This window comes from Amblyraja radiata, chromosome 12 (assembly GCF_010909765.2).
Source record: "Amblyraja radiata isolate CabotCenter1 chromosome 12, sAmbRad1.1.pri, whole genome shotgun sequence".
In the NCBI taxonomy this organism is placed as follows: Eukaryota; Metazoa; Chordata; class Chondrichthyes; order Rajiformes; family Rajidae; genus Amblyraja; species Amblyraja radiata.
This window is the reverse complement of record NC_045967.1, coordinates 52549220-52621308: the sequence shown is the minus strand read 5'-3', so window position 1 is coordinate 52621308 and position 72089 is coordinate 52549220. Positions and strand designations below refer to the sequence as shown.

The 72089-nt window shown below is 43.8% G+C and overlaps 3 protein-coding genes across 5 annotated transcripts in view; 1 reads left to right on the top strand and 2 right to left on the bottom strand.

Moving 5' to 3' along the window:
• LOC116979207 (gap junction beta-1 protein-like) overlaps positions 1 to 14729 on the bottom strand; it is an 18690-nt gene extending 3961 nt beyond the window's left edge. The window contains exon 1 of one of the 2 annotated variants that reach the window (XM_033030777.1): positions 13980 to 14729. In XM_033030777.1, coding sequence (XP_032886668.1) covers positions 13980 to 14679 — 700 coding nt within the window. In that variant the 5' untranslated portion in view covers positions 14680 to 14729. The remainder of the gene's footprint in view (positions 1 to 13979) is intronic. The other variant, XM_033030778.1, reaches the window with a different exon arrangement.
• A 17427-nt stretch (positions 14730 to 32156) lies between these two features.
• LOC116979205 lies at positions 32157 to 54082 on the bottom strand. Its single transcript, XM_033030774.1, has 10 exons — positions 53592 to 54082; positions 51064 to 51195; positions 49717 to 49852; positions 46270 to 47188; positions 44620 to 44762; positions 43076 to 43215; positions 39227 to 39381; positions 35740 to 35807; positions 35276 to 35371; positions 32157 to 33767 (listed from the first exon to the last, which is right to left on the bottom strand). The coding sequence occupies exons 2-9, from the start codon at positions 51181 to 51183 to the stop codon at positions 35280 to 35282; spliced, it is 1773 nt and encodes a 590-aa protein (XP_032886665.1). The 5' UTR covers positions 51184 to 51195; positions 53592 to 54082; the 3' UTR covers positions 32157 to 33767; positions 35276 to 35279.
• On the top strand, positions 53324 to 69804 carry LOC116979206 (serpin H1-like). Of its 2 annotated transcripts, none has more exons than XM_033030776.1 (6): positions 53324 to 53367; positions 58896 to 58958; positions 64387 to 65001; positions 65641 to 65739; positions 66939 to 67171; positions 69282 to 69804. In XM_033030776.1, exons 3-6 carry the CDS (start codon positions 64419 to 64421, stop codon positions 69579 to 69581), a joined length of 1215 nt encoding a protein of 404 aa, XP_032886667.1. In that variant the 5' UTR covers positions 53324 to 53367; positions 58896 to 58958; positions 64387 to 64418; the 3' UTR covers positions 69582 to 69804. The 2 variants fall into 2 exon arrangements, with proteins under 2 accessions (XP_032886667.1, XP_032886666.1); XM_033030775.1 differs by lacking the exon at positions 53324 to 53367 and adding an exon at positions 62281 to 62317 and having other exon boundaries at positions 58897 to 58958; positions 69282 to 69592.
• Positions 69805 to 72089: the final 2285 nt, after the last annotated feature.

Genomic DNA, 72089 nt, shown 5'->3' with positions numbered 1-72089 from the left:
AAACACAAATTGGAGGAACATCACCTCATATTTTGCTTGGGCAGCTTACAACCCAGCGGACTTCTCTAACTTCAAGCAACCATTGCTTTCCCTCTCTCTCCATCGCTCCCCCACCCTAGTTCGCAAACTAGTTTCACTGTCCTCCTGATTAATTTTACTGTTTGTACGCCTCGTTGTCACCTTCCCCTCAGCCATCAATTAATCATTGTACATTTCCTTGATCATCGTCTGCTTTGATCTGTCCTTTTCACACCTTACACGCTCTGTGTACACTTCTATACCTCCAGTTTCCCTCTCCCCTAATGCCCCTGTCCCACTTAGGAAACCTGAACGGAAACCTCTGGACACTTTGCGCCCCACCCAAGGTTTCCGTGCGGTTCCCGGAGGTTGCAGGTGGTTGCCGGAGGTTGCAGGTAGTGGAAGCAGGTAGGGAGACTGACAAAAACCTCCGGGAACCGCACGGAAACCTTGGGTGGGGCGCAAAGTCTCCAGAGGTTTCCGTTCAGGTTTCCTAAGTGGGACAGGGGCATCTGAAGAAGGGTCTCGACCCGAAATATCACCCATTCCTTTTCTCCAGAGATGCTCAGATAACACTGAGTTACTCCAGCATTTTGGGTCTATCTTCAGTGTAAGCCACGTTTGCAGTTCCATCCCACTCCTAAAAACCTGCATGTGTTAGGGAGTGTGGGAGAAAACCGGAGCACCCGGAGAAAACCCACGCGGTCACAGGGAGAGCGTACAAACTCGGTACAGACAGCACCCGTAGACAAGATTGAATCTGGGCCTCTGGTGCTGTAAGGCAGCAACTCTACTGCTGTGCCACCCCAATGTGACATGTGTGTAGGTTTGCTCTATAGGTTTTCAATTAGCATTTATCATCTGAAAGGCAACTGTAATTTTCTTATCATGAGGCAGTCTAGTTGCCAACAGCTAAGTCCATGCACATACTAGGACTGTCCAGTGTTAGGTTTGTGTAATATTCTGGCATTTCAATAAACCAATGTTTTTTTGGTACAAAGGTAGACACAAAATGCTGGAGTAACTCAGCGGGTGAGGCAGCATCTCTGGAGAGAAGGAATGGGCAAAGATTTGGATCGAGACCCTGCTTCAGACAGTTTTGGTACAGTTGAGTGTGCAGTGGGATTAAAGGAGATATGGGTGGGAAGGAACTGCAGATGTTGGTTCATACCAAATATAGACACAAAATGCTGAAGTGACTCAGCAGGTCAGGCAGCATCTCTGAAGAAAAGGAATAGGTGACATTTTGGGACGAGACCCTTCTTCAGAATGAGAGCCAGGTGATAAGGAAATGAGATAAAGAAGGTACAAAGAACAAACGAACGAAAGACATGCAAGACCATGATCAAGGGAATGTGGAGCCCACAATGGTCCATTGTTGGCTTGTAGGCTGTGGGGTAGGTGATAATGAATTATACAGACAATGAAACTCAACAGGACGACAGTGAAACTAGTACGAAGACTAGGGTGGGGGAGGGACGGAGAAAGAGGGGATGCAGGGTTACTTGAAGTTAGAGAAATCAATATTCATACCGCTGGGTTGTGCTATTTTGTAGATTCCTTAATGAGACCTTCCTTACTCAGGAATTTCTAGCTATTTTGTAATTGTTGCTGCTTCCATATCTAGCAATTTCTTCCAAGACAGCACCAGGGGAGTATGTTCACCAGGAAGTGTCATATGCTGATAGAATGGAGTGGCTGGGCTTGTACACTCTAGAATTTAGAAGGATGAGCGGACAGCATATTGAAACATATAAGATTATTAAGGGATTGGACACGCTAGAGGCAGGAAACATGTTCCCGATGTTGGGGGAGTCCAGAACCAAGGGCCACAGTTTAAGAATAAGGGGTAGACCATTTAGAACGGAGATTAGGAAAAACGTTTTCACCCAGAGAGTTGTGAATCTGTGGAATTCTCTGCCTCAAGTGGAGGCCAATTCTTCATGCTTTCAAGAGAGAGTTAGATAGGGCTCTTAAAGATAGCGGAGTCAGGGGATATGGTGAGAAGGCAGGAACGGGGTACTGAATGCGGATGATCAGCCATGATCACAGTGAATGGCGGTGCTGGCACGAAGGGCCGAATGGCCTACTCCTGCACCTATTGTCTATTGTCTAAAAGACGTTGGTCAAGAAGATGACACAAAGTTGATAGATTCTGACTGTCAACCCTCTCCATGTGTCTCGGAAATTTATAAACCTTGTTCAGGTCACCCCTCAGCCTCCCTGGCATAAGAAAAATGAACCCAGCCTATCCAATATTATAATGTGGCAATGTTAAGCAGATATTTTATGAAGTTTTTTTGCCATTAAATACAAGCCATAATCCAATGATCTAATTGCTATTTATAATACACATTGTCGGCAAAATTGGTTTCTGCACTTCCTACAGTAAAACAGTGACTATCTTAGTTTAGTTTAGAGATACACCGTGGAAACAGGCCCTTCACCCATATAACATATAACCATATAACAATTACAGCACGGAAACAGGCCCTTCAGCCAACCGTGTCCACACCGACCAGTGATTACCCCAACAATTAACACTATCCTACACACACCAGGGTTAAGTTACAATTTTACCCAAGACTCTTAACCTACAAACCTGTACGTCTTTACAATGTGGGAGGAAACCGGAGCACCCGGAGGAAACCCACGTGGTCACAGGGAGAACGTACAAACTCCGTACAGACAGCACCCGTCGTCAGGATCGAACCCGAGTCTCTGGCGCTGTGAGACAGCAACTCTACCATGCATCTCCATATAATTATAGGATTTAACATTCAGACGTGTCTCCACTAAGTTGCATCAAGGAGCTGAAGATATGATGGGTTAAGGTCCTGTCCTGTCCCACTTTCACGACCTAATTCACGACTTTATTTACTCGTGGACATTTTTCATCATGTTGAAAAAACGCCCAGACCTACTTGATGTCACGAGTACCTACGACTAGCATCACGACCTACCTACGACCTCCTGATGACCATGCTGCGAGTATGAGTCAAGGGCAAACTCGGCAGAGGTCGTGAATTAGGTCGTAAAAGTGGGACCAGCCCTTTACAGGGCCTCCTGTACCATAGCAATTCAATGATTCTACCTAACGATAAAGGCATGCTGTACTTTGGGGGAAAGCATTGGGGGCATGAGAATAGAAATTTTGGTGCAAGGTTTTTTATTTTGATTATTTTTATCGGTTTGACTGATTGCGTGCGATGAGGTTTGTAGTTCAACCCAAACTACCCCAAGCATATGACATAAGACTGACAAATGATGAAAGAACGGATCGACTGGGCTTGTATTCACTGGAATTTAGAAGGATGAGAGAGGTTCTTATAGAAACATATAAAATTCTTAAGGGATTGGAAAGGCTAGATGCAAGAAAATGTTCCCGATGTTGGGGGAGTCCAGAACCAGGGGTCACAGTTTAAGAATAAAGGATAGGCCGTTTAGGACGGAGATGAGGAAAAACATTTTCACCCAGAGAGGTGTGAATCTGTGGAATTCTCTGCCACAGAAGGCAGTGGAGGCCAATTCATTGGATGTTTTCAAGAGAGAGTTAACTCAGCGGGTCAGGCTTCATCTCTGGTGAAAAGGAATAGGTGACGTTTTGGGTCGAGACCCTTCTTCAGATCTATAGTCAGGGAGGGGGACACACTGGACGTGAAAATAATTAGTGTCTAATGTCTTCTGATGGATACTGTAACATTGCCTCGTCTTATCGATCTCTCATCTCCCCGGGAACCTTACCCTTGTTGAGATTGCCCACCCTATCTCCCTCCATCTAGAATCTTAACAATGTTCCTGTCTCCCTCTCCCGGATTGCATATCTATCTTTAAAGATTCGAGTCCGTCGATGCTTGGATATGGAAGACAGACACAAAAAGCTGGAGTATCTCAGCGGGTCAGACATCATCCCTGGAGAAAAGGAAAAGATGACCACCTCTGTCCGTGCACAAGGGAGAATATTCTCTCTTCATCCACAGATGTCAAGTCGCCACGGGACCTTATATGTTTCAATCAAGGTCCCTTACACTTTTACAAACTTCAGAAGATACAAACTATCCCATCCTCATTAGACCATCTCCCACTCCAGGTATTAGTGAAGTGAACTTGCAGGAATTAGTGCAGGAAACATGTTCCCGATGTTGGGGGAGTCCAGAACCAGGGGCCACAGTGTAAGAATAAGGAGTAAGCCATTTAGAACAGAGATGAGGAAACACTTTTTCTCACAGAGAGTGGTGGGTCTGTGGAATTCTCTGCCTCAGAGGGCGGTGGAGGCCGGTTCCCTGGATACTTTCAAGAGAGAGCTAGATATGGCTCTTAAAGTTAGCGGAGTCATGGGATATGGGGAGAAGGCAGGAACGGGGTACTGATTGGGGATGATCAGCCATGATCACATTGAATGGCGGTGCTGGCTCAAAGAGCCAAATGTCTATTGAACTTCTCTGAACCGCTTCCAATATACCCAGTATCCACCCCCCTCCCCCCCCCTCCCCCCACCCACCCACCCACAGCTCTATCTGCCCCCATTGTGTTTTTGCTCTATATTTGTATCTATCCATACAGTGAATAAAAATAATGAAGGAATAATGGAAGAATGAAATAATGGGTCGACTGGGTTTGTATTCACTGGAATTTAGAAGGATGAGAGGGTATCTTATAGAAACATATAAAACCCTTAAAGGATTGGCCAGGCTAGATGCAGGAAAAATTTTCCCGGTGAAGGGGGAGTCTAGAACCAGGGGGTCACAATTGAAGAATAAGGGGTAGGCCATGTAGTAGTGAGATGAGGAGAGTTGTGAATCTGTGGAATTCTTTGCCACAGAAGGCAGTGGAGGCCAATTCACTGGATGTTTTCAAGAGAGAGTTAGATACAGCTCTTGGGGCTAACGGAATCAAGGGATATGGGGAGAAAGCAGGAACGGAGTACTGATTTTGGATGATCAGTCATGATCATATGGAATGGCGGTGCAGGCTCGAAGGGCCGAATGGCTTACTCCTGCACCTATTTCCTATGTTTCTATGTTTCGATGTTTGTCCATGCCAAACTCAATGTCCCACCTGGCCCGTATTTCTCTTAATCTTTCCTATCCAGGTCTCTGCCCATATGTCTTTTAAATGCTGTTATAGTTCCTGCCTCAATGACCTCCTCCAGCAGCTTGTTCCTTATGCCCACCACCCTCAGTGTGAAAATGTTGCCCCTCAGGTTCCAGTTAAATCTTTCCCCTCTGGCCTGATACCCATGTCGCCTGGTTCTTAATTCCCCTGATGCTGCCTGTCCCGCTGAGTTACTCCAGCATTTTGTGTCTATCTCCGGTGTAAACCAGCACTTGCAGTTCATTCCTGCACAGAGCAATGCTGTACACTGTACTCTAGATATGATCCCATTAATTCCCAAAATACTAAAGCATAAACCTCATAATGTTACAACCCTTAGATGAACTAAATTGCTTTAAAGCCAAACAAATACCTTAAAAGAAATAAAGGAACAAAGTGCCGGAGTAACTCAGCAGGTCAGGCAGTATCTCTGGATGATGTGGGCATACAACATCTTGGGTCAGTCTTGGTGGTCAATTTAGTGGCCATGGTTTAAAAGTACGGAATTGCCCATTTAATATTTTTTTAAATCGGCAAAAAGTGTGTAAAAGTGCATGGAACTGTGTTTCTCAAAGGGTAGTGGAAGCAGAGGCTGGGATTTGTTGTTTAGCAGAGACAGGTAGATGTGTAATCAGCAAGTGAATGAAATGTTATTGGAGGTTAGAGGGGATGCAGGTTTAGTTTGGAGATATAACGTGGAAGCAGGCCCTTCAGCCCACCAAGTCCATGTCGACCAACAATTCACACTAATTCTATCCTACCCACCAGGGACAAACTTTACAGAAGCCAATTAACCTACAAACCTGCACGTCTCTGGAATGTGGAAGGAAACCAGAGCACCTGGAGAAAACCCACGTGGTCACAAGGAGAAGGAGCAAACTCCATACAGACAGCACCCGAGTTCAGGATTGAAGCCGGATCTCTGGCAATGTGAGGCAGCAACTCTACCGCTGTGCCACTGTGCAGAACTGAAGATACATTGATTTAACTGAATGAGGGGAGCAAACACGAGGGGCTTTGTGACCGACTCCTGCTATAAACTCGTGTTGATAAGTTCTTGTGAAATATATTACTGGATGTACAAAACTAACTGGTCATTTCTATTTGGCACCAAAGTGCTGGAGGAACTCGACGGGTCAGGCAGTGTCTCTGGAGGACATGGACAGGTGACGTTTTCGGTCGGGACCCTTCTTCAGACTGATTGTAGGGGGGGGGGGGGGTGTAAGAGGAGAGGGAGGCCAAAGCCTGGCATGTAATCACAGAGGGGGAGCGGTGGTACTCGAATATGAGCCATTTATGTTTATCGTTGGCATATCATATTATTTTGCTTAGATTAATCTTGCAGTATTATTTTGGATACTAGGAGGCGGTCAGTAGGTGCACAGGGTGGTGTTATATAAGGGCATGGGGGACAGGAAGGGGCAGACATGGGGAGGGAGCGCATACAGTTCTCATCTGGGGCAGAGCAACCAGTTACAACTTGGATGCAGAATTAGGAAAACTTGGTACGTTCATCTCTTTATTTGTACAACTACTTCAATAAACAACAGACTAAACTGGAGATAACAACTGGAAGATATGTTGTATTGGGTCTGCATAAGATCACTCCTACTGTAACTGTGTATTAATGGCAACTGGAAAAGAGGGCACTGGAAAAGCTGAAAATTTGCCATTACAATTAGTAATCGCTAGAATTTAGAAGATTGAGGGGGGATCTTATAGAAACTTACAAAATTCTTAAGGGGTTGGACAGGCTGGATGCAGGAAGATTGTTCCCGATGTTGGGGAAGTCCAGAACAAGGGGTCACAGTTTAAGGATAAGGGGGAAATCTTTTAAGACCGAGATGAGAAAACCATTTTTCACACAGAGAGTGGTGAATCTCTGGAATTCTCTGCTATATTTAAGAGGGAGTTAGATGTGGCCCTTGTGGCTAAGGAGATCAGGGGGTATGGAGAGAAGGCAGGTACAGGATACTGAGTTGGATGATCAGCCATGATCATATTGAATGGCGGTGCAGGCTCGAAGGGCCGAATGGCCTACTCCTGCACCTATTTTTTATGTTTCTATTTAATACTTGATAAGTGATGGAACCTCATTGCAGTGGGGGACCTGATTGAAACCGACCGATTAGTGAAAGGCCTGGATGGAGTGGATGTGGAGAGGATGTTTCCACTAGTGGGAGAGCCTAGGATCAGAGGGCACAGCCTCAGAATAAAAGGATGTTCCTTTAGAAAGGAGACGAGGAGCAATTTTTCTATTCAGAGGGGGGTGAATCTGTGGAATTCATTGCCACAGACGGCTGCGGAGGCCAAGTCATTTAGTATTTTTAAAGTGGAGATTGACTGAGTCTTGATTAGTACGGGTGTCAGGGGTTATGGGAAGAAGGCAGGAGAATGGGGTTGAGCGGGAAACATAGATCAGCCATGATTGAATGGCGGAGTAGACTTGATGGGTCAAATGGCCTAATTCTGCTCGTATGACTTTAACTGTGTGACTTTGGGATATCACAAATAATCTGCGCTTATCCTCGGTGTAGCTGAAAAGTGACTATTCCTTCTGCAAACCAGTAGCAGCAAACATTAGCAACATCGATAACATCCGAGATCAGTTGGCTCAGCACAAAATGCACCATCAAACCTGGGATTCTCCTCATCTTTACTGAACACAAGTGGCATGGTGACCTCTTAATGACCAGAATACTTTTCGGAAAACATTTCCAGCAGGATGTACAAAAAGAGCGGCTTTATGTGCAGGCAAGAAATTCAGGTCGACACGTTCAGTAAAATTAATTTGAACATAGGATTCTTAAAAAAAAACAACTGTTTCTGAGCTAATGGAGAAATCCAAACCCCGACACAAGATTAAACATCCATTGCATTATTCATTGGGCCAATCAAATAAAAAAAAATTGCCATTAATTTACAACATGAAGAAAGACTGGATAGACTCGGCTTGTACTCACTAGAATTTAGAAGATTGAGGGGGGATGTTATAGAAACTTGCAAAATTCTTAAGGGGTTGGACAGGCTACATGCAGGAAGATTGTTCCCGATGTTGGGGAAGTCCAGAACAAGGGGTCACAGTTTAAGGATAAGGGGGAAACCTTTTAGGACCGAGATGAGAAAAACATTTTTCACACAGAGAGTGGTGAATCTCTGGAATTCTCTGCCACAGAAGGTAGTTGAGGCCAGTTCATTGGCTATATTTAAGAGGGAGTTAGATGTGGCCCTTGTGGCTAAAGGGATCAGGGGGTATGGAGAGAAGGCAGGTACAGGATACTGAGTTGGATGATCAGCCATGATCATATTGAATGGCGGTGCAGGCTCAAAGGGCCGAATGGCCTACTCCTGCACCTAATTTCTATGTTTCCTTGATTCCATTTCCCTTCCACTGAGAATAAATATTCCAATTAGATAATGGACAGGGGACAAATAAAATCATGTTTATGAATTATGAGTTATTTAATCTTTAATTGCACAGGTGAAGATTTCAGTGAATTTGATCTGTTTACGATTTCTCCTCTTTTCTAGCGCTTATAGTTCAGCGGTGAAACAGGCCCCTCATGCCCCATCTAAACTAGGCACACCTGCCTGCTTTTGGCCCATATCCCTCTAAACCTGTCATATCCATGTACCAGTCTTAATATTTCTCAAACATTGCGATAGTACCTGCATCAACTAGCCAACTCCGGCAGCTCGTTCCATACACCCACCACCCTGAGTGAAAAAATGTTACCCCTCAGGTTCCTATTAAATCTTTCCCCCTTTACTTTAGTTTAGTTTATTGTAGTTAAGAGATACAGGATGGAAACAGTCCACACCGACAAGCGATCCCCGCACATTAACATTATCCTACACACTCTAGGGACAATTTACATTTATGCCAAGCCAATTAACCTACAAACCTGTACGTCTTTGGAGTGTGGGAGGAAATTGAAGATCTCAAACCAACGCTGTCATGGGGAGATGGTACAAACTCTGTACAGACACCACACGTAGTCTGGCGCTGTAAGCGCTGTAAGACAGCAACTCTACTGCTGCGCCACCGTGCCACCCAAATGTCCTCTGGTTCTTAGTTCCCCAAAAACCGAATTGACAATTGAACCGAATTACAAGTGAGAAAGAAAGCTCCAGGCTTCTACTGAGATAGTCGAGATACTTTTTCCAACCATATGCCAGGAGAGAGAGAGGGAATCAAGGGATACGGGAACAGCGCAAGAAAGTGGCTCTGAGAAAGATGAGCCATGAACTTACTGAATGGTGCCGTAGGCATGAGCAGGCCAGAAGGTCTATTCCTGCTTTGATTTCATACCTTCTTATGGCGTTAAAGGAATAATTAAGATGTCTCCAACAATTAAATCTCTCTCACCATAGGACGGTAGGAACTAGCGGGGGCGTTAGATGTGACATTTGATCCCTGCAATGATTCTGGCAACTTAATCAAATTGCAAGGCAGACAAAAATGCTGGAGAAACTCAGCGGGTGAGGCAGCATCTATGGAGAGAAGGAATAGGCGACGTTTCGGGTCGAGACCTTTCTTCCCGCCTCACCCGCTGAGTTTCTCCAGCATTTTTGTCTACCTTCGATTTTTCCCAGCATCTCCAATTCTTTCTTAATCAAATTGCAAAGTCCTTGGACAGGAATTTATTGACGGCATTTAGGACCTCACCCTCTCCAATGGTCAATATCTTAGGTTTATTTTAGTCTAGTTTAGAGATACAGTGTGGAAACAGGCTTAGGCGCACCGAGCCCACGTCAACCAAACATCGCCCGTACACACGTTCTCTCCCACACACTAGGGACAATCTACAGAAGTCAATTGACCCAGAAACCTTTATGTCTTTGGGATGTGGGAGGAAACTTGGAGAAATCTCACGCAATCACAGGGAGAATGTGCAGACTCCGTACAGACAGCACCCGTAGTCAGGATTGAACCCGGGTCTCTGGTGCTGTGAGGCAGCAACACTGCCACTGCTCCACTGTGCCACTCATTAAATGAGCAACAATGGTGTCCAATTTGACCTTGAGGTGAGCCTACGACCACATTACCAACTTCCATTGCCACAGCAACTCCAGCCCTGCCGCTGTCTCAGCTTGAACGCTTTTTTAACTCTGATTCTCATTTTTATAATCCCTGGTTTCGACATTTTATTTCTGCTGTCTTGGACTCGCCATTCTCCATAATCCCAAACTCACCAAAAATGTATTCAAGGAAAACACACCCACACCGTAACGGAGTAACTCAACGGGCCAGGCAGCATCTCTGGAGGACATGGAGAGGCAATGTTTCAGACCCAAAATATCACCTATCCATGTCCTCCGGGGATGCTACCTGACCTGCTGAGTTACTCCAGTATATTGTGGAGGTTTTTTGTAAACTAGCATCTGCAGTTCCTTGTTTCACTAAATCCTATCCAAACTCTTTATTTCTGAAGAAACGTTGCCTATCTCCTTCGCTCCATGGATGCTGCTGCAACCGCTGAGTTTCTCCAGCAATTTTGTCTACCTCCTATCCAAACTCTGTTCGTATTAAGGGTTTCGGCCCGACACATCGCCTATTTCCTTCGCTCCATAGATGCTGCTGCACCCGCTGAGTTTCTCCAGCATTTTTGTGTACCTTCTGTTCGTATTAATATTCTTTTGTTCAACGATGCCTCAATAATCTTTATCCTACTTTATAAATCCCTCAGTGGCGAAAGCCCTTTCATGACACGACCAGCACTCCAGGCCTCCCAACATATCTATGCTCCTCTAATTCTCACCTATGCTGCATCCTCGATGTTGGACCCTGCACATTTTGCTGATGAGGCTTGAAGCACCAGAATGGCCTCTCTAAGCTGCCTACCTCTCTGCTTATCTCACCTCGTTTAGGGACATTCCATAACACACTGAAAATAATCATGTTAACTTGGTGTGTCTCTCCACAGATGCTGTCTGATCTGCTGAGCACTAACTCATTTCAGGTATGCTAGTTATTGGCTTCAGGAAACGAGGTGCTGTACATACCCATTTCAGCTTAACTTTTAGAGATACAGCGTGGAAACAGGCCCTTTGGCCCATCGAGTCCGCACCGACCAGCGATCCTGCTGTTCGCTAACACTATCCGACACATTAGAAGACAATTTTACAGAAGCCAATTAACCTACAAACCTGTAGTGTCTTTGCAGTGCGAGAGGAAACCGGAGCACCCGGAGAAAACCCACGCAGGTCACAGGGGTAACGTTCAAACTTCATACTGACAGCACCCATTGTCAGGATGGAACCCGGGTCTCTGGCGCGGTGAGGCAGCAACTCTACCGCTGCGCCACTTTGCTGTCAGTGTTGCCAAAGCAGAGATGATGGAGAGCTTTAAATATTGTCGTCAATCGGTCATGGACCAACCAAAATAAAGCCACAACCAAAATAAAAGCACCAACACCAACTCTATTTCAGACAGAGCAATGAGATGTCACAGCCAGTAGCATTGAACACATTAAAGATCAACTTATGCAAGACTTGCATAGGAAGGAACTACAGATGCTGGTTAATACTGAAGATAGGCACAAAGTGCTGGAGTAACAGTGGGTCAGGCGGCATTTCTGGAGAAAAAGAAGAGGTGATGTTTCGGTCGGAACCCTTCTTCAGACTGAAAGTAGAGTTAGGGTGGGGAGGGGGGAAATAAATTGGAGGTGAGACAAGGCTAGAACAAATCAGGGCCGACAACAGATGACGTCAGGAAGAGTGGAGCCCATAAGGGCCCATTGTTGGCTGGGGAAGGTGTGATAACAAGAGGGATACAAGGAGCGTAGTCTAGTGATGCTGTCTAGAGTCACTCTAATGAGTACTTCAAGACTCATTCACAGGATAAGCCCATATCCAAGGTTTGACCAGATGCCAGTGTAAGAATGCCGCAGGAGCTAACAATGGTCCTAAACCAAGTAACAGTTCACTGCAGTTAAACCGCAGGATCCTTCCCTCTCCAGGTATCTCCAACCTCGCCCCACAGGTAGACAATGTTTCACACTGGTCCCCAGACCTATCCCCATTTAAAGGCAAACCGTGGTCTTTGACGGAAGACTGGTGGACGGGCAGTGTGGCTCCTTGTTCGATGGCTCCAGGGTTTAATGGCCATCTTCTCAACATGTCGACCAAGGAAGAAACTAGTGGCGCTAACAGTCGACCATTAAGGGAGGTGCCCTACGCACTCAGGCACGGCACCCACTCTGTGCTGCCAAATAGTATCCGCCACTGAATGGTATTTCATTCCCTTCCCTTATTTTGGAGGCACCTTCCAAGACGGCCCAAACCCAGGCAACTATTTGCGTGCCAGCCACAGAAGCAGATCTACCTCACATATTACAATCGTTCCACACTCTTACATCTCTATGCCTCCAGCAACATTTCTCAAGGGCCTGTCCCACTGTACGAGGTAATTCAAGAGTTCTCCCGAGTTCTCCCCTGATTCGAGCTCGTGTAATGTACGTAGCGGGTACGTAGGGGCTCGTACGAGTAAAAAGTAACCATTTTTTTCATCGCAAGTTTTTTTTTTCCTCGTGGACATTTTTCACAGTGTTGAAAAAACGTCGGAAGTTTACCGGATTTCCCGTGTACCTACCGTTACTCGTACGAGCCGCTACGAGACATCCACAAGCTCCTACGGACCCGCTACTTACGTTACACAAGCTCGAATCAGGGGAGTACTCGGGAGAACTCTTGAATTACCTCGTACAGTGGGACAGGCCCTTTACTTAATTGAAAAAAAAAAATTCTATAGATATACGGAAACTTAATTATTTATTTTATGTAAAACACGTTGGTTTCAATGCGAGTTGATTTAAACGTGTTATATAAATAACATTTACTTACTTTCACTATGATCTTTTTTTCTCTCTCGTTCAGTTTACAGTGTACTATGTTTACATATTCTGCTGTGCTGCTGCAAGTAAGAATGTAATTGTTCTATCTGGGACACATGACAATAAAACACTCTTGATATTAATCTCTGATCGGCCTTGACTGACTTTACTTTGCACTAAACGTTATTCCCTTTATCGCATATCCGTACACTGCGAATGGCTCGATTGTAACCATGTATTGTCTTTCTGCTGGCTGGTTAGCACGCAACACAAGCTTTTCACTATGCCTCTCGGTACAATAAACCAAAGCTGAACTGAACTGAACAGGTGAGATAGCAAGCCAACATGTGAAACCAGAATGCTCACCTGTGTTCATTATCACCCCCCCCCCCTTTTTCTTACATGATAAAGAATAACAGTTCAAGGCAATAAATATCCTCATGAACTCAAAGCTAAACAGCCAGTGAAACATTTGATCAGGAAGGGCCATTAAAAGATTGCTTCAAAACATAAGGGACATTATGGAACTCAAGAACATAGCTAAGGTAGGCACCAAAGACCAGGTATCTTCAAGTGGATGTAGACAATGGTACAAGCCACACAGGTAGCCTTGGGAAACCATGGTCCAATTTGCTCTCTGGCTGGAATGAGTGGAGTAAAAATAGCGGAGTCAGGGGATATGGGGAGAGGCAGGAGCAGGGGTACCGATTGGGGATGATCAGCCATTGAATGGAGGTGCAAATGGCTTACTCCTGCACCTGTTGTCTATTGTCTATTGAGTTCAATGCAGATGCATTCAAACATATTAGAGAGAGGGATTAATAAGCGACCATGGACGGGGGGGGGGGGTTACATTGGAATAAGAATGTTTCCTTCAACAAGGTGGTCACGCGGTTCTACAGGAGTTTTTGTTGGATGTTTTCCGCACGGCGTTGCGCTTATTGTTTTTCAGGAAGCCGGAGTCATGGTTTGACAGTAACCCGTGAATCTCATGCGGTCTAGACAGCGGGAAATTACGGCCGTAGAACGCACCCTTACTCGATCTCCTGTCTTTGTCCTGACACTGCCTGACACAAGCCTTGGTGACCAAGTAGCCCACCTCGGCAATGTTCAGCAGCACGCACACGCCCGACACCGCCAGCATGAAGGCGGTGAAGATGGTCTTCTCGGTGGGTCTCGACACGAAGCAGTCCACCGTGTTGGGGCAGGGGAAGGCGTCGCACTTGACCAGGCGGATCATCCTGAAACCCGGGTAGATCAGGTAGAAGATGTACAAGAAGGCGACTTCCAAGATCACCCTGAAGACGATGCTGATGACATACGTCCACCAGAGAGAGCCGGTTATGTGCATCCTCCTCTTGGTCACCTTCTCCACGTCCATCTCGTTCACCTCCCCGGCCAGTTGCTTGATGCGGAAGAGCTTCTTCTCCACGTGGTGCTTGTGGGCGACGTGCATGGCCACCAGCAGGGCCGGGGTGGACACCAGGATCAGCTGGAGTGCCCACAGCCTGATGTGGGAGATTGGGAAGAACTGGTCGTAGCAAACGCTGTTGCAGCCGGGCTGTTGGGTGTTGCAGGTGAAGCCCGTCTTCTCGTCCCCCCACACGCTCTCGGCCGCCACCACCAACACCATGATCCTGAAAATGAACAGGACAGACAGCCAGATCCGCCCGATCCCAGTCGAGTGCTTGTTCACCCCTACAAGGACCGTGTAGAATACTGGCCAGTTCATCTCCCCTCAGTCCGGGAAAGGGAAAACAATTAATTAAGCTGCCAATTCCTTCGGTGTCAGCACCAAAACCCAACGCTTTTTGTAATTGGTAATCATATGGTCTGGGCGTTCCACAAAGACCATTTGCATACAACAACGGCTCCCTTTATTGTACTAACAAAACAGTATTCAACAGCGACTCCTTCAACCCCACCTACACCAAATAAAGGAATCTGTGTAGTCACAAAGGCACCATGTGTCTATTATCCATTGTACTAGTCAATCCATGCCATCCCCTTCCGCCCATACATGGATATACTTTGAGTGAGACTGAGAACAATTTTGCCCTGTTGTTTTATTTCATCGTTTACTATTTTAATTTATGGAAATGTCGACCAGGGCCCAGCAGAGATGACCATGACGTAAAGGAGCTCTGGTAAATGAATGAAAGAGTGCGGGGGGAAAAGTTTAAAAAAGATGTTGACTGTTTTTGTAACTTTCGTTCGGTCCAAAATGCCTCAGACAGTGCAAGTTTGGCATTTGCGGATTCAAGTGAAAAGCTCCTTCTTTGGACCTGAACTGTGAAAACCAAGAAGGTTTTAAGGTGTTGGAAGGTCATGGAACTATTGCAGCCGGGCTGTTGGGTGTTGCACCTCATATTCCGCCTGGGTTGCTTGCGTCCGGGTGGCATGAACATTGAATTCTCCCAATTTTGCTAGCCCTTGCAGTCTCCTCCCCTTCCTTAACCCTCGAGCTGTCTCCTCCCCCCTCCCCCCTCCCCCCCCCCCCCGCCCGCCCTCGGGCTCCTCTTCCTCCCTTTTTCCTTCCTTCTCCCCCCCACCCCCCATCAGTCTGAAGAAGGGTTTCGTCCCGAAACGTCACCTATTTCCTTCGCTCCATAGATGCTGCTGCACCCGCTGAGTTTCTCCAGTATTTTTGTGTACCTTGGAACTATTCAGTTTGGTTCAGTTTAGTTTATTGTCACGTCTACTGAGGTACAATGAAAAGCTTTTATTGCGTGCTAACCAGTCAGCAGAAAGACAATCGAGCCATGCACAGTGTATGGCTGTGGGAGTAGAGATTTAAGAGTGTCGAGTGAGTGTAATATGTGTCTGCAGATGCTGGTTTACACCGAAGATAGACACAACATGCTGGAGTAACTCAGTGGGACGGGCAACATCTCTGGAGAGAAGGAATGGGTGACGTTTCAGGTCGAGAACCTTCTTCAGAATGACAGTCAGGGGAGATGGAAACTGGAGATACGGACGGGTACACAGAGCATGTAAGGTGTGAAAAGGACAGATCAAAGAGGACGATGATCAATGGTTCATTGTTCGCTGAGGGTTTTTTTTTAATTTATGCAGAACCTGCGGGTAATAATGTAAATCATGGAATTTACATTGATGTAAAGAGAGATCTTGGGGTCCATAACTCCCTGAAAGTGGCAACACAAGTGTGTAGAGTAGGTAAAGAAGGTGTATGACCTGGGCACTCAGGTTCGGCAACTTGAGCGCCCAGGAGCGGAAAAGACTTCAAAAAGTAGTAAACACTGCCCAGTTCATCATCGGCTCTGACCTCCCTACCATCGAGGGGATCTATCGCAGTCGCTGCCTCAAAAAGGCTGGCAGTATCATCAAGGACCCACACCATCCTGGTCACACACTCATCTCCCCGCTACCTTCAGGTGGAAGGTAGAGGAGCCTGAAGACTGCAACAACCAGGTTCAGGAATAGCTCCTGTGCTGTACTGTTCTATAAGTACATAAGATCTCGGAGCAGAATTAGGCCATTTAGCCCATCACGTCTACTCCGCCATGCAATCATGGTCGATCTATTTTTTTCTCTCTCAGCCCCATTCTCCTGCTTTCTCCCCATAACCCCTGGCACCTGTACTAATCAAGAATCTGGCAATCTCTGCCTTAAAAATATCCATTGACTTGGCCCCCACAGCCATCCGTGGCAATGAATTCCACAGATTCACCACCCTCTGCCTAAATAATTTCCTCATCTCCTTTCTGAAGGTAAGTCCTTTTATTCTGAAGCTAGAGCTTCTGGTCCTAAAGGAATGGGTGAGGTTTCGGGTTGAGACCCTTCTTCAGACTGAGAGTCAGGGGAAAGGGAGACGAGAGATATAGAAGGTTATTTACCATGAACGATGTGCGAAAAAGCAACGATGATCAAGCAAAGGTGGAGCCCACGAGGGCCCATTGTTGGCTGTGGGGAAGGTGATAGTGAGTTATACAGACGGTGAAACTCAATAGGATGACAGTGAAACTAGTACGATGACTAGGGGGGTGTTAGTTTCACCTTTAGCACAGAACACTGATGTACATGGGAGGGAACGGGTGATATTGAGACTTGGAGATGTAAGGAATCGCAGATGCTGGAATCTTGAGCAAAACACAAAAGTGCTGGAAGAACTCAATGGTGGGGGGGGGGGGGGGGGTCAGACAAAATCTGTGGAGGGAAATGGACAAGGGAGGAGGGGGGAGGGCGAGGTTTTGCTCTTTTATTTGATGTGTTCCATTGGGTGGTACATTAATCTGAAGATGCAACATGCCATTGGGGTGATGAATCTGTTGGAGCTGACTGGCTGCACTGGGAAGTGAAGCAGAGGCAGCATGTGTCAGTAATGATGCTTGTTCAGTACACAGCCAACACATTGATGTCGTAAACGTTCTTTGCGATGTGAGGCACTCTCTGATCCACCGTTCCCTGCTGACAATGGCAGCATCATAAGACGCAGTCTCAGTCAATATGACAGTGTCTTTTTGTTCAATTTGTTGTAAAACAAACCTACACATAATTCTCTTTCTCTTGTTTGAGGCACTGTAAAGTTCAAGGCATTTCCCAGTTTGACGTTCGTGTGACATGCAATAAAGGGCACCACATCAACTTATACCCCATCTCAAGAGAGGCTGGAATTATTCATTCTGTGATTGCCTCTTGCAGATTTAACTCAATGCAAAGATAAAAAAGATCAGTGAAGAAAGCGAATGGCATGTTGGCCTTTATAACAAGAGGAATCGAATATAGGAGCAAAGAGGTCCTTCTGCAGTTGTACAGAGCCCTAGTGAGACCACACCTGGAGTATTGTGTGCAGTTTTGGTCCCCTAATTTGAGGATGGACATTCTTGCTATTGAGGGAGTGCAGCGTAGGTTTACAAGGTTAATTCCCAGGATGGCGGGACTGTCATATGCTGGGAGAATGGAGCAGCTGGGCTTGTACACTCTGGAGTTTAGAAGGATGAGAGGGCTTCTCATTGAAACATATAAGATTGTTAAGGGTTTGGACACGCTAGAGGCAGGAAGCATGTTCCCGATGTTGGGGGAGTCCAGAACCCGGGGCCACAGTTTAAGAATAAGGAGTATGCCATTTAGAATGGAGACAAGGAAACACTTTTTCTCACAGAGAGTGGTGAGTCTGTGGAATTCTCTGGCTCAGAGGGCAGTGGAGGCGGGTTCTCTGGATGGTTTCAAGAGAGAGCTAGATAGGGCTCTTAAAGATAGCAGTCAGGGGATATGGGGAGAAGGCAGGAATGGGGTACTGATTATGGATGATCAGCCATGATCGCATTGAATGGCGGTACTGGCTCGAAGGGCCGAATGGCCTACTGTACCTATTGTCTATTGTCTCGTTTCATGCTGTTCCTTCACGCCACTGTCTTGTTCGACGCCACTAGGCTTGTATTCACTGGAGTTTAGAAGGATTAGGGGGCATCTTATAGAAACATATACTCCTGCACCTATTGTCTATTGTCTATTGTCTATTTCAAAATTTACTTCGCACTGCGGTATGATAAGCTTTTTTTTAAATAAAAACAAATGTGTCAAATTTGGAGAAAATTATGTGCTCAATTTGTCAGAGATTAATTCTTGCTGTGAATCAACAAACAGCGACATTCTTTAATGGTGGATAGACACAAAATGCTGGAGTAACTCAGCGGGTCAGGCAGCATCTCTGGAGAAAAGTAATAGGTGATGTTTTGGGTCGAGACCCTTCTTCAGAGCCACTGCTGCCTGACCCGCTGAGTTACTCCAGGATTATGTGTCTATCTTCGGTCGAGACCAGCACCTGCACTAAATGGTGGATTGTCCTGAGATGTGAAATGGAAAGGAGCAGCACGGTGGCGCAGCGGTAGAGTTGCTGCCTTACAGCGCCAGAGACCCAGGTTCGATCCTGACTACGGGTGCTGTCTGTACGGAGTTTGTACGTTCTCCCTGTGACCGCTTGGGTTTTCCCCTGGTGCTCCGGTTTCCTCCCACACTCCAAAGAGGAGGTTTGTAAGTTATGCCCCTGTCCCACTTAGGAAACCTGAACGGAAACCTCTGGAGACCTTGCGCCCCACCCAAGGTTTCCGTGCGGTTCCCGGAGGTTGCAGGTGGTTGCCGGAGGTTGCAGGTAGTGGAAGGTACACAAAATTGCTGGAGGAACTCAGCGGGTGCAGCAGCATCTATGGAGCGAAGGAAATAGGCGACGTTTCGGGCCGAAACCCTTCTTCAGACCCTTTGCAGGTAGGTAGTGGAAGCAGGTAGGGAGACTGACAAAAACCTCCGGGAACCTCCGGGAACCGCACGGAAACCTTGGGTGGGGCGCAAAGTCACCAGAAGTTTCCGTTCAGGTTTCCTAAGTGGGACAGGGGCATAAAATGGCTTCAGGGAAACATTGTAAGTTGTCCCCAGTATGTCTGATAGTGCTATTGTACGGAGATTGCTGGTCGGCGTGGACTCGGTCGACTGAGGGGCCTGTTTATGTGCTAAACTAAAACTAAAATATACAGCAGATTGGCCTGCAGATGAAATAACATTTAAAGTGAATGTTAAAGGATCGATTAAAAAAAATAATTTCCTCACATTTGTTATATTTTTCACACTATTGATGCAGATGTGCTTGACTCTAGTCTGATCCAAAGAGGCATTTTTTTTCAACAAAAGATCCCAATGCATGTACAAATTAAGGAACAGATGCATTTGCAAAGAAGTACCACATGGTGGCACTGAATTGCGGTGCAGATTACAAGATGAATAAAGGACTACGACTACTTTACTGAAGTAAGGATTCCTACTTCACTCCATTATTACATGTTGGTCTGGCAGCCTGTAAATCTCTCTTGTCCCTAGTGTGTAGGATTGAAACAAGTATATGGACCGAGAACACTGATGCAATTATAAAAAAAAGCACATCAACGCCTCTACTTCCTGAGGAGATTACGGAGAGTCTGTATGTCAAGGAGGACTCTCTCTAATTTCTACAGGTGCACAGTAGAGACCGGTTGCATCGTGGCTTGGTTCGGCAACTTGAGCGCCCAGGAGCGGAAAAGACTTCAAAAAGTAGTAAACACTGCCCAGTCAATCATCGGCTCTGACCTCTCTACCATCGAGGGGATCTATCGCAGTCGCTGCCTCAAAAAGGCTGGCAACATCATCAAGGACCCACACCATCCTGGCCACACACTCATCTCCCCGCTACCTTCAGGTAGAAGGTACAGGAGCCGAAGACTGCAACGTCCAGGTTCAGGAATAGCTACTTCCCCTCAGCCATCAAACTCAACTGAAACAAATATCTGAACATTAATAGACCATTATCTGTTTATTTATTCATGTGTGTATATATTTATATAATGGTATATGGACACACTGATCTGTTCTGTATTTATGCCTACTGTATTCTGTTGTGCTGAAGCAAAGCAAGAATTTCATTGTCCTATCTGGGATACATGACAATAAACTCTCTTGAATCTTGAATCTTGGATGATCGCTGGTTGATGTGGACTCAGTGGACCTGTTTCGATGCTTAATTTCGGAATGAAACAAAGGTCCAAAGTTGTGTAATTTCCTTGGTGCACCTCCACCTCTTCCCTCCTTAAAGTGCATATTTTGCATTAACTGTTCCAATATACCTTAATGTGAGTTTGTTAACATGCCAGTGAAGTGTCATTACTGCAATATATAAATATAAGACTTTGTTACTTGGTTTGGAGGCAAGAGGGATAGCTCTTCCATTACTGGTAACGCAAGGGTGAAAAGGAGCATTCAGTCAGTCAACAGGTTTCAAGGCAGAGGTAGGTCCAATAAGGTTGTCAGAGAAGGGGATTTTAACTTTCCCAATATTATCAGTTAATGTCACAGTGCAAAAGGTTTAGACGAGGTGGAATTTGTTAAATGTGTTCAGGAGAGTTTCCTCTGGCAATATGTAGAAGGCCCCACAAGGGAGAGGGCAACGCTGGATCTTGGTATATGGAACGAGCTGCCAGAGGAGGTAGTTGAGGCAGGAACAATAGAAACATTTAAAAAACATTTGGACGTCTTCTTCTTGCGTATGGCGTGCACAGCCTAAAGTTGTAGATCAAGGGCAGACGTCCAGGCCAGGACAGCATCAGTTAAGGGGTGGATGGGATTTGATGCCCCCAGGGAAAAGCCTCAGTGGGCAGTCATTCACCATGTGTGGGATGGTCTGGTCTTGATGTCCGCATTTGCCAGCAGGGCTGTCTGTCATCTCCCACTTATGCATGGGGTGTTCTTGCCTGGAGGATGCAGATTCTGTTCAGGGTTCAAAACCAGGTGGTTTCACTGTGGGGTCTCTGATGACCTCTCCATTGTTGGTGTTGGCATCTTTCAATAGACAATAGACAATAGGTGCAGGAGTAGGCCATTCGGCCCTTCGAGCCAGCTTCGCCATTCAATGTGATCATGGCTGATCATCCCCAATCTGTACCCCGTTCCTGCCTTCTTCCTATATCCCCTGACTCCGCTATTTTTAAGAGCCCTATCTAGCTCTCTCTTGAAAGCATCCAGAGAACCTGCCTGCACCGCCTCTGGGGCAGAGAATTCCACAGACTCTGCACCACTCAGTCTTGGAGTCAAAGTCTTCCAAGGATTTAACGGAAGACCAGAAGGGTTTGCGGGACTGCATGTTGGGCAGATTGTTCAAGTCAGCATGGATGGGAAGGTCAGGGTTAGCCTCGATGGTGCACCAATCTTTCAACATCCTCTCCCTTCCGCGTATGCTGGGAGGGGCGATATGAGAGAGGACAAGTACAAGGATAGACGCAAACTAGACGCTTGTACTTAGAGACGCTTGTACTTGGGCAAGTACAAGGATAGACGCAAAATGCTAAAGTAACTCAGTGGGACAGGCAGCATCTCTGGAGAGAAGGAATGGGTGGCTTTATGGGTCGAGACCCTTCTTCAGAGGAGAGGGAGTCTAGAGATATGAAACGGTAATTCTCGTCAGAGAGAGAACATCTTCAAAGTAGGCATAGCTTGAGGAGGGTTTACAGTGGAGCAGACAAAATGTGCAGGAAGGAACTGCAGATGCTGGTTTACGTTGGATAGGTTTAGAGAGATATGGGCCAAATGCAGGCAGGTGGGACTAGTGTTGATGGGACATGATGGTCTGTGTGGGAAAATTGGGCCATAGGGCCTGTTTCCATGCTGTATGACTCTGTGACTGCGATTCTGAACTTAATCTGAGGGATGCCAGCCTGCTCTTGTAGTTGGAAGATTGAAAGTTAATTTTTGCAGTAAAACCCATCCAAAAGCATGCTCAAAACAAAGAAAATAACAATGTCAATTATTCAAGTCAAGTAACTAATAGTTACAACTTTTATTCAAATACATATAAAGGCGGCACGGTGGCGCAGCGGTAGAGTTGCTGCCTTGGAGACCCGGGTTCGATCCCAGCTACGGATGCTGCCTGTACGGAGTTTGTGTGTTCGCCTGGGTTTTCTCTGAGGTCTTCGGTTTCCTCCCACACTCCAAAGGTGTACATGTTTGTAGGTTTATTGGCTTGGTAAATGTAAAAATTGTCCCCAGTGTGTGTAGGATAGTGTTAGTGTGCGGGTATCGCTGGTCGGCGCAGACCCGGTGGGCCGAAGGGCCTGTTTGCGCACTGTATCGCTAAACTAAAATACTAAACATGGAAAATAAAGTGTCATTGAATGGTGCATTGGACCTTTGATGCGCATGGGAGCTGCGAGCATTTTGTGTTTGGCAAAGATATACTATCCTGCACAATTATCACAGTATTATTGACAATTGAAAGATCTAACACGCATTAAGGTGCAATAAGACTGTTATTTTTTTACCTGAAGAGCGTGAAGAAGGGACCCGATCTGAAATGTCACTTGCCCATTCCCTCTTCAGTTGCTGTCTCGCCTGCTGAGTTCCTCCAGCACTTTATGTTTTGCTCAAGATTCTAGCACCTGCAGTCTCTTATGTTTCTGTTTCTTTAGCTCTGGTGGGTCATGAGGTTGGAGATGTTGGATGCGGGGGACAGGACATCAAGGGTTAGAGACAAATCAAACTAGGATCTGGTGCATAAAAAGGATGAGCGATGAAATTGGGTGGTTGGAGGTGGTGCAGACCTGAATACTATCAGCAAGGTGTGGAGTAATTTGAGTGTGTTAGAGTCATAGAGTGATACAGCATGGAAACAGGCCCTTCACCCCAACTTGCCCACACCGGCCAACATGTCCCAGCTACACTAGTCCCACCTGCCCACGTTTGGTCCATATCCCTCCAAATCTGTCCTATCCATGTACCTGTCTGTTTCTTAAATGTTGGGATAGTCCCAGCCTCAACTACCTCCTCTGGCAGCTGGTTCCATAAACTCACCACCCTTTATGTGAAAAAATTACCCCTCAGATTCCTATTAAATTATTTCCCCTTCACCTTAAACCTATGTCCCCTGGTTCTCGATTCACCTGCTCTGGGCGAGAGACTCTGTGCATCTGCCCGATCTATTCCTCTTATGATTTTATACACCTCTATAAGATCACCCCTCATCCTCCTGCGTTCCAAGGAATAGAGTCCCAGCCTACTCAACCTCTCCCTGTAGCTCATGATGCCTATTCTGATGACTTAAAATTCTTTGAGGACCTGTCTGTTGGAAGATCAACACTTCAGTCTCTCAGGCTACAAACCAGGTAAGGCTAATGATCTTTAAGCAACACAGTAGGCATTCATTCACTGATTAAGAGCAACTTCATTGTGAGTGGTGCTTGTTGCTTAATCTCTCCACAGATGGTTGATGAAGGACAAAGCTTTTCAATGGGTGCTTCCCATCCTTGGGAAATGATTCAAGGATGCACAATAAAATGTCATATGATCATAAGGGATAGGAGTAGGATTAGACCGTTTGGCCCATCAAGTCTACTCCGCCATTCAATCATGGCTGATTTATCTCTCCCTCCTAACCCCATTCTCCTGCCTTCTCCCCATAACCCCTGACACCCGTACTAATCAAGAATCTATCTATCTCTGCCTTAAAAATATCCACTGACTTGGCCTCCACAGCCTTCTATGGCGAGGAATTCCACAGGTTCGCCACCCTCTGACTGAAGACATTTCTCCTCATCTCCTTCCTAAAAGAACGTCCTTTCTGAGGCTATGACCTCTAGTCCTAGACTCTCCCACTAGTGGAAACATCCTCACTATCCACATCCACTTTCTCCATTGTATAATATGTGGACCTCACATGTTCCTGATCATGCACACATCATCAAGTCGCAAGCTAACACAAAGCTTCAGAACCTATCCTAAGCAAGCGAGATAAGCCAAATGTGGACGAGAAACAACAAGAATAAGGTTAAACCTTCAAAAACTATTTGTGGGATTGCACTTTTTTGCCTTCCATCACAGTGAGGAATGTGGGGAATCCGCTGTGGTGGATGTTTATGTAAAACTTTTATGTATTTGTGTGTCGTTGCTTTTTTTCCTATGGCTGTATGGTAATTCACATATCACTGTACATTAATTGGTACGTCACAATAAAAGACTTTCGAAACCTTTGAACTAGAGTTAGTTGTGACCTAATATTAAAATTGTCCGCACAAAACCAGATTTCAGGGTCATTGTTTTCTATAATCCTAGTTTTTTTTTAAATCTTTTAAAATTAATATTAATAACATTAATATTTTTAAAAACTCAATGTCAGAACAACTCTTAAAAGTATGTGCATAGCAATCTGTGGGGTGAATTTGTGGAATGGTCTGGAACAGGAGACAACATTTAGCACAAACATAATTCAGTTTAAAAAGAGGTACAAAAACACTTTTTTTAAAGGATATTGGGATGAGGATAGGTGATTGTGAGTGGGATATTTGTTATACTGATTGTATTGGGAAGGGTGATTATAGGGTGATGGGTTGTATATATGACTAAGATACTGTATAGTATATGAGGGTTTTTTCTTTTCTTTTTTCTTTTTTTCTCTCTTTTTTGTATGGCTTTGTAAATATTTGATTAGTGTATAAATGTAAATAATTTGGTGTACATGTAGCTGCTGGTGTACATATGGCTGCTAAATTTATGATGATTATAACAGTTGAATAAGGGGTGGGAATTAATAAGCTTTGGCTTCTTCCTGCTCCTTTTCGGACACATACGATTTCATTTATTTATAGATATTGTTTATGACACTTTATAAATATCCTTGTTTTGTTTTTTGCGTGCTGTTTCACACTTGCTTTTTATTCTTTCTGTTAGAAATAAAGAATTAAATAAATAAATAAATATAGAGGAAATAATACCATACGCTTCACGGCAATACCATCAGGTTGGGAATAAAAATGTGCTGTTAGGTACTTCAGGAAGTGCAGAAATTGGCTCAAAGAATCTCCAAGGTTTCTGCTATTCTCATTTAACTTTGCATGGTCCATGTACTCCAAGGAAATCATGTGGATAATGTTTTGGGCAGTTTCTGAGTAGTAGCTGCAAAAGCCAAAATCAATATCCATAAAATATAATATCCAGAGGCAGGCTAATCGGAACTATTAGGGTGGCACAGCGTTAGAGTTGCTGCCTTACAGCACAGGAGACCTGGGTTCAATCCTGACTATGGGGGCTGTCTGTACGGTATTTGCACGTTCTCCCTGTGACTGAGTGAGGTTTCACCAGGTGTTCCAGTTTCCATCCACAGACATGCCAGTGTGCTGGTTCATTATCTTCATGTTGTTACTTGTGGGCGGAGCACCAAGGCAAATTCCTTGTATGTGAATACTTGGCCATTAAACCCACTTACTAACTTAATTTGTCCCTAATGTGTAGGATAGTGTTAGTGTACAGGGTGATCGCTGGTCGGCGCAGACTCGGTGGGCCGAAGGGCTTGTTTCCTTGCTGTACCTCTAAAGTGATGGTTCCTAATCTTGTACATAGATGATGACTTGTCTTATTCATGCTGGCTACAAAAGCAAATGAGCATTTATGCCAAAAGCTACTAAAAATGCCAAAATATTTATATATTTCAGAGTCAAGGCTTCAGACCCTCAGGAAAGACTTCTTCATTATGGAACATATATTTTTGTTTCAGATCAAGCTTATAACTTGGGTCACCACATTTCCATATGAAAGTTTCAAAGCAGAAGGAGATCACTGAAAATACTAATATAGAGACATATCCGGCTCCCCCTCCGCTTGTACACTTCTCTGTCTATGCCACACCCTGGTTGGCATCCATTTCTATCAATATGGAAACAAAGAACTGGTTTACAAAAAAATAGGACACAATATGTTGGAGCAACTCAACCAGTCAGTCAGGCAGCATCCCTGCACAACATGGATGTGGCCATTCGGGTCGGGACCCTTCGTTGGACCTTCTTGAGAGGTGAGGGATAAAGAAAGCAAGCTGGAAGAGTGGAGGGGCAAGACAAAGTGAGGCAGGTAAGAGACACAGGTGACGGGTGTTTTTGATAGGGAGATGGTTGGAAAACATAAGGGGTAATCCAAAGGATCAATGAGTTGTGAATTGAATATTGAATAGTCCAATTTTAGGTACCCTCCATCAACCCACCATCCCTCCCCCCTTTCTCCCCTGCACCCCCCTTTCTCCTCTGAACCCCCCTTTCTCCCCTGTGTCCCCCCCATCGAGATAATCTTCTTTAAAAATATCAAGCAAATAAATCATACTTAATATAAGTAAGATTTGTTAGCTTGATATTTTTAAAGATTTTTAAGAACTGCATTTCCTCTGTGACATTACCATGAGATGTCTGCATACTGCTACTTTCCTGCACTGATGGAAAACGCATGTTAAATCAAATGAGAAATAAAATTAAAGGGTTAAGTAGTTCTCAATCGCGAAATATAAATTAAATGCAAAATTAAATGTTGAACAAGAACGAGAGTCCAAGTAATTTATTGTTTAACAGTCACAATTCGCAACTCTTTAATGACTTTGTGTCATGCCTTCTGCTTTTCACCTCTGGCCTTTGTCCAAGCATCTGCCTACTAAACCCCCTCTCACTATGTTCAATTACAACCTGCCTTGCCCTACTCCTTCTATCTTCCAGCTTTCTTCCACCCATCCCCCCCCCCTTCCCCCCCCCCCCCCACCCACTATGTCTGAAGAGGAGTCCTGACCCAAAATGTCAACTATACATGTTCTCCAGCGATGCTGCTTGACCCGTTGAGTTTCTCCAGTACTTTGTGCACAGTTCTACCAAGGTCTTCTCCTAAGCCCTCCCAAATTTTTTACTTTCCTCTGATCCTTCAAATCTTCACCAAGATTCATTTTCATTGTAAAATCGCATATACAGGTTCTCCAGAGATGTTGCTGACCAGCTGAGATACTCCAGCATTTTATGTTTTTTTTTTGGGTAAATCAGCGTCTGCAGCTCCTTGGGTTTTCATTTTGAATTATCTTCATCTCAGCATCTCTTTTAACTTTTGATGAAACTTATATGATTCATCCTTTAAATGCTAAAATAATTTAAGTTGCAGAAATTATATTTTCATGAAAAATGCACTAGCTGTACTCAATCTGAATTTAAATGCCACGACTTTGAGTATAGAAGTTGGGATGTAATGTTAAAATTGTACAAGGCATTGGTGAGGCCAATTCTGGAGTATGGTGTACAATTTTGGTCGCCTAATTATAGGAAGGATGTCAACAAAATAGAGAGAGTACAGAGGAGATTTACTAGAATGTTGCCTGGGTTTCAGCAACTAAGTTACAGAGAAAGGTTGAACAAGTTAGGGCTTTATTCTTTGGAGCGCAGAAGGTTAAGGGGGGACTTGATAGAGGTTTTTAAAATGATGAGAGGGATAGACAGAGTTGACGTGGAAAAGCTTTTCCCACTGAGAGTAGGGAAGATTCAAACAAGGGGACATGACTTGAGAATTAAGGGACTGAAGTTTAGGGGTAACATGAGGGGGAACTTCTTTACTCAGAGAGTGGTAGCTGTGTGGAATGAGCTTCCAGTGAAGGTGGTGGAGGCAGGTTCGTTTTTATCATTTAAAAATAAATTGGATAGTTATATGGATGGGAAAGGAATGGAGGGTTATGGTCTGAGCGCAGGTATATGGGACTAGGGGAGATTATGTGTTCGGCACGGACTAGAAGGGTCGAGATGGCCTGTTTCCGTGCTGTAATTGCTATATGGTTATATTATATTATATGACTTGGACATTGAAAGATGTACCCCGCCACTGTGGTGCAGCTGCTTCCTCAACGTCATGGATCCCGGTTTGATCTCGACTGTGTCTGTGTGAAGTTTGCATGTTCTCCCTGTGATCGTGTGGGTTTCCACAGAGTGCTCTGGTTTCCTCTTACATCCCAAAGACGTGCGGGTTTGTAGGCATATTGGCCCTGTGTCTCGCTTGGGCAGCTTACAACCCAGCGGTATATTGATTTCTCTAACTTCAAGTAACCTTTGCTTTCCCTCTCTCTCCTTCGACCCAAAACATCATCCATTCCTTCTCTCCCGAGTTGCTGCCTGTCCCGCTGAATTATTCTAGCATTTTGTCTATCGTTGGTCCTCTGTAAATTGCCCCTTGAGTGTAGGGAGTGGATGAGAAAGTGGGATAACGTAGAACCAGCGTGAACAGGTGAGCAATGGTCGCTGTGGACTCAGGGGGCCATAAGGCCTGTTTCCATGCTCTATTTCTAAACTAATCTATGCCCTGATTCTTTGTCTACATTAAAACATTGTACTTGGAACCACTTGCAAAATATTTTTTCCCTCATTTGCGGATCTGTAATACATTATCTTCTCCATCATCTGTTTATATGTTACCACACTACCAGATAACCCATGACAGTAAATGTGGTCTTCTCAAATAGTTTATAATAGCCCATTTACACTGTAAACATATGAACCATGAGTAACATTGCATAGAAATAGATTACGCTGAGTGTTTTCCCCCCATAATAAAACAAATATCTTTCCTTCCTCTATTAGTTATAAAATATGTTGCAGCACATTCAGAAATTACATCCTACACATCTACACTTATAGAAATAGCAAGACATCTTAATTTAAATCCCTTGGAATGATCAAGATGTGGCTTTTTCCCCCCTCCGATGAAGATGATGCAATTCCTTCAGTGATTTCCTCAGTGTTTATTCCAGTGCCACAGAAGAGAACGAGATTTGTAAATTAACACTAATGTAGAGTCCACAATACATTCAGTTTCCCCATGGAGATATTTCTTATACTAAGTATGAGGTTTATTTGCTTGATATTTTAAAGATTATTTTTTAAGAACTGCATTGCTGCTGTGATATTACCATATGTCTGCAAAATGCTACTTTCCTGCACTGATGGAAAACACATGTTAAATCAAATGAGAAATAAAATTGAAGGATTAAGTAGTTCTCAATCGCGAAATATTAAGTAAATGCAAAATTAAATGTTGAACAAGAACAAGAAAGCCCAAGTAATTTATTGTTTAACAGTCAAAAATTGATTTTCTAATGGATAAGTAGCTCAAATACTCGTTGATAGAAGAGAGTTCATGCTGGCACGTTGAGAGTTACAAAGTTTTGGCAAAGAAGAGAGTTTTAAACATCTGGAACTCAAGCAGGATCAAAGCTGCCTTTCATTCCTTGGAAACAGAATCTACCATTCAGCAACGAACACTTGACAATTCCCAATCTTCTCTACGTCACTTGGCAAACTAAAGCAAGGAACTAATTAATCCACTATATTTTTCAAGTTTTCTAAATGTAGGTCTCCATCTTTATTCAAATGCCTAAAGACTTACTGGAGTATTTTTTAAATATACTAGATTAAGTGGGACCCGTTGGGTCCCTATCACACGGGAGGGCTGGTCCCCGAACGCAATATTCCACCACTCACCCATAGCCCTCAACTGCACAAGCGCGGCTGACGGGTTCCCGTTGTGGCGCCAGAAATCCCCGTTGTGAGGCGAGTCACGGCAACCCTCCACAAGTGCGCCTCGCATCCCTCTTCCTACCCCTATCCTCCTCCATGCCTCTTCAACCCCCAGCACTCCCTCCCTCTCCTGTTCACCCTCCCTCTTTTTTCCCTTCCTCCTCCCCTCCCCCACCTCTCCTTTCCCCCACCCTCAGTCACTCACTCCCTCCCTCCATAACCCCTCTCCCCTCCCTACCCCCCCTGACGTCATTGTGAGGTTGAAGCTGCTGTGTTTTTTTAATTGATTTTTTAAAATGCAAATGAGATCCCATTGTGATGACATTGTGGGGCGGAACATTGCTGATGGGCAGTTTATGTAAATGAGATCCCATTGTGACGTCATACGATGCTAACTGTCAGCGCAGATGGAAGAGATTATTGTCAAAGTGGTTCTTGTAAAGTTTAAAATGTGAATAGCTTCTAAAATATATCATGAATCTGAATGAAATTTGATACAACACACCACAGGACAATGGTGAGTAAGGTGGGCCAAAATTGTAGCGCTATCGTGTACCGTTTTGGTGTAATTTCAGGATCACACTCATCACAGACACACATAAAACAAACAAGATGGGAGTTTTAGTAAAATATACTAGACCAAGTGGGACCCGTTGGGTCCTTCACATGGGAGGCCCGGTTCCCCAATACAATCCTTTCCCCAGCGCAATATTCCACCACTCACCCCTTCACCAACACGGGAGGCCTGGTCCCCCAATGCAACCCGTTCCCCAACGCAATATTCCACTACTCACTCGTTCCCCCAACACAACCCGTTCCCCCAATGCAATATTCCACCAATCACCCATAGCCCCCAACTGCACGGGGGCTGCTCATTTCCCCTTATTCACCCTCCCTCATTTTAAACTTTAAAAAAAATGCAATTGCACTTGCTTGGGCTGGCAGGACTCTGTCCTGGGATAGCAACGTTGTAGCGAGCAGGGCTACAATCCCATTGCGATGTCATAGCTGTAAGCAAAGAGCTCTATAATCTTTGGCTGTAAGTGCCAGTGCAGAGGGAAGAATTTTTTCTCAGATTGGGGCTTTGTAAATATAAAAATGTGAATAACTTATAAAATATAACATCAATCTGAACGAAACGTGTTACAGTACACCACAGGACAATGGTGAATAAGGTGGCGGCATGTAAAGGAGACCACGTTGGGAAGACGGAATATAGAGTAGATGATGCTGGAGGACGTACACATCAGCAGATGCGTTTGGTTACCTTTCACCCCCACCTGCCACCGCATCCAACACATCATTCTCCAACATTTCCGCCACTTTCAATATTATCCCACCACCTTCCATCCCTACCCCTTTCCACAGAGACCGCTTCCTCCGCTACTCCTTGGTTCACTCAACCCCTCCCACCCAAACCACCCCTTCCCAGGCACTTTCCCCTATACCTACAGAAGATGTGACACCTGTCCCTATACCTCCTCCCTCACATCCATTGAATGAACCAGGTGAGACAGAGGTTCATGTGCACCTCCTCCAATCTCATCTACTACATTTTATGTTCCAAATGGGTAATTAGATGATAGAATAGATAGAATTACGTTATTTTGATTAACGCAAGAGCTATAATGGAGAAATATGACTAAAACAATACATTTTTCAAAAAGATGACAACTTTGAATGTCTGGGAGATGAATGAGTTACCAGAATGGAATGGGTACATGGGATCAAGATCACTTGGGGATGGCTGGGTTTACATATGATGAGCGCTTGACAGTACTTGCGGGACTTTAGAAGGATGAGGGCGGCATTGAGCAGCACGGTGCTGCAGCGGTAGAGTTTCTGCCTTACAGCGCCAGAGACCCAGGTTCGATCCTGACTATGGGTGCTCGTCTGTACGGAGTTTGTACGTTCTCCCCGTGACCTGCCTGGGTCTTCTCTGGGATCTCCGGTTTCCTTCCACACTCCAAAGGCGTACAGGTTTGAAGGTTAATTGGCTTGGTATAATTGTAAATTGACCGTGGTGTGTGTGTAGGAGAGTGCAAGTGTGCAGGGATTGTTGGTCGGCCCAGACTCTGTGGGCTGAAGAGCCTGGGGGTCCATGCTGTATCACTAAACCAGTGCTTCTTAAACTGGTGAATGGTTCACCCAAGGGCGAATGAAATTATTTTGGAGTGAATGAAACTAGAGTGGTGAATGAAGGGTGAATGACTTAATTCATTCGGATATTTTTTTTTTCTATACTTAAAAAAGGCATTGACAATAAAGTGGTTAGTAAGCTCTTATTGGTTTTAATGGCAGTGGAGCTGGAAATTTGATATGTTTTCAAGTCAAGTCAAGTCAAGTATATTTGTCACATACACATACGAGATGTGCAGTGGTCCTCTCTACTTATGGTTTTCTAATTTAAAAGTAGCAGGATATTTCCCAAATTTACTGCAATATAACCTTTTAGGGAAGACCAGACGAGCTAGTGGGAGCATAAATTTATAAACGGCAACACTGGAGGATGGCCGTAGGCAACTGTTGAATTGTAACGTTACTTTGTGTTGCCAATTTATATACTCCATGGTTTTTTGAGCTTGTTTTCCAAGAAAAGTATGCAGTAATCAAAGCCCAAAAGGATAGGATGGGGCTGAAGCCCAGTGTTTAGATGTTGGAATGTTTTTTTTTATCATTCTAATATAATGATTTTCCAACTCCAGTGGTAATTGAACTTTTTTTTTTCTCTGTTTCTTTACATATTTTTAAGATGTTTAAAAGGTTGAATAAAATAAACACTTAAGAAATAAGTTAATTTATGCTTTTTGCTCGGGTGACAAAATAAATTATACACAAGGGTGTATAATTATACACAAGGGAGAATAAGACGAAAATTACCGAAAAACATAAGATAAGTTAGTCGAGGGTGAATTAAATTTTGTGATAAAGACTCAAGGGTGAATGACACTAAATTAGTTTAAGAAGTACTGCTAAAAATTGAGGGTGGATCTCATTGAAACTTACCGAATAGTGAAAGGTCTGGATAGAGTGGATGTGGAGCACATGTTTCCACTAGTAGGAGAGTTTAGAACCAGATGGAATAGCCTCAGAATAAAAGGATGTATCTTTAGAAAGAAGATGAGGAGGAATTTCTTTAGTTAGAGGGTGGTAAATCTGTGGAATTCATTGCCATAGACGGCTGCGGAGGTCAAGTCATTTTAAGGCCAGATTGACAGATACTTGTCTGGTAGGAAAGGTGTCAAAGGTATGGGGAGAAGGCAGGAGAATGGATGTTGAGAGGGAAAGATAGATCAGCCATTATTGAATGGCAGAGTTGAATTGATGGGCCGAATGGCCTAATTATTCTCCTATGACTTATGAACTTGCATGGAGAATAAGTACCAACAATGACCAGTAAGTATTCAACAGAATTAAAAATCAAAGAGAACGGCCAGATGCTGGAAATCTACAATAACAAAATGCTGAAAATACTTAGCAATTCAGGCCTCATCTGTGGGAAGTGAAACAGAGTTAGTGTTGCTGCTTGGAGATCTTTCATCAGAATTCTGCAGCTCGACAAAGAGGCTTTGGCCTTAAATGTAAACACTGTTTTTCTTTCCACAGAAATGGCCTGACCTGCTAATTATTTCCAGATTTTTGGTTTCAATATTCAGCTGAACTAGGAGAAACTGTAAAATAAAACTTCCCTTAAAAGTGGTACAGTTGGTACTGCTAGACAAGAACACAACAGCTTACAACAACATCATTTAGGGCATCTGTTAATCTAAAGCATAACAAGATTCCAATATCCTTTGCTTAAAATGTGTTCAATGTGTCTTTATAATACAATATGGAGTGCTGATTAACAAGTAAGTTCCAGTAACATGTAAACTAAACATTTATGAATCCATTGAACAGTGTGCTACCAAATTGAAATTAAATTGATGTTCGGGTCTGCCTCTTTTTCTGTTCTGTTTTGATCTGGGTAAACTAAAGATCAAAAATGCCTGGGCTGTAAAAAGGAGAGAAAATAGCCATCAGGAGAAAGGTAATTCAAACTTCTACATTAATGAAAATGCCAAATGACATCTTAACCGTCGTAATTTGCATTACATCATCAGATATAGTTTTGGTTTTAGAGATACAGTGTGGAAACAGGCCCTTCGGCCCACCGAGTCCATGCCGATCAACAATCCCCCCCACCCGTACATTTAAGAATAAGGAGTAAGCCATTTATAACGGAGACGAGGAAACACTTTTTCTCACAGAGAGTGGTGAGTCTGTGGAATTCTCTGCCTCAGAGGGCGGTGGAGGTGGGTTTTCTGGATGCTTTCAAGAAAGAGCTAGATAGGGCTTATAAATAGAGGAGTCAGGGGATATGGGGAGAAGGCAGGAACGGGGTACTGATTGGGGATGATCAGCCATGATCAGATTGAATGGCGGAGCTGGCTGGAAGGGCTGAATGGCCTACTCCTGCGCCTATTGTCTATTGTTATATCGTACACTCGAGGGACAATTTACAGAAGTAAATTAACCTACAAACCCGCACGTATCTGGAATGTGGGAGGAAACCGGGGCACCCGGAGAAAACCCATGCAGTCATAGGAGAATGCGCAAACTCCGTAGAGATAGCACCCATAGTCAGCATCGATCCCGGGTCTCTGGCGCTGTAACGCAGCAACTCTACCGCTGCACCACTGTGTCGCCATTATAATCAGAATAATTGTGCAGTCGTCTTGCTAAGAATTATCTTATGGGATTTAATTTCTGACAGTTTGTTTTCACAAAGATTGTTTCTTAATGGAGTATTGCGTACAGTTTTGGTCTCCAAATCTGAGGAAGGACATTATTGTCATAGAGGGAGTGCAGAGAAGGTTCACCAGACTGATTCCTGGGATGTCAGGACTTTCTTATGAAGAAAGACTGGATAGACTCGGCTTGTACTTGCTAGAATTTAGGAGATTGAGGGGGGGATCTTATAGAAACTTACAAAATTCTTAAGGGATTGGACAGGCTGGATGCAGGAAGATTGTTCCCGATGTTGGGGAAGTCCAGGACAAGGGGTCACAGCTTAAGGATTGAGGGGAAATCCTTTAGAACCGAGATGAGAAGAACTTTTTTCACGCAGAGAGTGGTGAATCTCTGGAACTCTCTGCCACAGAAGGTAGTTGAGGCCAGTTCATTGGCTATATTTAAGAGGGAGTTAGATGTGGCCCTTGTGGCTAGAGCGATCAGAGGGTATGGAGAGAAGGCAGGTACGGGATACTGAGTTGGATGATCAGCCATGATTATATTGAATGGCGGTGCAGGCTCGAAGGGCTGAATGGCCTACTCCTGCACCTATTTTCTATGTTTCTATGTTAATGAGTTTGAGATGTATATTTACAAGCATAAACACATCATGAGACACTGGTGTTATTGAAATACCAGAAAGTTAGCATTTGAAATCCCAGACACATTAACGCATGTACTACTTATTGCGTCCTTTTACCTACATAATCTACGCACACTGGAACATACCTGGTCATTTCTTCAAATTAGTTGCTTCAGATAGCAATTTTATTATGCGTTGCTTCCAGTGCCACGGTATACTTGGTCTACCTTTTGGTGAAGAAGCTAAGGTTTAAAAAATAAATCTCTCACAATTTTTTCGTGACATTGTTATTCACAATGTGTTATACAGCAGTATTGCACAACCAGCGATTTTTGTTGTCGACTCCAGAGGTTAGCCCTATGCATGTGGCATCGGAACCTGCAGGCAGGTGGTGGGCCAGTTAATGCACGCTTCAACCCATTAACTCTCAAACTGAAGATAGACACAAAATGCTGGAGTAACTCAGTGGGTCAGGCAGCATCTCTGAAGAAAAGGAATAGGTGACGTTTTGGGTCGGAACCCTTCTTCAGGCTGCGGCAGCCTGAAGGACTGTTCCGACCCGAAATGTCACCTATTCCTTTTTCTAAAATCTGAAGGGCGTAACACTTACTGCAATCAGCTTCTGATAATCTTGCAAAACCAGCTGCTGCCATCTTTTGGGAAAGTGTGGACCCTCTCCTAAAGAGAAAATAAACTTGTTACAAAGCAAAGCCTAACAAAGTTACTGGAAATGAACATACACTGGAAGCAGCTGGGCTAATCAGTTTAGTTTAGTTTATTATCACGTATACCGAGGTGCAGTGAAAAGCTTTTTTGTTGCGTGCTGTCCAGTTAGCGGAAAGACTATACATGTTTACAATCAAGCTGCCCACAGTGTACCGATATTGGATAAAGGGAATAACTAAATAAATGCACTGCATAAAGTGGACATGACAATCCCATGGATGCTGGCAATTCTTTCACATTACCAACAGCAAAAATGAACCAATAAATTCACTACTGATTCACACCAGCAGTTGAGGTATGTTATTTGTGTAGATAGGAACTTCTGATGCTTGTTTATACCGAAGATAGACACAAAGTGGAGTAACTCAGCAGGTCAGACAGCATCTCTGGAGATAAAGGGTGGGTGACGTTTTCGGTCGGGACCCATCTTCAGACTCTCTACAGTCTACTACAGTCTTCTACAGCCCGAAGAAGGGACCCAACCTGAAACGTCACCCATCCTTTTTCTCCAGAGATGTGCCTGACTCATTGAGTTACCAAAACACTTTGTGTCTATCAAGGTACAATACTTATTCCAGTTCCCTTGTACAGTATACTACTGATGGCGAGTCAGGGATATACCGAAAATACAAGTCCCGGGCTAATTTAGTATTACCAGGGACACTAACTTACCAAGTCTGGGACAGTCACAATACATGGGAGTAGAGACCCCAACATCTGCAATACTAAGATGACCATGACTACATGTTGCAGTTATTTTATGGTTAAAGTGGTGTGGGAGATTGCAACCTTCACGTGGTCCGCCCTGTTTCAACGAATGCAATCAACCTGCCGTGCACAATCAAATAAGATCAAATACAACAAGTTGTCCTTCAACTTTAGGCTGTGCACACCATACGCAAGAAGAAGAATGGTTAAAGTGCACATTGCAGATTTTAATAAAGGGTATTTTTATACATTCTGCAGAAATTGCAGCAACACTTATACATAGTCCCCCCATTTCAGGGCACCATAATGTTTGGGACACTGATATGTCATGCAAATGAAAGTAGTCATGTTTAGTATTTTGTTGCATATTCTTTGCATGCAGTGACTGCTTGAAGTCTACGATTGATGAACATCACCAGTTGCTGCCTGTCTTCTCTGGTGATGCTCTGCCAGGCCGGTATTGCAGCCATTATTAGCTTATGCTTGTTTTGGGGGCTAGTCCCCTTCAGTTTTCCTTCAGCATATAAAAGGCATGCTCAATTGGGTTCAAATCAGGTGATTGATTTGGCCACTCAAGAATCGACCATTTTTTAGGTTTGAAAAACTCCTTTGTTGCTTTAGCAGTATGTTTGGGATCATTGTCTTGCTGTAGAATATACCGCCGGCCAATGAGTTTTGAGGTATTTGTTAGAACTTGAGCAGATAGGATGTGTCTATACACTTCAGAATTCATTATGCTATTACCATCAGCAGTTGTATCATCAATGAAGATAAATGAGCCAGTACCTTCAGCAGCCATACATGCCCAGGCCATAACACCCCCACCACCGTATTTCACAGATGAGGTGGTATGCTTTAGATCTTGGGCAGTTCCTTCTCTCCTCCATACTTTGCTCTTGCCATCACTCTGATATGTTAATCTTCGTCTCATCTGTCCACAAGATGTTTTACCAGAAATGTGGTTGCTCTTTTAAGTACTTCTTGGCAAACTGTAACCTGACCATCCTATTTTTGCGGCTAACCAGCGATTTGCATCTTGCAGTGTAGCCTCTGTATTTCTGTTCATGAAGTCTTCTACAGACAGTGGTCATTGACAAATCCAAACCTGACTCCTGAACAGTGTTTCTTATCTGTCGGACAGGTGTTTGGGGATTTTTCTTCATTATAGAGAGAATTCTTCTGTCGTCAGCTGTGGAGGTCTTCCTTGGCCTGCTAGTCCCTTTGCGATTAGTAAGCTCACCAGTGCTCGCTTTCTTCTTAATGATGTTCCAAACAGTTGATTTTGATAAGCCTCGGGATTGGCTAATGTCTCTAACAGTTTTATTCTTGTTTTTCAGTCTCATAATGGCTTCTTTGACTTTCATTGGCACAACTTTGGTCCTCATGTTGATAAACAGCAATAAAAGTTTCCAAATGTGATGGAAAGACTGGAGGAAAGACTAGGTGCTGAGAACTCTCTTATACCTGCATTAAGGAGGCAATTGAACACACCTGAGCAATTACAAACACCTGTGAAGCCATGTGTCCCAAACATTACGGTGCCCTGAAATGGGGGGGACTATTTATAAACACAGCTGTAATTTTTTCATGGTGAAACCAAAATGTATAAAAATGGCCTTTAATAAAATCTGACAATGTGCACTTTAACCACATGTGATTTTTCTATTACAAATCTCAAATTGTGGAGTACAGAGGCAAATAAATAAATGATGTGTCTTTGTCCCAAACAATATGGAGGACACTGTATGTACAGGCAGAAAAAGATTGGTCTTGACATTGTGTTCAGCACAGATTTTGTGGGCCAAAGAGTCTCTTCTTGTGCTTACTTTTCAATGCTGTATATAATTCATGGATACGTATATATTTTTTAAGGCAGAGCTGCTCTCTTCACCCAAATATGTACCCAAATAATATATAGAGACAGATTACTATCAAAATGAAATGTAATACAAATGTTTATATTATTGAACGGGCGGCATAATAGCGCAGCTGGCAGCGTTGCTGCCTCACAGCGCCGAAGACCCGTGTAAAATCCTGATCTCAGTTGTGGTCTATGTGAAGCTTGCTAATTCTCCCTGTGACCGCATGGGTTTCCACAGGATGCTCTGGTTTCTTCCTACATCCCAAAGACGTGCGGGTGTTTAAATTAATTGGTCTCTGTAAATTGCTCTTAATGTGTAGGAAGTGGATGCGAAAGTGAGATAATATAGAATTAGTGTGAACGAGGGATCGATGGTTAGCATGGACTCGGTGGGTCGAAGGGCCAGTTTCCATACTGTTCCACCGCATAAGCGATAGGAGCAGAATTAGGCCATTCTGCCCATCAAGTCTACCCCGCCATTCAATCATGGCTGATCTATCTTTCCCTCTCAACCCCATTCTCCTGCCTTCTCCCCATAACCCCGAACACCCGTACTGATCAAGAATCTATCGATCTCTGCCTTAAAAGTATCCATTGACTTGGCCTCCTTCTGTCAATTCAAGTCTTTCAATCAATTAAAAAACAAGCTATTATTGTCTATTTTAATAAATGCTAGTGAATGCATCAATCAAAAGAATATTTTTATCCCCTATATTGAATACACATTTTAAACTAATCTTGTGATTTTGTTTTAAATAAGAACATTGCAGCTGAACAAAGGGACAGGGATGGACGAGCCTACCTCATGATGCCTATTTTCCCCCTTTCACTGAAGAGCACCACTGTCACAACGTTCAGTTTTTGGTAAAGTCTTGCGAAGAACGTTTTGTTTTTCACTAATTTCTTGAACCATCTGATGTCTGACCTGCACCATACGGCACCATGTACTGGAGAAACCTGCAGACAATCATCGGAGAATATCTTATAGAACATAGACACAAAATGCTGGAGTAACTCAGCGGGACAGGCAGCATCACTGGAGAGAAGGAATGGGTGAAGTTTTAGGTCGGGACCCTTCTTCAAACTGGTTTGGGATAAGAGGAAACGAGAGATATAGATGATGACGAGACCAATCCCCCAATGCACCCGTTCCCTACCCGTAGCCCCCACGGGAGACGTGGTCCTCCAACTCAAGCCGTTCCCGAACATAAGATTCCAGCACTCAGCAGTGCGGCTGTTTTTAAATGGCGAGAGGCGGGCGCCAGCAGCCGTTATGGTCGCTGGCCAGCAGGAGGCGACAAAATGAGTGAGTGGGGGGGGGGGGGAGAAGGATTTTATTAAAAATGTGTACATAAACACGACAAAATTTAATCAGGGGTGGATACTTGGAATGAAAAGTGAAATCTCTACCGAAATGGAAAAAATCTCGGCGTTTCTGCGTCTGGTGTTGGCGTAGCAACGAATCAAAGGTTGGCACCCACAGGCTGGCAACCACAAGACAGGCAGAAACACACACACACACACACACAGTGTTAAATATAGATAGATGTAGTGAGGTAAAGGCCAATGAATGAAAGATATGCAAAAAAGTAACAGGTATCTTTATCTTTGTTATGCAGCATTCCCAACTAGCCTGTAACCACACCAATATATCACATGCTCTTTAAAAACTATATTTCTGGAATGCAATGAGAGCAAATCAGACTGAAATTTACTGATCAAATTCAGTGATTTTCTTAATATAATAATATAGATTGAAGCATTCTGAAACAAATATGAAACAAACTTACTTGGATGACCTGAAATTAAAGCATATAATTAGTTAGTTACCCAATTGTAGCTAATTACATAATTCAATTACTAGATCTAAACATCTATCCATTTCTTAAGAAAAGATCAACATTTTTAAATAGCCTATGTGTCCAAATAACATACACACAAGAATTCACAATATAACATGGTTTTTAAATCTCATTGTCATGGATTTATAGGCCAAATGGAAGGAATTTTGTGTTTAATACCTGTAAATTAATGGCCATTTAAATAATCTTGCGAGTGGGTTTTTCTGGAACGCGATCATTTGGAACGTTGCGGTTGCGGTGAATTTAAACCCCATATCGGCAAGAAAAATACTGCCGGTTCGTATGGGGAAAGAATCACCGTTTCGCAACGTAAAATGTGAATTAAAGGCATCTTAAGGAGCACTTTATACATAAAATAAACGGTTTTCCTTTACCATATAACATATAACCATATAACAATTACAGCACGGAAACAGGCCATCTCGGCCCTACAAGTCCGCGCCGAACAATTTTTTTCCCTTAGTCCCACCTGCCTGCACTCATACCATAACCCTCCATTCCCTTCTCATCCATATGCCTATCCAATTTATTCTTAAATGATACCAACGAACCTGCCGCCACCACTTCCACTGGAAGCTCATTCCACACCGCTACCACTCTCTGAGTAAAGAAGTTCCCCCTCATGTTACCCCTAAACTTCTGTCCCTTAATTCTGAAGTCATGTCCTCTTGTTTGAATCTTCCCTATTCTCAAAGGGAAAAGCTTGATCACATCAACTCTGTCTATCCCTCTCATCATCTTAAAGACCTCTATCAAGTCCCCCCTTAACCTTCTGCGCTCCAGAGAATAAAGACCTAACTTATTCAACCTATCTCTGTAACTTAGTTGTTGAAACCCAGGCAACATTCTAGTAAATCTCCTCTGTACTCTCTCTATTTTGTTGACATCCTTCCTATAATTGGGCGACCAAAATTGTACACCATACTCCAGATTTGGTCTCACCAATGCCTTGTACAATTTTAACATTACATTTACCTGTCCCTTACGTGAAATCCGTCCCCGTTGTCGGCATTGACGGCTTTAGAAGCTGATTTATAAATTACTCCAGCGCTGAACTTGTCGGGCGATTTAAAAAAAAAAAATCACAGAACGGACGACGGAACAATTCTTCTGCAAAAGCTTGCGCTCCGAGAAAATATAATCCAGGACAGGTAGGTTTAAACCGCATTTTAACCCCGCCCCCCCCCTCAAAGGCTGCAAAATCGCGCACACGGCCAGTGGCAGAACTGCAGTGCCGCTGAAGGTAAGTTTTGTAACATACCTATCTTTAGTGTTTCGAGTTCAGTGGTACAATGTGGAAACAGGCCCTTTGGCTCACGAGTCCGTGCCAACCAGTGGTCACCCCGTACTCGAATTCTATACTATACAGTATAGTTTTTTAAATTTTCTATATCATACTATACAGTATATACTATACTATACAGTATACGAATTCGATACTATATAGCATACTTTTTTTAATGTTTCTATGGAAAGCTAATTATTTATTCTATGTAAAGCACTTTGGTTTCAACGCGAGTTGATTTAAATGTGCTATATAAAAAAAATTTACTATTTACTTTACTTATACACCAGGGACAATTTACAGAGACCAATTAACCTGCATGTCTTTGGAATGTATGGGGAAACCGGAGCACCCGGAGAAAACCCACGCAGTCACAGGGAGAACGGGCAAACTCTGTACAGACAGCACCCGAGGTCAGGATCGAACCCAGGGCTCTGGCGCTGTCAGGCAGCATCTCTACTGCTGCGTACCGTGCCGCCTTAACTCAAAATCAGGTAATTCAGTTATCTTTTTAACTTAAGTGAAGAGTTGGTTGGACTGAAAACTTAATAGTCCAACCAACTCACCACTTCAGTTAAAAAGATACACAATATGAATGATAATAAGGAAGCATGCATCCCATTACTAAAATGGTTTGGTTATATAATTTGAATTGTAATACCTACTGAAAGACTGTTGTCTCTGGAACACAGATCTTCCACGATATTATTTGCGGATCTATCTCAAACATGTAAAGGCGACTTGAAAACAGTCAGTCATAAGTTTATATCCTACCACTGTGAGTACACCAAGAAAGAGCATACAGTATAAATACATTACTGGACTGCAGTTTCTAACACAGCATTCATAGGTCTGTTCAATACAGACTTTTTCCACACAAAAGGTGTTGGGCGTACGAAACAAGCTGCCAGAGGAGGTAGTTGAGGCAGGGACTATCCCAACGTTTAAGAAACAGTAAGACAGATACATGGATAGGACAGGTTTGGAGAGACATGGGCCAAATGCGGGCAGGTGGGACTAGTGTAACTGGGACATGTTGGCCGATGTGGGCAAGTTGGGCCAAAGGGTCTGTTTCCACGCTGTATACTCTATGGGTTTATTTATTAATATTAGAATTATAAAGAGTTCATGCAGTATTATTTTGTTTCTTTGCTATGCCCACAAATATAAAAGGTAGGAATTATAAAAATAATTCTCAAAAAAATATGGTTTATTTATTTTGATAACATGATGAGTGAAAACAATATCGCATGAGTTTTCAATGACAGTAGTCTACATTTCCTGTAGTTTACTTACACAGGCATTATTCCAGATTACTTAATTAACTAAAGTTAATTTCCTCAAATTGTGATGGAATTGGACTTCATTTTTATAAATCACTGATATAGGCTTCTGGATCATGAGATTATTGAAATGTAATCCATTAGACCACTGAAACTTAAAGACACTGTTAACATGCTCAAATTCAAACAAATTAATTTCCGCCAAATATTTTCATACTTACATTTTCTAAAGAAACACGCAAAGCTTGCTGAGGAAGGGCATAAAACGTTTCCGGTAAATTTTTTAAATGACTGACTGAAAGTGCAGCAGAGAATCCATAATCTATGCATAATATTTCCACTAAAATGTGCTGATGGCTATCTGCAAAAAAATTAAGTAAAAATTAACTATTTTAATCTTCCACGGAAGTGTGTGCTCCAACAAATGATTTAGTTTAGAGATAGAGCGCAGAAACAGGCCCTTCGGCCCACCAAGTCCGTGCCGACCAACGGTCCCCGTACACTAGCACTAATCTACACACCAGTGATAATTTTACAATTTTACCAAAGCCAATTAATATACAAACATGTACATCTTTGGAACATGGGAGGAAACCCGAGCACCCGGAGAAACCCCACGTGGTCACAGGGAGAACGTACAAACTCCGTACAGACAGCAACGGTAATCAGGATCGAACCCGGGTCTCTGGCGCTGTGTGACAGAAACTCTGCTGCTGCCCCACCATGTTCTAATGTTTCAAACAATAATAATTCTCCCCCCAAATTATTCAATATTGAAAACTTCCATATGAGTTTCACAAAAAAAATCTGCATTGCTGCAAACATAACAAATAATATAAACATTTAAAGGGAAAAGAAAATAATAGCCTATTTGATATTTTCTACAAAGCTGGGGTTGAAAGATTTAGACAATGAATAGATTATGACAGCAATTAATAGGTTTTTATATATACAATAGTTTGGGAACAGGTCTGCCCAGAGTTGTAGATGTAGCCCGATCCATCACACAGGCCACACTTCCCAGCATTGACTCCATCTACACTTCACGCTGCCTGGGAAAAGCATAATCAAAGACTTGTCTCACCCCGTTCATTCCTCCTTCTCACTGCTCCCATCTGGCAGAAGGTACAGAAGCTTGAAGCACGTTTTGCCAGACTGAGGAACAGCTTCTTCTCCTCCGTAATCAGGCTTTTGAACAGCCTTTTCATAAACTAGTGTACTGATAAATTCACCTCTACCCCATTAAGGATGTTGGACTTTGTCTAGGGAACTGATGTGCTACAATATTCTGAACTCTGTATCTTCCCTTTTACTCTATCTATCGTACTTAAGTTTTGAACGAATTGGACCTATGTATGGTATATCTGATCCGTTTGTATAGCTTGCTAAACAAAGCTTTTAACTTCGGTACATGTGACAATAATAAACCTAACCCTGTCAAGCGATGTGGGTTAGTGCAGAAAAGTGGCACTAAGATATTCGATCATCTGTGATCTTGGTGACTGACAAAGCAGACAAGAAGGGCCAAATAGCCTACTCCAGCTTTTATTTTCCCCACTATAACCACATAGCCCATTAGCAGTCATTGTCTAAATCGCTTGCATGAAGAATTGGCTCTGGGGCAATCTAAGTATGATTTGAATGACGTGATTTCAAAATCTATGTGATATCACAGCATTTGCACACTTTTCCCTTGTGTAATTCCATTTACAGTCTGTATTTATGATACACTTTCTAGCCAGCCTCGAATACACTGTGCCCATACCAGTTGTGACGGTTTCTTCAGGTGCCACAACGTTGATCACATAAGCTCTGTACCACTGTTTGTTTTCGGGGAGCCAGGCACAGACATAGGAACGTATCACAGGGATGCAGCACATTGTGGCAGAGTCCTGTGAACACTCAACACTGTAAAAACAAGGTAATCAATGTTAATTCTAACTCTTCTGACACCTGGGATTATGTTGCAATAGGGATTATTGAATGCTACTCGGGCATTCGTCAACCTCAAGATAATGAAAAATCCAGTGCTAATTTCTGTTTTACAGTGGGTAATTCACTCTGGAAAAACAATTTACACATCCCATTTGATTTTCATAAATTCATAAGTGATAGGTGCAGAATTAGGCCATTCGGCTCATCAAGTCTACTCCGGCATTCAATCATGGCTGATCTATCTCTCCCTCCTAACCCCATTCTCCTGCCTTCTCCCCAGAACCCCTGACACCCGTTCTAGTCAAGAATCTATCTATCTCCGCCTTATAAATCTCCATTGACTTGACCTCCACAGCCGTCTGTAGCAATGAATTCCACAGATTCACCACCCTCTTAAGAAACACATTTATTGTAGGAATTGTGTTCTATTTGAAAGCTTTTAACCCTCTATTTATACTGAAAACATACTTAATTTGTCTTAGAAATATAGAAAATACAGCACTGAAACTGGTTGTTATTGCCTATCTCCATCCAACCTAAGCCTGATGCCTATTTACGCTAATCTCATTTGCCTGCATTCGGCCCATATGCTCTATTCTCATCCCATTAAAGACCTGGCATCTCTGTAAATGAAAAGAACAATTCATATTATCATATAATCTGTTTGTGAATACTGGACAGAGAAAGGTTAAAGGGTCCCTCAACATCATTCTCTGAGGAAGCAGATGGAAGTGTGGCGATATCCACAAAGTGTGTAAAATGAGTGACCAATGGTTTAATGGTTCTTTATTATCACGTGTACCAAGGTAGAATGACATTTTTTTTTGCATACAGATCAGTAATATTCCTTGTGCTATGTTCCTGAACAATCAAACTATATATTATCTGTAATCACCAAAGTAAGGTCAGAGTGAGCCCAAATTGGAGGAACAGCACCTCATATTTACAACCCAGCGGTATGAATATTGATTTATCCAACTTCAAGTAACCCTTGCTTTCCCTCTCTCTCCGCCCTCTCCCACCCTAGTTCTCCTGCGAGTTCCACTGTCCTCCTGATTAATTTTACCTTTTCTATACCTCGTTGTCGCCTTCCCCATAGCCAACAACGAATCATTGTACATTTCCTTGAACAGCTTCTGCTTTGATCTGCCTTGTTCACACCTTACATGCTCTTTGCACCATTCCATATCTCTAATTTCCCTCCCCTGATTCTCAGTCTGAAGGAGGGTCTCAACCCGAAACGTCACCAATTCCTTCTCTCGAGAGATGCTGCCTGTCCCGCTGAGTTACTCCAGCACTTTGTGTCTATCTTTGGTGTAAACCAGCATCTGCAGTTCCTTCCCACACAAAGAAAGGTCAATGTTCCATAGTAGGCACTACCCTTTGTGTAAGATTTGGTGACTGAAGAAATTATGTCCTCCACTGTTCAAATAGAAATTTATTTTTGAACGCAGGATAGAACAAAAAATATTGTACTTACTTTAATTTCATCATTAATTCTGGTAGCTCCTGACTGATGTGTTGTATGTAAAAATAATGAGGATCAACGACATAACTGACCCTTATCTCCATCTCCTGCCACCGACAATATTGGAATTCTTGAATATTTTCAGTTAAAGGTGAACCCGCATTGCTTTCAACGTGCGAATTTGTAAACTGACTGTCAGTTAGTGGTTCCAAGCTGTTGTAAGGACGGACACATTGCTGAGGAGAAACAATATACCTTCTTGAGTTTGATATTTGATCAAATGGATTTGACTGTTGGAGAGCATCATTATTACTCCTAGGTTCTTGAGAGGAAGTAACATCCAGAGTTGGGATCACAATCTGGGTATCACAAGTCCTTTTTCCTTCATCTTCCGTGTTGCTGCCTGATGCAGTGAACTCAAAAGTGTCCCAAACCTCCCTTTCTGACCCAGCCACGTATATTTGCTTGCTGTTTGATGGCTTGCATTTGCTGGCAAGGATAAGTGGTTCTTCCTTCCGTATCTGTTGTTGTGTGAGATTAGTGCTTTCAGAAGTTAACTTATCATCTACCTTTGACATTCTGAGATCACGGTATACATTTGATGCTCTAACTTCTAAAGGCTGGTCAACTCTCACCCTTTCATTGGAGGGTTTCACTAATAGTTCTTCCTCTTGCACTTTGTCCAATTCATATTTTGATGTGATACTATGGTCACATGTACCGTTGACCTGGGAAATATTCCTTCTGGACATGTGAAGCTCAGGATCACAGCTGACGAATCCTTCACCAACGCATCCGTTTATAATTTCCTTGGGACGTTTAAGATCTTTTGGAGGTACACCATTAACGCTACTTTTACAACCATTGGACGCCAGTTGACGTTTTGGAATCCGTGATCTATTCATGAGCTTTTCTAGCTGAAATAAGACACCTGTAGAACAGATATGGAATAAAGGACAGAAAAATAATAAAACACAATGGAAAATCTTTGCTAAATTCAGCCCTCAAGCTATTAGTGTCACAATTTTCCATGCCGTTTCAACCGCAGCCACTGGAAAATGCTATATTAAGCACCTTGAATGGATGCCAAGCTTGAAACTCATGTAATTACCGTACACACAACGTGAAATTATAAGTCAGTCGGTTCCAAGAAAGTTGGAAGAATTCATTTCAAGCAGAATTTCCATAATCAGAGCCCTAGATAATTAGAAAGGTAGACACAAAATGCTGGAGTAGCTCAGTGGGACAGGCAGCATCTCTGGAGAGAAGGAATGGGTGACGTTTCGGGTCGACTTCAGACTGATTGTCTCGATCCGAAATGTCACCCATTCCTTCTCTCCAGAGATGCTGCCTGACCCACTGAGTTACTCCAGTATTTTGTGTCTACCTTCGATTTAAACCTGCATCTGCAGTTCTTTCCTACCCTAGATAATTAGAGTCCCCTATTTCTGAGTACCTTTAATGTTTACATATCTGTTGTGCTACTGCAAGTAAGGATTTCATTGTTCCGTTTCAGGGCATATGACAATAAAACACTCCCCACTCTTGGGTGTTTTTTTTTTACAGGGAATGTTGGGTGCCTAGAGCGCACTGCCAGTGATGATGGTAGAGGCAGACGGGAGTAGCGTTTTAGAGGCTTTCAATTAGGCACATTAATATGCAGGAAATGGAGGGACGTGGATCGTCAGGCAGATGAAGTTAGTTTATCTGGGCAACATGTTCGGCATAGACATTGTGGGCCGAAGAATCTGTTTGTGTTGTGTAGGGAGGAACTGCAGATACTGTTTTATACTGAAAGTACTTGTGTGGTACTGTTCTATATTTGATTTCATGGAATAATCACCTGCACAGTATCCATATTTAAACTCATGGAATATATACTGTCCATATACTTAGCCACTAATATACTTAGTTATTCACGAAACATATGAAACACATCATGAAACATTATTATTATTATTATTATTTTATTTTACCAACTTGAAAAATGGGTAAAATTTACAGAATTTGTTGATAGTAAACCAAGGAGATCATAATTTAGAATTTAGCTAGAATTCAGAAGATTGAGGGGGGATCTTATAGAAACTTACAAAATTCTTAAGGGGTTGGACAGGCTAGATGCAGGAAGATTGTTCCCGTTGTTGGGGAAGTCCAGGACAAGGGGTCACAGCTTAAGGATAAGGGGGAAATCCTTTAAAACCGAGATGAGAAAAACTTTTTTCACACAGAGAGTGGTGAATCTCTGGAACTCTCTGCCACAGAGGGTAGTTGAGGCCAGTTCATTGGCTATATTTAAGAGGGAGTTAGATGTGGCCCTTGTGGCTAAGGGGATCAGAGGGTATGGAGAGAAGGCAGGGTGGATGATCAGCCATGATCCTATTGAATGGCGGTGCAGGCTCGAAGGGCCGAATGGCCTACTCCTGCACCTAATTTCTATGTTTCTATATTTAAGAGGGAGTTAGATGTGGCCCTTGTGGCTAAAGGGATCAGGGGGTATGGAGAGAAGGCAGGTACAGGATACCGAGTTGGATGATCAGCCATGATCCTATTGAATGGCGGTGCAGGCTTGAAGGGCCGAATGGCCTACTCCTGCACCTATTTTCTAATGTTTCTATAAGTTTGGGAGCCTCTGTATTACAAAGTCGATAACACCAAGCCATGTGTTAGTGGCGTTAAAAGCGTTTTATTACAGAAATATCAAATAACAAAGGATTGCATTTATAGGGCAAACTAACTGTAAATAATCCAAATAATAACTGAAGTTACATAAATCCATAACATAAATAATGCGCAAGCATCAGCGAGGAATGCATAAGGGGCAAAAGACTGGCTGAAGTTCTTTTAAAACAATCTACTACTGATTAAACTGGAAATGGCAACCTTATATTTTTCCCTGAAATATATATTTTTTAATTTGGAAATATAATTTGTAACAATGTGCAAAACGAATGACATTGTTCTTTACTATTTTAGAATCAGAAAATTCCATTAAATACCTTTCCGCTCAGTCAAGCAGAAAAACCAGGAAGGTAAAAAAAGAGGCAATAAGAAAAAAATATGCAGATTAATTGATAAAAAAAAAAATCTATTGATGCTCCTGAACACATCATCAGTGATGTAACCTGGGGTCATTGTGTGTTTCGGGTCTTTCAACATCAGACACCCTCACCCAGGTGACCCAGCCGTGGTTGATCAGACCACGACTTGTGTTCAGGTGGCATTCGCTCCTCTCCTGATTAAAATGACATCTTATCACAATGAGATTTCCAACTAACTGAATACTAATATCGAATAGTTAATTATTTCACAGTTCATTAGTTCAGAGCCAAGAGATATGGGCCAAACACAGACAAAACGGACTTGCTAAGATGGGGCATCTTGGTCAGCATGGGCAAATTGAAGGGCCTTTTTCCATGCTGTATTACTCTTACGACACTATGAATCTAAATGATGCCTTACCAGCTTTGGTTTCTTTAAGCATTTTGTACAGGTCTTTACTTGATTTGTGGAGCTGAATTAACGGACCATGGAGAGCCTCATAATTTTTGCTGGAATCTTCAAATATTACATGAATATCCCGCATATTCACTCTGACCTGCATGAAAACATATTTTTTTCCCTTCCACGGTCAATTTTAACAAAAGTCAACTTGCAATCATATAGTACATTTAACACAAAACATTCAAAGGTGCTGTGCAAGAATATTAATTGACTGACACAGACACCAAAACGCAAAATATATTAGGACCACTACTCAAAATTTTGTTTTATGCTGTGAAGAGGAGACTGGCTGAGAGGCACAGAGGTTTGAGGGGGAAATAACAAAGTCAACAACATAACATAGGATCAATTTAAATACAGGTCAGGTTCCAGTTAAATGATCCCAGAAATGATTGGGTTAACATATGATGAGCGTTTGAAGGCACTGATGCTGTACTTGCCAGAGTTTAGAAGGATGGGGGGTGGCTCATTTAAACTTACTGAATAGTGAAAGGCCTGCATAGAGTGGATGTGGAGCGGATGCTTCCAATAGTGCGAGAGCCTAGGACCAGAGACCATGGCCTCAGAATAAAAGAACGTACCTATAGAAAGGAGATGAGGAGGAATTTCTTCAGTCAAAGGGTGGTGAATCTGTGGAATTCATTGCCACAGACGGCTGTGGAGGCCAAGTCAATGGATATTTTTTAAGGCAGAAATAGATAGATTCTTGATTAGTACGGGTGCCAGGAGTTATGGGAAGAAGGCAGAATAATGAGGTTGTGGGGAAAAAGATAGATCAGCCACGATTGAATGGCGGAGTAGACTTGATGGTCAGAGTGGCCTAATTATGTTCCTAATCACTTATGAATTTAAGTGTGCAGGTATAATATTCAAAATCTTGTCATGACATTTTCACTTAATTTTCCAGTAATTAATCTAACACAATATCGGGAATGTGAAAAACTTTACTTAAACAATAGATAGATACAAAAAGCTGGAGTAACTCAGCGGGTCAGGTAGCATCTCTGGAGAGAAGGAATGGTTGACGTTTCGAGTTGAGACCCATCTTCACTCTAGTCAGGGGAAAGGGAAACGAGAGATATAGACGATGATGTAGAGAGATAAAGAACAATGACTGAAAGAATTCCAAAAAAGAAAAGATGATAAAGGAAACAGGTCATTGTTAGCCGTTTGTTGGGTGAAAATGAGCTGGTGCGACTTGGGTAGGGGAGGGACAGAGAGAGAGGGACTGCTGGGGTTACTTGAAGTTAGAGAAACTAATAATCTATAGTTGATCAAACAATACTGAAATCTGTAGTGACATACCAATTCCAACAGCTGTACTACCTCTACACCAATGGCCTTCTGATAATTGTCGATTGTTATGAGCTGATAGTAGACAGATCGTTTCATTTGTTCTATTGTGGTTGCATGCATCTCCTCCATGAGTAAAATCTCCTGCAAGAAAAAGTTTTAGAAATGCCTGACATTTGAAGGAACTATGAGTATCATTCCTTACATGTACAAGAGCTTGGACATGTATATCTGTGGCCATAATAAAACCTCTCAGGATCAAACAAATTTAGGCAGCAGTCACAGGAAGCCATACTCAGACAGATGACCAAAAACCTAGCCCGAGAGGTAGGTTTAAAGAACTATCTTAAAAGGGAGGACGACAAGAATATTAATTCCCTGAGCAGCTCCACTTGGAGTGAAGTTGTACATCATGTCAGATTGCAAATTGATAATAAAAATACATATGATTTTACATAGAACAATTAATAGAGTGCTTTTGGAGATTCATTGTTCATTAAAATATAATGAACCAGAGATATGGCAAAATCCAGTTGCTAACTGAGCGGCAAAAAGAGAATGTAATAGAATTTGGAAACAATCGCTCATAATGCTATAACAAATAGAATGCACAGCGGCCAATACAGTATAAATGTATATATTTTTTAATGTTGTTAAGGCTGTAGTTCAAAGAGTGTATACATCTTCCTCCTTTAGCCATTTGTATTAAATATTTAAGGGAAATAATGTAATCAGAGTAAGCGATATATGGATCTACTACCTTGAACTGGAAGACATTTAGTTTGAAATCCCATCACAAATATCTCAACTGAATCATGAATCAATGCCAGAGAGGACATAACTGTTACAAGCCTCCCAACTGTCTGGCAAAAGTGAGCAAAAATCTCCCTCTGCATGAGCAACTTTTGTATACAATCTATAGATAGTATGCACAAGAAAACTGCAGATGCTGGGATCTTGAGCAAAACATAAAGTGCTGCTGGAACTCAGCGATTCGGGTAGCATCTGTGGACAGGTAACATTTCGGGTTGTGACACTTCTTTAAACTACATCAAGAGATACGGAAGTGTGAAAATGTATAGGGGGGTTGCACGAAAGGTCACTGGGTCATAGAGCTCGACGCACGGAGCCGCTAAATCCAACTGGAAGACATCCGTCACTTCCGGTATATGTTATTAATGCTAGAAACGCGTACTTTCCTACCTGTTAAAAACCGCCAAAATGTTGAATTTTTGCGCTGAAAAAAATTGTGGGAGTCGGGGTAAGTGTGAGAGACATGTACCCAACTTTAGAATTCCAAACGTGAAGCGAAATTAAGGTATAGAGAAGCGAGAACTGAAGGGACTACAGCAGCTAAAGTGCTTGGTAAACATTGAAAATATTGGGAATTATCGCGTTTGCTCATTGCATTTCATCAAGTAAGGCATTATTTGTGTTTTTTCTTGATTCCTTTGGTATCTAAAAATTCTCAGAAGTGATAAATCTGGCTGTAAATTATTCTTCAGATGCGTTTTCATTTCGTATGTAAAAACCCACGAGAACCATGGGCGATTTAAAAAAATTACAGCCAGATTTATCACTTCTGAAACTTTTTGGATGCCAAAGGAATCAAGAAAAAACACAAATAATGCCTTAGTTGATGAAATGCAGTGAGCAAACGGCCAATGTTCGCCAAGCACTCTGGCTGTTGTTGTCCCTTCAGCTCTCGTTTTATCTACCGTCATTTCTCCTCACTTTTGGAATTCTGAAGTAGGCTAAATGTCTCACACGCTTATCCCGATTTCCATAATTATTTACAGCGCAAAAATTGACAATTTCAGCGGGTTTTAATGGGCCCGCTACGCTGGAAACAATGGTAAGTGCCTACCTGCAGTTCATCGCGTGTAATCCATTTGGAGTAGCGTAGCAACAGTACGGGTCATGGGTCGTGACCCGACTGCTGTGGAACCTCCCTATACCTCCAGATTCAGGGACAGTTTCTCCCCAGATGTTATCAGTTAACTAAACCGTCCTCTCACCAACTAGAGATCGGTCAGGACTTACCATCTATCTCACATTGGAAACCCTAGGACTATCTTTAATCGGACTTTAACTTGCACTAAACATTATTCCCTTTATCTTGTATCTGTACAATGCGGATGGCTTGATTGTAATCATGTATTTTTGTTGCAATATCTTCGCTTAACTGGATAGCATGCAACAAAAAAGCTTGTCACTGTACCTTGGGACACGTGACAATAATAAAGTAAACTCTAAACACGTCGCCTGGCCATTCCCTCCAAAGATCTTATAGCAGAGCTCTGCTATATGATCTTTGATTCCCTCCACAGATGCTGGCTGACCCACTGAGTTCCTCCAGTACTTTGTGTTTTCCTCGCTAAGCAAGCGCTGTCTCATCTGTACGCTCCTCGACTCCGACAGAAGACAAAAACGCACCATGTTGTTGGTGACAAACTTTGGAAAAAATAATGTTGGAGTATTTAAACTTAGATTGGCCACTGCTCTTATTTCAACTCATCATGTTGGTGATGTTTACTTACTAGAAATGTGCAAGGGATGTATAAGGAGATGCAAGGAACTGCAGATGCTGGTTTTTAAAACAAAAAACTCAAAGTCTTGGGAGTGACTCAGCTGGTCAACTCAGGTATGCATTAAGGCTCATGTTATTCTTAAAGTGGAACTACTTTAAACACAGCACTAAATTACTGGAATTAAGTCACAGTAATAAATTAACAACAGTATTGTTTTCCAATAAATAATATAACGCTTCCACTAACCCAAACCAGCCAGAAATACTTAAAAGTCTTTCGCTGAAAAAACACAACTAGGTAAAGTTCAAATTAATCGAACGTGAAGTGAATTGAAGGTGGAGATGGGAGGTAATCCGAGTGGGATCCGCGGTGTGAGGGAAGGAGTCAGCGGAGAGGCTGCACTGTGGAAGAAACAGGCTCCATTTGGGCGGGTTGAGGCCTGAGGCGTTGAATCGTAAGATCCACCCCAACGGCCAACGCTCCGCCCGGCGTGCCCCGTCACCCAGTCGACGCCCGGCGTGCCCCGTCACCCAGGCGACGTACTCCACCCGGCGACGCCCGGCGTGCCCCGTCACCCAGGCGACGTACTGCACCCGGCGACGCCCGGCGTGCCCCGTCACCCAGGCGATGTACTCCACCCGGCGACGCCCGGCGTGCCCCGTCACCCAGGCGACGTGCGACGCCCGGCAGCCCCGTCACCCATGCGACGTACTCCACCCGGCGACGCCCGGCGTGTCCCGTCACCAGGCTCCACCCTCCGCCCCGCGTCACCAGGATCCACCCTCCGCCCCGCGTCACCAGGCTCCACCCTCCGCCCCGCGTCACCAGGCTCCACCCTCCGCCCCGCGTCACCAGGCTCCAAGTGCGGACCAAAGACCTCACCTCAGACCCCGCCCCCCTACCTCCATGATTGACAGCTACGAAGCCTTGACCACCCCCTTCAGTGTGTATTGATGAAACTGCAGATGATAGTTCACACAAAAAAAAAGAAACACAAAGTGCTGGAGTAATTCAAGGGGGGGGGGGGGTCAGGCAGCAGAAAAGGAATAGGTGACCTTTTGGGTGGGATCCCCTCTTCAGACTTCTCTGGAGAAAGGGAATAAGTGAAGATAGACACTAAATGCTGGAGTAACATAGAAACATAGAAACATAGAAATTAGGTGCAGGAGTAGGCCATTCGGCCCTTCGAGCCTGCACCGCCATTCAATATGATCATGGCTGACCATCCAACTCAGTATCCCGTACCTGCCTTCTCTCCATACCCTCTGATCCCCTTAGCCACAAGGGCCACATCTAACTCCCTCTTAAATATAGCCAATGAACTGGCCTCGACTACCCTCTGTGGCAGAGAGTTCCAGTAACTCAGCAGGACAGGCAGCATCTCTGGAGAGAAGAATCGGGTTAGTTTGGGGGTTGAACTCAGTAGTCTGAAGAGGGATTCCAACCTGAAACATCACCCAGTTATTTTCTCCAGAGATGCTGCCTGAGCCGTTGAGTTACTCCGGCATTTTGTATCTATCTTCCCCTCTAGTATCAAGAGTCAAAGTGTTTTATTGACACTGAACAATGAAATTAGAAGCATAGTAAGATAGAAAACATGTGCAGGAGTAGGCCATTCGGCCCTTCGGCCCTTCGAACCAGCACCGCCATTCAATATGATCATGGCTGATCATCCACCATCAGTACCCCGTTACTGCTTTCTCCCCATATCGATTCCATTAGCCCTAAGAGCTAAATGTAACTCGCTCTTGAATACATCCAGTGAATTGGCCTCCACTGCCTTCTGTGGCAGAGAATACCACAGATTCACAACTTTCTGGGTGAAAGAGTTTTTCCTCATCTCAAGTCAAGTCAAGTCAAAAGAGTTTATTGTCATGTGACCCAGATAGGACAATGAAATTCTTGCTTGCTGCAGCACAACAGAATATTGTAAGCATGAACACAGAACAGTTCAGTGTGTCCATATAACATAGACCATATATATATACACATAAATAAACAGATAAAGTGCAATGGGCTGTTATAGTTCTCTGATATAGTCATCTCAGTCCTAAATGGCCTATTTCTAAACTGTGACGCCTGGTTCTGGACTCCCCCAACATCAGGAACATTTTTCTGCATCCAACCAGTCCAATCCCTTAAGAATGTTATATGTTTCTATAAGATATCCTATCATCCTTCTAAATTCCAGTGAATATAAGCCCAGTCGAATTCTAGCTTACAGAAGCACAACATGAACATAAACATGTGTAGGAAGGAACTGCAGAGAGAGTTATATATAGCTCTTAGAGCTAACGGAATCTAGGGATATGGGGAGAAGGCAGGAATGGGGTACTGATTTTGGATGAACAGCCATGATCATATTGAATGGCGGTGCTGGCTCAAAGGGCCGAATGGCCCACTCCTGCACCTATTTTCTATGTTTCTATGCAAATGCTGGTTTAAACCGAAGATAGACACAAACAGCTGGAGTAACTCCCCGAGTCAGGCGCATCTCTGGGGAAAAGGAATAGATGACGTTTCAGGTCGAGTCCCTTCTTCAGACTGAGAGTCAGAGAAGAGGGAAACGAGAGATATAGACGGTGATGTATAGCTGGAGATATATAAACAGAGTACTCTGTAAACATTATAAATAAAGACCAAAAAAGTTATATATATTTATAACAATAAAAATCAACAGAATGCAGGTAATTTGGTTTTCACATCCAATGTATATAGAACTGAATAATAATAAATAATAATAAATTTTATTTATGGGCGCCTTTCAAGAGTCTCAAGGACACCTTACAAAAATTTAGCAGGTAGAGGAAAAACATGTAAGGGGAATGAAATAAATAGTAGAGACATGACTAGTACACAAAGTAAAGACAGAATTCAATTCAAAACACAATATGAGGCAATTAATGCACATATGAAAAGGGAGGGGGACGTGGGGCTAAGGGTAGGCAGAGGTGAAGAGATGGGTCTGGAGGCGGGACTGGAAGATGGTGAGGGTCACGGAATTGCGGATCAGTTGGGGGAGGGAGTTCCAGAGCCTGGGAGCTGCCCTGGAGAAGGCTCTGTCCCCAAAACTGCGGAGGTTGGATTTGTGGATGGAGAGGAGACCGGCTGATGTGGATCTGAGGGACCGTGAGGGTTGGTAGGGGGAGAGGAGGTCAGTGAGATATGGGGGGGCCAGATGGTGGAGGGCTTTGTAGGTGAGGACCAGGGTTTTGTAGGTGATCCGGTGGGAGATGGGAAGCCAGTGAAGTTGTTTGAGGACTGGAGTGATGTGATGCCAGGATTTGGTGTGGGTGATGAGTCGGGCGGATGCGTTCTGGACCAGTTGGAGTCGGTTGATGTAGGTGGAGCTGATGCCAAGGAGAAGTGAGTTGCAATAGTCCAGTCGGGAGGAGATGAAGGCATGGATGAGTCTTTCAGCAGCGGGAGGTGTGAGAGAGGGTCTGAGTTTGGCGATGTTGCGGAGATGAAAGAAGGAGGTTTTAATGACATGGCGGATGTGAGGCTCAAGGGAGAGGGTGGAATCAAAGATCACGCCAAGGTTGCGGGCCTGGGGAGATGGGGAGACAGTGGTGCTGTCGATGGTGAGAGTGGGGTTATTGATTTTGCTGAGTGTGGCTTTGGAGCCTATGAGGAGGAATTCTGTCTTATAACTGAAGAAGGGTCTCGACCCGAAACGTCATCTATTCCTTCTCTCCAGAGATGCTGCCTGTCCCGCTGAGTTACTCCAGTTTTTTTGTGTCTACGGTTTAAACCAGCAGCTGCATCAGGGTTAGGATTAGGGCTGCAGTTCCTTCCTATACAGTACAGCTGTGGTCGACCAATCAAGTTGTCCACAGTGTACAGATACATGGGCAAGTGAATAACGTTTAGTGCAAGATAAAGCCCAGTGAAGTCCGATTGAAAATAGTCCGAGGGTTCCCAATGGGGTAGATTGGAGGTCAGGGCTGCTCTCTGGTTGTTGCTAGGATGGTTCAGACGCCTGATAACAGCTGGGAAGAAACTGTCCCTTGAATCTGGAGGTGTGCGTTTTCGAATATTTAAAACGTAATCGAGATTTGTTGTAGAAGATGATGATTTTTGTTTTGCTTTGGAATCGAAAGGGTCAAACAGAAGTGACCCATAAAGATGCAATTAGATTTGTTTTTAAAGTGGTATAAATGAAAAGCATGTACGAGAAGTATTTTTTCCCAACTGTCGACGTGGCAGTTAAGGGAGAGAAGGTGAGGGGGTGGGGGTGGGGAGAGTGGGGGTGGGGGAAGTCTTTGCGTGCTATATGTGAAGAGGAATTACACTAGATTTCATCATTCCATCCACCGAAATTCACGACCACGATCAATCAATCAATATTCCTACCGCTTCACCAGTTCATCGGCACTTGTCTGTTTCAATAAAAATAATCGACCTATCTCCTATCGGTTCGTTTTCAGTATTGTTGGAAATATTGATGTGCTTATTTAAACATCTCGCAGCAAAGTTAAAAAAGGGTTTCAAGAATTGCCAAACAGAATGATGTTGTCGCTGGAGACACCAGAAACGGCAGATGCCTGTCAAGTTGTCTCTGGTTAGTTTAAAGTATCGATTTAATCGATATAAGAAGCTCCCCTTGATACAACAGACCACTAGCTTCAGGGGGGAAAAAGCTATACTGATACACATTGAACAATGTAAGGCAGAGTCTTATTGCAAATCACAGAGTGCTGGAGGAACTCAGCGGGTCAGGCAGCATCTGTGGAGCGAATGGACTGAAGATGTTACTGTTTTGTCCTGGAATGTATCAAATATATGATTACATCTGAAGGGTCCAGAACAGAAACATGGTCTGTCCATTCCCTCCACAGATGCTGCCTGGCCCGCTGAGTTCCCCCAGCACTTTGTGTTATAGACAATAGACAATAGGTGCCATTCGGCCCTTCGAGCCAGCACCGCCATTCACTGTGATTATTTTCCCCCAGTTACTAAATGCATGTAGATTTTATCTGATGGTCTATTGAAAAGCAAGGCTGCATTGCGTGGGAAGGAACTGCAGACGCTGGTTTACACCGAAGTTAGACACACAAGACTGGAGTAACTCAGCGGGACCCAGACAGCATCTCATACTGTTTTGTGTAGGGGAAATAGCAGACTAACTGGGAAAGAACATTCTGGAGTTTGGGACGGTGACCCTGCCCACGGGGGCGGTGCAGTTGGCTCGGGTTACACAGACGGTTCGCAGCAAAGATCTTTGGTTCGCAGATTCCTTCTGGAACTTTCCCGGGACTGGTTATATAACGGGAGGGTGGTCTCTTTGTTTGCACTAGTCGATGGAACTGCGGTGAAGAGCGATACTGTGATCCATCTGCAGGAGTGATAGCAAACGTCGGCGGGTGGACAAAGGTGAGACGCGTCGCCAAAGAAAAGCTTAAGGGTGTGTGTGTGTGTGTGAGGTGTGCTTAGTTTGGAGATACAGCATAGAACAGGCCATTCAGCCCACCAAGTCCGCGCCGACCCACTAGTTCTATCCTATCCACTAGGGGTAATGAGCAGAAGCCAATTCACCTACAAACCTGCACGTCTTTGGAATGTGGGGGGAGGAAACCGGAGAAAACCCACGCAGGCCACGGGGAGAAGGTACAAACTCCGTACAGACAGCGCCCGTAGTCAGGATCGAACCCGGGACTCTGGCGCTGTGAGGCAGCAACTCTACCGCCGCGCCAGAAGTGTGCGGGGCGGAGGTAACATGGGTTAAAGAGGCAGAAGGGTAGCAAGACCCAATGGCCCCTTTCTCGCCTCCAGCTATTCACTCTGGTGAATCTGTGGAATTAATTGCCACAGAAGGCTGTGGAGGCCAAGTCAATGGGTATTTTTAAGGTGCAGATTGATAGATTCTTGATTAGTACGGGTGTCAGGGCGAAGGCAGGAGAATGGGGTTAGGAGGGAGAGATAGATCAGCCATGGTTGAATGGCGGAGTAGTCTTGATGGGCCGAATGGCTTAACTCTTCTTCCACCACTTATGAACGCCACAACTCCCTACTTTCAGCCTGAAGAAGGGTCCCGATACAAAACATCACCTATCCATGTTCTCCAGAGATGCTGCCCGACGGGCGGAGTTACTCGAGCACTTTGTGTCTATCTTTAGTTTAACCCAATGTCTGCAGCTCTTTGTTTCCACGCTTCATTGTCGGGTCGGGGCTGGCTGCTTCCCACTAGGATCACGTACCCTGCTGGTAAAATAAAACATCTTCACGCCTAGCGGCGCTAGATAAGGCTGCGTTACTGAAGAGATAGATGTGCCGCAGCCATTGAATGATTGGGTTCTAATGTATCATGCATCGGAATTAACACTAATACGAGTATTTCTTTATTCACCGGGTGGAGGGGTTATGGGGAGAAGGCAGGAGAATGGAGTCGGGAGTGATAGGTAGATCAGCCATGATTGAATGGCAGAATAGACTTGATGGGCCGAATGGCCTAATTCTGCTCCCATCACTTATGGCGTACCGAGGTACAGTGAAAAGCTTTCGTTGTGTGCTAATCAGTCAGTGAAATTACTATAGATTATTGCAACCAAGCCGTCCAGCCTATTTGGGCCGAACGGCCTGATTCTGCTCCTATCACTTATGACTTTATAACCCAGAAACGGAGAGAATTGCCAAGGAAGGTGAGATATATTGGGCAGAAATAGGCTGGCTGCATTATAAAGACAACCAGATTGGAAATCCTGCACCGACCTCGCCCTCACTAAGATGAACAATGAGCAGGGGCTGGTACACAAAATTGCTGGAGAAACTCAGCGGGTGCAGCAGCATCTATGGAGCGAAGGAAATAGGCGACGTTTCGGACCGAAACCCTTCTTCAGAGGCTGGGGCTGCCACGTACACAGTCTGACGAGGGGGCGATTGGTTTGAACGCAGTAAAAGGGGCGGAAAGGAAATGGGCGGAGAGACAGACAAAGCTTGAGTAACTCAGCGGGACAGGCAGCATCTCTGGAGAGAAGAAATGGGTAACGTTTCGGGTCGAGACACTTCTTCAGACTGAGAGTCAAGGGGAGAGGGAAACGAGAGATATAGACGGTGATGTAGAGAGATGTGGAACAAATGAATGAAAGACATGCAAAACAAAAGTAACGATGATAAAGGGAATTGTTATATCTCTCTATCGCCGTCTCTATCTCTCGCCTCACACCCCTGACTATCAGTCTGAAGAAAGGTCTCGACCCGAAATGTCACCTATTCCTTCTCTCCGGAGATGCTGCCTGTCCCGCTGAGTTACTCCAGCATTTTGTGTCTGTCTTGGGTTTAAAGCAGCAGGTGTGGAGGAGGGAATGGGCAGACGACTTTGCGAGTCGGGACCGTTCCAGGGATTATCCCCCCATGCCCGACCCGCTGAGTTCCTCCGGCGCTGGAGAACCTGGAGAAAGTGGCGACTGACTGCATTGCCAGCGTAGATTGATCGCATGTTACTGTAACTGGAACTCATCCAAGAAAAATGTACAGCAGGTGGCAGCAGAGTCTGAAATGGGTTACAAAGTTAAGGATGGTAGATGTGAACTACAAACAAAAAATCCTATCTTTCCCCTGCCTGCGTCCCCATCCCCTTTCACATATACCCCTCCCTCTGGCTTGACAATTCACTCATCCTCTCCTTATAGGACATCTGAAGAAAAGTCTCGACTCAAAACGTCACCAATTGTCAATCAAAAGCTTATTAAAGCAAATATATATATATACATATACTATATATGTATATGTATATAGTATATATACTATATATGTATATATTTGCTTTAATAAGCTTTTGATGGACAATTGGTCGACATACTACATATTATATGGACACACTGATCTGTTCTGTATTCATGCCTACTATATTCTGTTGTGCTGAAGCAAAGCAAGAATTTCATTGTCCTATCTGGGACACATGACAATAAACTCTCTTGACGCTTGACTTGATATGTATATACACGCATATATATATATATGTGTGTGTGTGTGTGTGTGTGTGTGTACATATGCATAAATGTGCATTCATATGCATACATATGTACATACGCATAAAATGCTTTAATAAATATTGATGGGCAATTTTTTCATTAATTCAATTCAATATATATATACATAAACAAACTAAATATTTAGTCTGAAGAAGGGTCTCGATCCGAAACATCACCCATCCCTTCTCTCCAGAGATGCTGCCAGTCACACTGAGTTACTCCAGCATTTTGTGTCTTATCTTCGGTGTACACCAGCATCTGCAGTTCCTTCCTCCTGCACACTAAATATTTATCTATTATAGATGTCGCTGTCTTTTTTACCCTATTAGTAACGTGGTTGAAGTAGTATTGACAATGCAGCACGTGGCTCTTGGATAACTACTACTAAACTATTTTAGATTAGTTCTCTGAAAGTACCTGAAGGATTGGACATCTAATTGAATCAATTTTGGCATTTATGAACCATTTTAATCGTTCGAGAAGGCTAACCTCTTCTAATTATTGGGCTTTGTAAACCATACAATGAGATGTGAATGAATGCATTCAGCAGGGCTTTGCACAGTAAGGGGATGACTAAATGAAAAACGTTGTGGTCTAGGTACACCCTCATCTCAGCAACTCCTTCCTCCCTAACTGCCCACCTCCCTGCATTATGGTGTGTTTCAATAATAAAAAATAACAAAATGAACTGTATACCCTTCACTTGTACTTGTTGTATCTTTCAGAATGAACTTGGCAAAGATGTACTTAAAAGATTTTAAGGTACAAAATAAATGGCTGCAGCTTTGGCGTGCCATTTATAATAGATCGACTGTAATCATTTTAACCCGAGTTAGTATCATGTATGCCAGCCGTTAGATTTTTTTTTCCTGTGTTGGCATTTCAACTTGTCACTTCTGATTTCACAAACTTCACCATTGGACTGCAGCTTCTTGGAATGATTTCTACATTTGAAATATTGGATATTGCAGTGTCAAGATAAATTTTGATCTGAGATCCAGAAATATTGTTCACTCACTCGTAAAAACAAATTGCAGCAAATCAGGTATAGAGAATATATTTGAGTGCCCCTTGTGCCCACGATAACATCAATGGGGCGGCACGGTGGCCCAGCGTTAAGAGTTGCTGCCTTACAGCGCCAGGGTTCTTATCGTCCTTCCTCTTAACCTCATGCCATTGAATGGGAGTACCCGGTGGCACACAGGTAGAGTTGCTGCCTTACAGCGCCAGGGACCCGGGTTCGATCCTGACTACGAATGCCGTCTGTACGGAGTTTGTACGTTCTCCCTATGATCACGTGGGTTTTCTCCTGGTGTTCCGATTTCCTCCCAGACTCCAAAGACGTACAGGATTGTAGGTTAATTGACTTCGCTAACATTGTAAAATTATCCCTAGTGTGTAGGTAAGTGCTAGTGTACAGGGTACAACTCGGTGGGCCGAAGGGCCTCTTTCCGCACTGTATCTCTAAACTAAACTAATTATCCTTCTCCTCCCCATATAGAAACAAAAACAATTTGAAAATTGAGACATGTGGAACTGAGAACTGACCGGATGTTGAATGTACATATAACATGTCTAGATTTCTTTGGGCTGCCAGAATAACCTGTGGTTCTGTCAAATGTGCTGTGTAGCTTTGAAGAGTTGATTAGCTTTTAGGAAGCATAAAATATCTGGCACCATTTGCTAATACACGAGAAGGCAACATGATAGGCAAGCATATGGATAAAGTATATTACAGCTGGTAAGGATGTACAATTCTGGTATTGGTGTTACTGATTATCGCTGCTTGTTGGAAGCTGCGATGGTTGAGCATTCAATCACAAGTTACTTAACTGCTCACGAACTGAAGACATTGCAAACTGACCACTTGCGATTTTGATGGCCTTAGATGAGCAGGTGGCAAGATCATTCATTCACTGCCAGTGGAATTCTTGATCGTACATCACAGCGTCTGGTCCACGATTTTTATTGCGCAGCCTAAGAAGTGGCAGTAAATCTCTTGCTGAGACAATCCACCAAGAAAGCAGATTGGAGCCAGGTAGTGGCAAGATTGACCATATTCTGAAGATAGGCACAAAATGCTGGAGTAACTCAGCGGGACAGGCAGCATCTCTGGAGAGAATGAATGGGTGACGTTTCGGTTCGAGGCCCTTCTTCAGAAGACCCGAAAAGTTACCCATTCCTTCTCTCCAGAGATGCTGCCTGTCCCACTGAGTTAATCCCATCATTTTGTGTCTATCTTTGGTGTAAACCAGCATCTGCAGTTCCTTCCTACACATTTAACATTTTCTGATTGCCTTTGCGGGGCCAGGCATTCACAGCTGTTCTTAGATCCCAACACCCCCAGCACAATTAAGTCTTGTATGGCTGCCTCGAGGCGCCGCGATTTTCCGCAAAACACAAAGTGCTGGAGCAACTCAACGGTTCAGGCAGCATCTGGTGAGGAATTGGACTCTGGCTGGAAGGGATGAGAAGCTTGTCGTTAATGTAAAACAAGCCCAGTTGTTAACATGTGACAGACACAAAATGCTGGAGTAACTCAGCGGGTCTGGCAGCATCTGTGGGGAAAATGGATAGGTGATGTTCTGGGTCGGAACCCTTCTTCACCCTGATTGTAGTGGAGGCTGGGGAGGTGGGAACTGGAAGCGAAAAAAGGTGATTGCTTATCATATATAATAGGTGACTGCTTCATTAATTTAGTATAATGGTGACCATCTAGTTACTCGCTGGGTTTTCTTTCTGAGAAATATTTTGAATAGACAGAAATATTAGCATTACGTATATTAATCCCTATGTTTTCCAGATAACTTTATTTCATTGTTTGCCTACAGCATTGTCGGATAAAAATTCACTGGGTGAGACCATGGCGATGAAGTTCATGATCCTATGTCTGCTACATGTGGTAGTCACAGCAGATCCCATGAAGTTGGAAGACCACACTTCCAGCCTGGCAGAAGGTACGGTGAACCTGGCCCTCAACCTTTTCAAGGCCATGGCCAAGGACGCAAAATTCTCGACCGAGAACCTCCTATTGTCCCCGATGGTGGTGGCTTCCTCCTTGGGTGTGATGTCTCTGGGTGCCAAGGATAAGACGGCCAACCAGGTCAAGTCACTCCTCAACACCAACCTGCGCGATGACGTCTTCCTCCCGACCTTCTCGGAACTGTTCAACGAAGTCAGCGACGAATCCGCCCGCAACAGCACGTGGAAGATCGGCAGCCGCCTTTACGGGCCAAACTCCGTCAAATTCAACGATGAGTTTGTTCAGAAGAGCAAGGCCCACTACAAGCATGATCACTCCAAGGTGAATTTCAGAGACAAGAGGAGTTTGGTCCAATCCCTAAACGAATGGGCCTCTAAAACTACAGAGGGAAAGCTCAAAGAAATCACAAAGGATGTCTCCAAAGTTGATGGTGCTTTGTTCGTCAATGCCATGTATTTTAAACGTGAGTATTATAATTATTGCTGAAGGAATTATTAAACCGTGCAAAACCTTCTTCCCTACAGCCATTAGGCTATTAAACACTACAACCTCCAAATAAGCTCTGAACTACATAGGCTATTATTATTATTATTACTATTGCACTATTGTTTGTATTTTATGTGCGCATATGTGTGCGTATATGTACATATGTGTGCGTATATATATAAAATATAGGTATGTACCTATATATACAGGTTCACAATCTCTTATCCGAAAACCTTGGGACCAGACACTTTTCGGATTTCGGAATTTTTCGGATTTCGGAATGGAAGATTTTTAGCGTAGATTTTAACGTTTAACGGGTGGCTCAGTGGTAGAGTGCTCGGCTCGTGGCCGCAAGGTCGCGAGTTTGCGCCTCGATCCCGGCAGTTAAAAATGTCGGTTTTCGGAGCTATATATATATATATATATATACACATATACACACTACACTTTTTTCTCATTTATTATATTTACAGTGTACTATGTTTACATATTCTGTTTACACATTTCATTGTTCTATCTGGGACATATGACAATAAAACATTCTTGACCTAAACACAATAATTCCGTCTGCAGGCACCTTGTCAAACATTTAATTGTCGTCATCTTGCTTTTGCAGCTCACTGGGATGAAAAATTCCACAAGGACATGATCGATACAAGAGGCTTCTTGGTAACTAGAAGTCGCACTGTTTCTGTCCCCATGATGCATCGTTCAGGTAAGTTACGTCCAACACTTTATGAAGCATACAAACCAGAAAGGTTGACACAAAAAGCTGGTGGACACAAAATGCTAGAGAAACTCAGCGGGTGAGGCAGCATCTATGGAGAGAAGGAATAGGCTTGTGGGAGGCCTGGGATGGGGGGGGGGGAGAAAGCAAGGACTACCTGAAATTGGAGAAGTCAATGTTCATACTACCCAAGCAAAATATGAGGTGCTCTTCCTCCAATTTGCGGTGGGACTCACTCTGGCCATGGAGGAGGCCCAGGACAGAAAGGTCGTATTCGGAATGGGAGGGAGAGTTGAAGTGCTGAGCCACCGGGAGATCAGGGTGGTTATTGCTGCACGAGCGGAAGTGTTGGACGAAGCGATCGCCAAGCCTGCGCTTGGCCTCACCGATGTTGTGTTTTCTTCAACACAAAAAGCTGGCGTAACTTAGCAGGTCACGCAGCATCTCTGGAGATAAGGAATAGGTGACGTCTCGGGTCGAGACCCTTCTTCAGCCTTAGGGTTCACACAGAGTGGTGAATCTCTGGAACTCTCTGCCACAGAGGGTAGTTGAGGCCAGTTCATTGGCTATATTTAAGAGGGAGTTAGATGTGGCCCTTGTGGCTAAGGGGATCAGAGGGTATGGAGAGAAGGCAGGTACGGGATACTGAGTTGGATGATCAGCCATGATCATATTGAATGGCGGTGCAGGCTCGAAGGGCCGAATGGCCTACTCCAGCACCTAATTTCTATGTTTCTATGAAAGAGATATAGACAGTGATATAGAGAGATATAGAACAAATAACCTAAGTGACATTGGGGATATTAGTTACACCTGGCTTCTGTATTTTGGGTGATAAAATCCTGAATTATTTTCTCTGATTGTGAGTGACCTCGGCTGAACAAGGTCTAACAGTCTGAAGAGATGTCTCGACCAGAAACATCACCCTTCTCTCCAGAGATGCTGCTTGTCGCGCTGAGTTATTCCAACATTTTGTGCCTATCTTCGGTGTAAACCAGCATCAGGCGTTCCTTCCTACACAGGCTGACAATTGGAATGACAATTCGATCTGAAATGTTAACTTCCTGAAATGTTAGTTCTTTCTCCACAGATGCTGGCTGACTGTCTGAACATTGCACTATTTTGCTTGCACGACCTTTGGGGAAACATGTGAACGTTTTTACATTTCTGACATTTTTCTCCTTTAGGATTATATAACTACTATGACGACAAGGTCAATAAACTCCAGCTTCTTGAGATGCCCCTTGCACACAAGCACTCCAGCATGATCTTCATAATGTCACGACACGTGGAGCCAATGGAGAGAATCGAGAAGTTGCTGAGCAAGGAACAGCTCAACATTTGGTTCAGCAAGATGCAAACAAAGGCCATTAGTATCTCTCTTCCCAAAGTCCGTGTTGAAGTCAGTCATGAATTACAGGTAAGAACAATGGCCTAACTGCCTTGTCACAAGCAAGGCACCAATTTACGGAGAACCTTAACAGCTAAACTCTTCCATATAACTTCATACAAGGAATACACATGTGGGCATTTGTAACTTCCAGAATTAGTTTCTAAAGTGGAGAACATGGATAGGTTCACCAGACTGATTCCTGGGATGTCAGCACTTATGAAGAAAGACTGGATAGACTCAGCTTGTACTCACTAGAACTTAGGAGATTGAGGGGGGATCTTATAGAAACTTACAAAATTCTTAAGGGATTGGACAGGCTAGATGCAGGAAGATTGTTCCCGATGTTGGGGAAGTCCCGATCAAGGGGTCACAGTCTAAGGATAAAGGGGAAATCTTTTAGGGCTGAGATGAGAAAAACATTTTTCACACAGAGTGGTGAATCTCTGGCATTCTCTGCCATAGAATGTAGTTGAGGCCAGTTCACTGGCTATATTTAAGAGGGAGTTAGATGTGGCCCTTGTGGCTAAAGGGATCAGGGGGTAATGGAGAGAAGGCAGGTACAGGATACCGAGTTGGATGATCAGCCATGATCATGTTGAATGGTGGTGCAGGCGCAAAGGGCTGAATGGCCTACTCCTGCACCTATTTTCTATGTTACGTTTCAGGTCGGGACACTTCTTCAGACTGATTAGCAGGTGGAGAGGGGTAAAAAGAAAGCTGGGGGAGAGGAGTCGGGACAAATCGAGGCAGGTGACAGGTAGACACAGGCAAGGAGAGGCGATGAACAGTGGCGTTTGATGTCAATCAGATCCAGTGGAGTGAGATTAAATCATGTTTCCCACTGACATACACTGGTATGCAGCGGTAGAGTTGCTGCCTTACAGACCCGGGTTCAATCCTGACTACGGGCGCTTGTATGTTCAGTTTGTATGTTCGCCCCGTGGCCTGCATGGGCTTTCTCTGGGGAGCTCCAGTTTCCGCCCACACTAAAGACGTAGAGGTTTGTAGGCTAAGGTACACAAAATTGCTGGAGAAATTCAGCGGGTGCAGCAGCATCTATGGAGCGAAGGAAATAGGCGACGTTTCGGGCCGAAACCCTTCTTCAGACTGATGGGGGGTGGGGGGGAGAAGGAAGGAAAAGGGGAGGAGGAGGAGCCCGAGGGCGGGTGGATGGGAGGGTGGGAGGAGACAGCTAGAGGGTTAAGGAAGGGGAGGAGACAGCAAGGGCTAGCAAAATTGGGAGAATTCAATGTTAATGCCATCCGGACACAAGGTCCCCAGGCGGAATATGAGGTGCTGTTCCTCCAATTTCCGCTGTTGCTCACTGTCAATGGAGGAGACCCAGGACAGAGAGGTCGGATTGGGAATGGGAGGGGGAGTTGAAGTGCTGAGCCACCGGGAGTTCAGGTAGGTTATTGCGGACTGAGCGGAGGTGTTCGGCGAAACGATCGCCCAACCTCCGCTTAGTCTCCCCGATGTAAATCAGCTGACATCTAGAGCAGCGGATGCAGTAGATGAGGTTGGAGGAGATACAGGTGAACCTTTGTCGCACCTGGAACGACTGCTTGGGTCCTTGAATGGAGTCGAGGGGGGAGGTGAAGGGACAGGTGTTGCATTTCATGCGGTTGCAACGGAAAGTGCCCGGGGAGGGGGTGGTGCGGGAGGGAAGGGAAGAATTGACGAGGGAGTTGCGGAGGGAGCGGTCTTTGCGGAAGGCAGACATGGGGGGAGATGGGAAGATGTGGCGAGTGGTGGGGTCACGTTGGAGGTGGCGGAAATGGCGGAGGATTATGTGTTGTATTTGCCGGCTGGTGGGGTGAATGGTGAGGTCCAGAGGGACTCTGCCCTTGTTGCGAGTGCGGGGATGGGGAGAGAGAGCAGTGTTACGGGGTATGGATGAGACCCTGGTGTGAGCTTCATCTATGGTGGCGGAGGGGAATCCCCGTTCCCTGGTTTGTACCTAGTGTGTAGGATAATGGTGAGCGCAGACCTGTTGGGACGAAGAGCCCGTTTCTGCACTGTATCTCTAAACAAAACTAAAAATCAACATTAGAAAGATGGTGAAATTGTAACTTGTTTGTGCTTTTTCTTTTCCAATGATTGTTTTAACACTGAAAATCTTCTTTCTTCTCTTAAGAAATACTTACAGGAGCTGGGCCTGACTGAAGCTACAGATCAGAACAGAGCCGATTTCTCTGGTATAACAGGGAATAAAGAGCTCTACTTGTCCGGCATGCTCCACGCCACAGCGCTAGAGTGGGACTTCGAAGGAAACGAATTTGATCCCGAATTACATACTCGCGATGAAATGAGATCGCCTGAGCTCTTCTACGCAGATCGCCCATTCATCTTCCTCGTCCGAGATAACAAAACTAACTCTCTACTCTTCATTGGAAAGTTAGTCAAACCAAAAGTAAACAACCATGACGAATTGTAAACTTGAATTAATTTTTTACAAAGTGCAGTAATATTCTGTACAAATATTAATGACCTCACTTTCAGGTTACCTGTGTACTGGAGGTGGTGTAATAATGATTCCTTCATTGTTGTGGTGCCATGGTGCAAAACATCAATAATGTGGGGTCAAATGAAGTTAACTGTATTAGAATCACTAAGGCTCGAGAAATGCCCAAAATAATGCATTTTGGTTCACTGAAATAGATGGCTATTGCAAACCCCAGAATATTTATGGAATACATCATGCAGGAATCAGAATTTAAGAATTTTGCAGACCTCCAATTATATATCCTAAACTTCGTCTCTCTAGATAGGCGCAGTGTTAGAGCTGCTGCCTCACAGCGCCAGATTTGGATTAAATCCGGACCACGGGTGTTGTCTGTGTGGAGTTTGTACGTGACCTGCGTGGATTTTCTCTGGGATCTCTGGTTTCCTCCTACATTCCAAAGCCCGCCAGATTGCAGGTTAATTGGCCTCTGTAAATTGCCCCAAGTGTGTAGGATGCGAAAGCGGAACATAAAACTAGGGGCGATCGATGGTCAGTGGGCTGAAGGGCCTGTTTCCGCACTGTATCTCTAAATTAAATTAATAACTGGATTTTTATTAAGTTTGATGTCCCTTGTACATCCTTAGATATTACCTTGAAGAAAACAGAAGTTAATAATCTGAATGTCTTCACATCATGTAAATGGATCAATTATTAAAAAGGCATAGTGATCTACAACAGATACGACCTGTTTGTACGAGTGCGTTTGGAAAATTAGGTTGTTAATGTTGCCACAGGGAACAAACATCCTTTCTATGCAACATTGGATGATTTCAATCGAGAACAGCATTGCTGCAATTAAGTTTAGTTTAGAGATACTGCACGGAAACAGGCCCTTTGGCTTACCGAGCCCACACCAACCATCGATCCCCGCACACTAACACGATCCTACGCACACTAGGGACAATTTACGCATACACCAAGCCAATTAACCTACAAACCAGTAAATTTTTGGAGTGTGGGAGGAAGCCGAAGATCTCTGAGAAAACCCATGCAGGACACGGGGAGAACGTACAAGCTCCGTACAGAGAGCACCCGTAGTCGGGATCGAACCCGGGTCTCTGGTGCTGTAAGCGCTGTAAGGCAGCAACTCTACCGCTGCGCCACCATGCAATGTTATGTCTATTTTTGTATTTTCTGACGAGCTGGACCAACCGAATCACCTTTCCCCAGTTCTACTGTTCTTAATAAAATGAGCACAAATAACCGCGGGTATCCGTTTTTTTTTCCAATTTATAGAAGACATTTGAATGGGTTTAGACTTATATTAGACTAAACGGGACCCGTTGGGTCCCATGTTCACACGGGAGGGCTGGTCCCCCAACGCATTATTTCAAAGCCACATTAACACTACTAATACCATTGTGTAAGGTAAATTGATCTTAACATTCCAAACAATATCTTAAAAAAAAAATCCCTAACTGAAAATAAAACGTTTCAGACTGGAGAATGGTTCTGACTGTCTAATCTATCTATGCCTCCCACAATTTTATATACTTAGCAGCTGCTCCATTTCCCCATGTTGAGCGAAGTTTAATACTCATTGCTCGACCGTTACTGTTCAGTTAGGGTGGCAGTTCAACAGGAACAAAGCATTGTGTGGAAGTTCAGCACAGGAACAGGCCCTTCGGCCCACAATGTTTGTGCTGAACACGATGTGAGCTAAACTAACCTAATCTGCCAGTGCATGACCCATAATCCCTTCATTTTCTGCAAAACCTCCAGCTTATCTAAAAGCCTCTTAAATTGCACTATTGTATCTGCCTCCACCTCCACCCAGACTCAAAAGTAAAATAATTGTAAAACAAAAGCTCTACAGCAAAATTAGATGGAGAGGAAAGACTAACATGTCTGGTGAAATAATTACTTGGAAAACACTGCTTAAATTCTGGGAACATTAATGGTCAGGTGGGACTATTTAGTCGGTGTGGACGGATTGGTTCGGGGAGCCAGTTTCTGTGCACTAGTTGCAATCTTTTTAAAACAAAATTTTTCCATTGCTATCAAAATTCTTCCCGAGTTATTTTTCCTTGCCTTATATTTCATTACATCATGTATTTGGCGTCCGTTTGCAAATCATTTTGCCTGATCAACTCAAATAAGACACCTACTGAAATCAGTTTAAAGTCTAATTAAATTTCTTAACTAATTTTCCCATCCAGCTCCAGCATAAAAGGATTTATTTTTATTTTTATCAGTCGCTGCATAGTTCTAGATTTCAGTCTTCACTTCACACCATCATTTGCATTTGACAGCACTGGGCCTCTACTCCCTGGGCTTTAGAAGGTTGAGGGGGGACCTCATTGGAACTTACAGAATAATGAAAGGCATACATAGAATGGATGCGGAAAGGATGTTAGGATGTTTCCACTGGTGGGAAAGTTTAGGACCAGAGGTCATAGCCTCAGAATTAAAGGCCTCTCTTTTAGAAAGGTGAGGAGG

Coding starts and splice junctions, on each gene's coding strand:
- LOC116979205 (XM_033030774.1), bottom strand. CDS start 51,183: ATGGAGGAGATGCATGCAACCACAATAGAACAAATGAAACGATCTGTC. Junction 47,189..49,716: donor GCTTAAAGAAACCAAAGCTG/GTAAGGCATCAT, acceptor TCTGTTCTACAG/GTGTCTTATTTCAGCTAGAA. Junction 43,216..44,619: donor TGAAGAAACCGTCACAACTG/GTATGGGCACAG, acceptor ATTTTTTTGCAG/ATAGCCATCAGCACATTTTA.
- LOC116979206 (XM_033030776.1), top strand. CDS start 64,419: ATGGCGATGAAGTTCATGATCCTATGTCTGCTACATGTGGTAGTCACA. Junction 65,002..65,640: donor CAATGCCATGTATTTTAAAC/GTGAGTATTATA, acceptor TTGCTTTTGCAG/CTCACTGGGATGAAAAATTC. Junction 65,740..66,938: donor CCCCATGATGCATCGTTCAG/GTAAGTTACGTC, acceptor TTTCTCCTTTAG/GATTATATAACTACTATGAC.